Source organism: Phyllobates terribilis, unplaced genomic scaffold (genome assembly GCF_046119375.1).
Source record: "Phyllobates terribilis strain yellow unplaced genomic scaffold, ASM4611937v1 Scaffold_4__5_contigs__length_816908805, whole genome shotgun sequence".
Lineage (NCBI taxonomy): Eukaryota > Metazoa > Chordata > Amphibia > Anura > Dendrobatidae > Phyllobates > Phyllobates terribilis.
The window spans coordinates 167,057,184-167,129,272 of NW_027362764.1; the positions used below are offsets into that span (position 1 = coordinate 167,057,184).

The window sequence follows — 72,089 nt, forward strand, 5'->3', positions numbered from 1 at the left end:
CGTCCTGCCGTCTCTCCCCAGCATCCACCATCTACCCCTACACTGCCCTGGAGCTAGCTCTACCTGTGGAGAGCCACAACATCCCTGCTGCCGTAACACCAGCTCCAGAGGACTGTTCCGCAGCGTCGGCACCTTCCAGCCGCATTCCACAGGTGGCGTCACAAACTTTCCAAATCACCTATAAATATACCCCTTTTTACTGACCGCCCTGGGTCACGGACCGGGCCAGTCACCGTGATATTCCCCATAACCGGCATCCGTAAGAGGCCCGGCTGCCGAGTACCCCACGGCCCAGGGGGCATGTCAAAAGCTTCTCCTATACTTTGCAACGTTAAACACGGACAGCACATGGATAACACACAGATGACACACTGATGACACACAGATGACACACTGATGACACACAGATGACACACTGATGACACACTGATGGAAAACACTGATGACACACAGATGACACACTGATGGAAAATACTGATGACAACGGTACGGGTTTTTATGTATGTATTTTATACAGACGTGTGAAAGAGGCCTAATGGAGTAAGACGTATCACAGGATGCAAAACCTGACAACTCTAGATCAGTAGGGGTGCAACCGCTGGCACCATATCTGACTGCCAGAACAGGGGAATTCTGTCCCCCTTTTGAATGACGTAGCAGTGTGGTGCTGCTCTGATACTCAATTCATTCTCTGCGGGATTTCCAGAGATTAAGTGCTGAAACTCAGCTATCTCTAGCAGTTCCATAGAGAATGAGACAGAAGTCCTCTGTCCAGATTGTCAGTGGGGGGTTTCAGCCGTTGGACCCTCACGGATTTAAAAATGATCACCTATTCACAGGACTTCTTTTTAAAGGGTATCTGTCAGCACAAAATGACTGTTCAAACCACGCAAAGGCACTCAGTGCACCTTCAGGTACACTTTCTGACCTTCATCAATCGCCACTCCCTTTTCCTTGATTTACAGCTCTGGTTTTATATGAACCAGAGGAGGGTGGAGATAGTTGGAAAACAAGTGGGTGGGAAGATGCACTGAAATGTTTGGTCACACCAAGGGTGCACCTAGCGCCTTTGATTGGGTTGAACAGTCATTTTGTGCTGACAGATTCTTCTTAAAGAGGACCTTTTAGCATGGTCAACTGGTCACATTATATGATAATTACTACAGAACTGAATACATTTAGATTTTACTTTTAAATTTCTTATCTCCATTGTGGAGATAATAGCTGGTAAAGTTTAGAATCAAATTTTTGCTAAAACTAAGAGGGCATTAGCAGAGACTCATCTCTGGCGATATGTACTTTTTCCACTGCATGACTTTGAGCAACCATAAGCAGGAGGCTCTCTGCAGGGGAAAAAAGAACATGGCCAGAGAGAAGGTCGGACTTTCTATGTGTGCAGACTGATGTGTCTAAACCGGTCACACAGATCTTACTGCCAGATATTTCTGTGCAGAGGTAGTATAGCAGAGCTGGGTGTCATTGCAAACACTTTTTGGTGTTCTTCTCTTATAATGCTCTACTCTAACTCCATACTAACTGCCATGAAAATAAGAGCTTCAAGAGATATTTGTAATGGCACACAGCTCTCCTCTACTCTTAGAAAAAATTGGAATATAAACTTTCCAAGATAATGCCTCCCAAACAGACATGTGAATTAAGAAAACTTTATTCAGCTTTGCAGCCACTATTCCACTATGTGGACAGGTAAACATACTAAAACTGGTTAAGGTCCTCTTTAAAGGGAATCTCAGTAAGATCAACCCCAAAAAACGCATATATTGGAATGCAGGTGTTAGATTTATATTTCAATCGAGAATTTTATATCTTCGATCTGTTGTTGCATTCCCAAGTAATTAAAGCTTTGATTTATATGCAAATTACAAGTTGTGTTCTGGGCATGACAGAGCACTTCTCAATTCTCTGCCTCCAGAGGTTATTTCCCCACCTAGCAACAGTCTCTTCAGCTTGATTGAGAGTGCACTGTCTGTTTGACATCATTAGGGACTAGGCAAGGGAGATAGAAAGTGATTGACCAGTCAAGCTAAAGAGACTTGTGATAGGTAGGGAAACAAGCTCTGGAGGCAGAGAATCGGGAAGTGCTCTGTCATGCCCAGAACACAACTTCTAATTTGCATATAAATCAAAACTTTAATCTCTTGGGAATGCAGCAACAGATAGAAGATATAAAGGGCTCAATTTAAAAGTCTATCACCTGCATTCTAATATATGCGGTTTGTGGGGTTGATCTTACTGACAGATTCCCTGTCAATAAAATCAACTTGTCAACTTGATCCCTGTTATTAAGATCCCCAGTGATAGGCGGGGAAACAACCTCCTGAGACAGAAGCTTGAGCTCAGGAAGTACTCTGTCACATCTAAAGCATGCAACTCTTCATTTGCATATGAATTAAATCACTAATTCCTCGGGAATGGAGCAACAGATAGAAGATATAAAGGTGTTGATGGATTTAGAATTTTATAGTCCTGAATGCCCATATATGCGGTTTGTGGTATTGATCTTACTGACAGATTCCCTACTTCTTGCTGGAATATCCATTTAAGCAAACATAGCTACTGAATTTCAGTAGAAAATGAAGCAGCAGGAAATTTGATGCCCTCATGGTTGTCAGCCATTATAAAAAATGTTTAGATAAAAATACAGGATACGTAATAAGTGCTTCTTTTTTAATGTGTACTATGCTTTAATGATCACAGGCTATTACATTACAGGAGAGGAGGAACGTGCCACTGTATCTAACTGTACTATAACTGTATTTTATGGAAAGCACACTCAGTATTGTGTCAGATATTAAAGGCATAGCAGAATCACAGTTAAAGTGCTTGTTCCACATGCCCTAATAAAATACCCTACTATCCAGTATGAGGAGATTCTGCAAAGAGAGGATTTGATGTGACTATTTCCTGGATTACATAGTCGTCCGTTCATTTGGATGTGAGCCAGGTAATACTACACGGAAACGTGAAGCTTCCTGAAAGTTCTAAGGTCAGGTTTAAGGAGTGATTTAACCATGAACAAAGTTTTTTATTCGGTCTTTTAAACATATGGCAGCAGATGCGTTATGTTCTACAACTGTGTTACAAGACAAGGATGTCTCATCAATAATACTTCTTTCATAAATAATAAAACATACATTAGTTGTATAGAGTTTAGGTATCAAAGACTCTTAGGCTGTGTGCCCACGTAGCGTTTTTCAAGCGTATATGCTGCGGAATTTCCGCAGCGTAAACGCTTGAAAAACGCATGTAGATCCGCACCCCATGGTCCCCAATGGCATTCCGCAATGTCAATGCCCATGCTGCGGATTTTTCCGCAGCGTATATGCTGCAGTCAAAAATCCGCAGCATGTTCATTAATTTTGCGGAAGCGCTGCGGAATCAATGTGCGGATGGTACCCAAGTCTGGAGGAGAGGAGACTCTCATCCAGACCTGGGTACCAAAGAACCTGTAAGAATAAAATAAAGTTTATACTTATCTTCTGATGTTTTCCCTCCGTCGCGCTGTTGTCTGAAGGACCTGCCACGTCATTGAGTCATGTGACCCACCACATGACTCAATGACGTCACCGCAGGTCCTGCACACAACAGCGTGAGCCGCTCAAGCCTCCGGACGGGGCAGAGAATGCATCAGAAGGTGAGTATAAAGTTTATTTTTTTATTTTTTACCATTCTGAACAAGTTGTCAAGCACTTTTCCAAGTGATGCTTGGAGAAGTGCTTGATAACCCGCATGCGGAAATGCATGCAAAGACGCCTCACAAACGCTTCTACCTGGCGGGAAAACCGCATGTAATATCCGCATGCGATTTTCCCGCCAGGGAGAAGCGTAAAAAATATGCTTCAGGTCCGCAACGTGGGCACATAGCCTTAGTCCTGCTCTTCAGTGCTTGTCTAGACAACCCTCTTTTTTATTTTTACAATTTGGTAATCAGACAGGACTCAAAAATAAATTAGGGAATCCAAGAAAAAGGAAAGCAATCCTCTGCCAGCAACCTGGGAACAGGAAAAGCATGCTCTGTCCCTCTCTCTAGAAAAGTGTCCATAAACTTATCCTGACTCCGACCACTGTGTGTCTTCTGCTGCTGAAATTATTTTTGTAACTATTTTTAGGGATTCTTGGATGAATCAGATTAAGGGTATGTGCACACGATGCAGAAATGAAGCAGAAAATTTCTGCATCATTTCTGCATCTCCCTGGCAGAAAAAACGCATGCAGATTGTGCATGCGTTTTTCCTGCAGAATACATGCGGATCCACATGCAGATTCACATGCGTTTCCGCATGCAGATTGACAAGCGCTTTCCAGGCGATGTTAGCATCACCTGGAAAGTGCTTGATAACTAGGTCACACTATATAAATCCATGCAAACAGCATGGATTTATACAGTGTGAACCGAGAGCGTGTATATACTTACCTCCGATGGCCCGCGCTGTCCTGCTCAATCTGTTCTCCCGGCTGCCGGCAACTTTGAATTGAAAGACCTGCCGACGTCAGCGTCACGTGACCCGTCACATGACTCTGACGTCACCGCAGGTCCTACAACTCACTGCAAAGTGCCGGGAACCAAGCGGGAGCGCTGTGCGGGCCGACAGAAGGTAAGAATACATTTATTTTTTATTTTATTCTTCTTTTTACAGCTTTTTTAATGGTACCTGGGTGTGGATGAGACTCTCCTCTCCTCCACACCCGGGTACCATCCGCACATTAGAACGCACCAATTACGCAAGTACAGATGCTGTCTTGCGGAATTGGCGCGTTCTAATGCAAGTCAATGGCGGCGAAATCGCCGCGTTTCCGCAAAATTAATTGACATGCTGCGGATTTTTGACCGCAGCGTTAACGCTGCGGAAAAATCCGCATCATGGGCACAGCACATGCGGATTTCCATTGGGGAACATTGCTTCCCTTCTACCATGCGTTTTTCATGCGTTTCCGCGGCGTTTACGCAACTGCAAAAACGCCGCGGAAACGCATGAAATACGCATCGTGTGAACACAGCCTTAAAGATAAATAAATAAAAATAACAGATTATCATATTCTTATATTTTTACGTGTGAAACTTTCTTTAGAGAATGTTAAAACATGAAAGTAATCTAACTACATGTGCATAGCTCCCAACAGTCCCGGTTTCCGTAGGACTGTCCCGCTTTCAGGGCTCAGTCCTGCGTCCCGTCACGGCTCAGCTATTCTCCCGGCTGTGGAGGGTGGTGGGGCGGGTTGCGGCGGCGGAGCAGCGGGCACAGGCAGTAGCCGGCTGCTTCAGCTGTGGCGCCCCTGAGGGTTCAGTCGCCACAGGAGTACTGCACCTCAGATAGAGGTGTGGTATCTCCTCTTCCAGGTAAGGATGGAGCATCACTCAGGACCCCACTTCACACTCAACACTACACCACTCCTGTCCTGCAGGGGGTCTAAATGCACCAGGGTGCTGCCCCGTCCCGGGATAGAGAAGATGGGGGGATCCAAAGATAGGGGGAACCAAGTAGTGGGTGAGGGTGGAGGAAACACTTACAGGAAGCACTTATAGAATGATATATAATATGCGGCCATCTTTAGTTCAAGGTCTTTTGATTGTGGTCTTCTGTCAGGGTCCAGCAAGAGTCTGTAGCTGGCTGAAGATTCACGGTCCTCGTTCTCTGGCCTTGAGACGAGGAGCGGGACAGAGTTAACAAGTGTCTCTGCCCGGTCAGGGTCCTGTTCTAAGAAGGCCTTGGAGGGGAGCAGAGGATCCCAGGGGGATACGGACGGAGCGGAGTCGCCACCTGTATTCTTCACTCTGGCCTAGCCAGAGGGATTCCTGCTGCAAAAGGGGTAACCGGCCCCCGATATCTGACTTTGTCACTTCAAGTCTCAGTCAGAAAAGCCCGGAGGCTTAGTGGATCCCAGGGGGATACGGACAGAGCGGAGTTGCCACCTGTATCTCTCAACCTGCGTTTACCCAGTGGGACCCGGACTTACACCATGTTCATACCACGCACCGTCAGGTGAAGATTCAGTGGGAGAACTTACTAAGGAGAGGAACACACCAGCGGGGTCTTGACAGGTGCTCCTGATCTACCTGGGAAGTGCCAAACCCCCTTCCTGGTGGCCGTAGTACGCCGTGTGTAGCAGAGAGGAGCTTTGCGGCTGAAAGTGCATCTAAAATGAGTAAAGACCCGGATGACTTCATTCACCGCTTCCGCTTGTTTATTCCTGTGCGGCACTGCACCCACCATTCCTCCGCACAGTTCATCAATCACTGCCCTGAGGCCTACTCCGCCTGTGGGGAGTAGTACCAACCAAGCTGCCAGAACATCAGCCTCAGAGGACTGTCGCAGCGCTGGTGGCCTTCACCAGAAACCACAGGTGGCGTAGTCGAACAATTAACCACTCATCCAAAAAGCCCATTCTTTTTTGTGTGACAGCCCTGGGCACGGAACCGGTCACGGCCACGACGACATCCCACACCACCGCCATACATTGACCCGGCTCCGAGTAACCCCACCACTCAGGGAGGGCGAGTCACATCTACCACGTGTGCCTGTTGCTAAATGGAATTAATATTCACTCCTCTCCACGCCCATGGGAGTGGAGAGGAGTGAATATTCATTCTCCTTAATAGTGCACACTGTCAGTCGCAGCCACCGGCTTCCTGCTGCGGCTCCGCGATCCTGTGTGCCTCGCTATTAGAGAGAATGAATATTCACTCTTCTCCACTCCCATGGGTGTGGAGAAGAGTGAATATTCATTCTCTTTAGTAGCAGGCACAGAGGATAGCGGAGCAGCAGCAGGAGATGCGGCTGTGCTGACAGTGCGTGCTATTAAGGAGATTGACTATTCACTTCTCTCCACGTCCATAGTCCCGGCGTGGAGAGGAGTTAATATCCCCGCAGCTCATCTCAGCATCTGAGGGCACATGGCAGTAACGTCATGCGCTGCTCAGATGCTGAGATCAGCTACTGACAGGCAAGATGCAACGCTGGAGCAGATCGGTGGAAGGAAGGTGAGTAGAAGTGTTTATTTTTTTCATGTGTGCAGTGATGGGGGCCATGCATACCAGGATTGGGTCTGAGGGGCCGTGCATACCAGGATTGGGTCTGACGGGTCATACATACCAGGATTGGGTCTGAGGGGGCCATGCATACCAGTTTTTGGTCTGAGGGGGCCATGCATGCCAGGACTGGGTCTGAGGAGGCCATGCATGCCAGGATTGTGTCTGAGGGGGTCATGCATGCCAGGATTGAGTGTGAGGGGGCCATACATGCCAGGATTGGGTCTGAGGGGGCCATGCATGCCAGGATTGGGGATGAGGGGCCATGCATGCCAGGATTGGGGATGAAGGGGCCATGCATACCAGGAATGGGGATGAGGGGGCCATGCATGGCAGGAATGGGGATGAGGGGGCCATGCATGCCAGGAATGGGGATGAAAGGGTCTTGCATGCCAGGAATGGGGATGAGAGGGCCATGCATGCCAGGATTGGGTCTGAGGGGACCATACATGCCAGGAATGGGGATGATGGGTGCCATGCATGCCAGGAATAGGGATGAGTGGACCATGCATGCCAGGAATGGGGATGAGGGCCATCTGCTGAATGCCAGGAATGGGCATGAGGGCCGTCCACTGAATGCCCCTCATTACCAGAGTCCCTCTGACAACTCCTGCCGGGGTGAAAGAAATGGTAAATGGGCGTGGATTGGGGTGTGGCCAGGGACATTGTCAAACTTTGCTACGCGCGCTGCATGATCTGTCCCTCTTTCTCTTCTTCAAAAGTTGGGAGGTATGTGACGCGCCCCCTGGGCCTGTGCTGTGCAGGGGATACCCGGAGCCGGGCCTTCTGTAAGATGCTGGGGGTTGTAGTCTCCGTGGTGCTGACCCGGTCCGTGCCCAGGGTGGTCAAACCAGTGGCAGTCTATTGGTGTTATAATAAGTGTCCGACTACGCCACCTGTGGATTGCGGTCAGTGGGGACCGCCGCTGCGCTGCAGACCGCTGAGGCTGATGTTGTATGCGCAGCCAAGTATGGGATAACTCCCCACGGGAGAAGTATTGCCTCAGGGCAGCTAATGTGGAGGATGGGAGTAATGGTGTGAGCGTCCCAGTACTAATGGTGCTGGTGCGGCGATGAAACACAGAGACGTGTGGTTGCAGTTTCCAATGCTTTACTCACAGTTCTTTACTGGTCCTAGTCACCTCGGTACCGGCGGTGACTGCCCAAGCCGTGCTGCGTCCACCAGGCAAGGGGCTCGACCAACTCCCAGGCAATTCCAGAGCGTGGCACAGGACTACCTTCCTTTCCTTTCTCTGGCCGTCCCCACCAGTGACCCACCTTTGTCCAGCTTCCTCGGGCCTTCTCTGGGCACGCTGATCTCTGCGTCCCTGACCCTATATGGTATGCCTTCCTGGTGCATGTAGTGAGGGGTCGCACCAAGATGTGGTAACAACCTCCGGTCTTTGGCTGAGGAATCTGTTGCCTCCACCAATTTGGGTTCCGGTACCCTGTTCTGCCAACCCTTCACCCTGTATCTCCTGGGCATATGGGGTTCCTTCTGCCTTCGTGTCTCTGGGCCTTTCTCTGTGTTCCTTGCTTCCTTTCTCCTCTGTTCCAGTTCCTTTCTTACTTTCCTTTCCGTTCCTTCTCCTCTCTCTTTCTGCTGTTTCTGGCCTCATTCCAGGCCTGCCTCTGGAGCTGGGCCCAGACTGAGCCACAGCTCCCTGTCAGCCCTCTCTGGCTGAGCTCCTCTCCTCTTCTCCTCCTCTCTGAACTGAACACTGACCTAAGATGGTGCCCACCTTATACACCTCCTTCTAACACCTGAGCCCAGGTGACTAGCAACCAATGGGCTCCTATCTATGCCCAGAGACCCACCCCTATCTGCTCCTACACCACTGGGTTTTCCTCCCCCTCCCCACTCCATCCAGGAACAGATGCTGTCGTGCCTGCACTTCTGTCTAGTGGGAGCACCGTTGAGCTGTCCCTCGGAAATGGGGTGTGTGTGGTGCATGCAGCTTACTGAGCCCTAGTCCACACTCCATCCTTACCCGGGAGTGGAATATCACACCTCTGGCAGAGGTGCAATACCCCTGTAGCGGCCGAGCCCTCAGGGTGCTACATATGCATGTGAGCTTTGTAAATCACTGAATGCACTGATACTGATTTGACTGTTTCTGACAATAATAGGATAATTGGGAATGAGCATTCCAAGGTTAACCTGTCTACACAGGCTGTTAAATGGAGTATATCAGGAGGTTATTGCTATTAAATCTGAGAGAAGAATGATGTAGAGACAGAAACCCTGATTCCAGTGATGTGTCACTTACTGGGCTGCTTGTTGTAGTTTAAAAAAAACCCATTGTTTTATGTGCAGGAGATTATCACTAGAGGACTAATTGTCTCATGTCATGCACTCCTCCTGCTCTGTATAACTCCTCACCCACCAATGAATAGCAACTTTCAGCCAATGTGCAGATTACATAGAAAGCTGCCAATCAGTGGTGTGGGCGGGGTTATACAGAGCTCAGCATTTAGAGAACAGCTAGATCTGTAGCAGTGAAAACAATAATTAAATAAAAACTGCAGCAAGCCGCCCAGTAAGAGATACATCACTGGAATCAGGGTCTCTGCCCCTATATCATGCTGCTCTCAGATTACATAGAAAAACCTGGTGACAGATTCCTTTCAAACAACTGCCAACTTAAAGTCAGCATGCATGTGTTGAATTAGAGGTGATTTAATGACCGCGATCAGGTAGTGTAAATAGGCCCTAAGACTGGAGATAACCTGGCATCATTTAACAGCATGCTCGAAATTGCTAAAAAAGGTAAATGCAGCGCACTCCCAGCTGCACACGCTTCATGAGTATATTAAGAGTCCTTTTACACATAAAGACAAACTTGTAGAAGTAGTTGCAGATTGACCATATAGTGAATTGCTAACATACAAAAGTCAGGTTTTTATTTGTACCCATAATCTCATGTTTTTCTATAAATTCAATTGTCTTTTAGATTATTTATCTTACTGCAATAAAAACATTAATAAAATGTGTATTTTTGTATTGCTGTTTTTGTTTAATTTATTATCTAGATAACTGTGAGGGCTTGATTTTTGAGGAGGTTATTCTTGGAAAGGTGCTAAATGCTCGATAGTTGCTGAGGCATCTAAAGAGTTAACTGGCCAGGATCATAGTTCTCATTGATCCTGGACTTTCAGGCTATGTTCACACATTGTGTTTTTGCTGCTTTTTTTTCCTGCTGCTCTCTTGGCAGTAAAGAAGCTCCTTACAAATAGCAGGTTTTGCTGAGTTTTTGCTGCTTATTTGTTGCGTTTTTTTGCTGCGTTTTTGTCAGGGTACATTTGTGTCTTGTACTTGCTGATAAAGTTTAGTGCATAAAAAAACCATGATTCAACTTCCTCAGGTTTTAGCGCCAAATACCCAGCAAAACCTGATACCTGCGTTTTCTGCTGCATTTTTGCTGCGTTTTTGCACTCACCCATTGCTTTCTAAGCGTGAAGAAACGCTGCAAAAATGCTGAAAGAAGTGACATGCTGCAGTATGCAAAAACTCAGCAGTTTTAAAAATCAGTCATGGAAAAAAAATAATGTGTGTGCATGAGATTTTCTGAAATCTCATAGATTTTGCTGGTACTGTAAAATGCAGCTTAAAATTTGCATAAAAAAACGCAGTAAAAACGCAATGTGTGAACATTGCCTCAAAAAGGATCTGAACTGTATTTCTTAGCTGGCATCCAGTACTGATGGCGATGGTGGCACGGTGTCATGGTTCATGTGATTTAACGGCTTAATGACTGTCATATTTTATTATGGCATAGAATGGAAAGGAGTTAAAGAGGACCAGTTATCTCTCCTTACATGTCTGATACAGTAAATACTTGAGTTCTTCATAAAATAACAATTCTGGATCATCTTCTATTCCTTTTTGGAAACACATAGGTATTACCATTTTAGTTATCAAAGTCACCAGTCCCTATACACTCCTACACAGTCCAATCTCCATAGTCTTGCTGCATACTGACAATTTTAGTTGATTTCATGTGAATACAGTCATCTGCTTACTTGGGATTACACCTATTTAATAATGTAATTAACATTTTTCATTGAGGAAAGTAGAGGAATGAGCTGTGTTTTTTGGTTTCCTAGTCTTTAACACCTGTTGGAAGAAAGATATAATGTAGACGTTACTTGCTGTGTATATACTCAAGAGTTTTATGACAGATTTCATTTCATTTTATTGCTGATAAAACAACTGCAGTATAATATTTTTTTTGCTGACAGTTTTCCTCTTCTTGGTGTTTAAAACACAATAAAAAAGTTAACCAGTAATAACAATGGTCACCTTAAGCTGAATTTTAAGGGAATTTCCATCACTGAAACTTCTGACAAGTTGATCGGTCCTCTGAAATCCAAAAATGAATGAATACTTGACAGGTAAGTTTCTGTAAGTGCTATAAACATCAATAGAGAAATGTCCATTTTTTAACCATATCACCTTACATAGAAAGACATTCTAATATATGTGACTCTTACCACATGTCTGGTTAAAATATTAAAGAGTTATCCAGTTCTTTAAAATTGATTGATCACTAGGGTAGGTAAAAAAAGTTCAAAAAGGGTTGTAGAAAATTAAACAGTTTAAAAAATGTAAAACAAAAAGGTCCTTTTCCATACCTTTTTCTTTTATTTTAGAAACTTAAAGATTAAAAAAGCATGCATTATTATAGTGTGTTGAGCCATCCATAACAGCCCGTATGATAACATGAACACATAATAATTCAGGTGCTTCACAAGAATTAATGAAATGTGGAAGGAAAAAATTAACATTTACCGTAACTTTTTTTCACAAAAATTTTACTTTAACCCCAACTTTTTTATTTTCACAAGGGTAACAAGAGAAAATGGACCCCAAATTCTTGTGCAAATTTTCCTGAGTACACCGATACCCCATATGTGGGTAACAACTACTTTTGAGGCACAGTACAAAGCTCAGAAGGGAAGAAGTGTCATATTGGAGTTCAGATGTTGCTGGACTGGTTTTAGGGTGCCATGTCACAATTGCAGAGCCCCTGAGGTGCCAGATCAGCCGAATCCCCCATAAGTGACTCCATTTTACATACTACACCTCTCAATGAATTCATCTAGGTTGACACCACGGTTGTGTCACAGAATTTTATACCATTGATCAGTGAAGAAAAAGTGATTACATTTTACCACAAAAATTTTGTTTTTGCCCCTGATTTTACATTTTCACACAGCAAAATGGGTAAAAATGGCACCAAAATTTGTCACACAATTTCTACTGAACGTGGAAATACTCCATATGTGGCAGTACGGTCCTGCTTAGCCATACGGCTAGACTCGGAAAGGACGGAGCGCTATTTGCCTCCTGGAGCGCAGATTTTCCTAGAATAGTATGCGGACTCCATATACAGAGCCCCTAAATGCTAGAAGAACAGAATCCCCCCTCAAGTAACCCCGTTTTGGAAATTATATCCTGCTAAACATGTGGATGCTAAATGTGGTTTAGGCACACTGTGGAGCTCAGAAGGGAGGGGGGCATTTGAATTTGGGTGCGCAGAATTCACTGTATTTCTTTTGGGGGTGAGGAGCCATATTGCTTTTCCAGAGCCTTTGTACTACCAGTAACATGGAAGCCCCCTATATTTCCATTTACAGATGACAAACCTGAGTGAGATTTACATGGAAACCCCTTTGTGAGCGTTCAGCACAGAGCACAGGATAAATGTGAGCCGAGCCTTACTGCCATCTTTGGGAGGCAGAATGAACAAATCAGCAGCAGGTGAAGAATTTGTTTTATTTATTTTTTACGCTTTTTCTCGTGCGGTATAAGTGATTAGACAACGTTATCCTTCGGGTCAGTGCAATTATAGCGATACCAGATTTATATAGTTTTTTATGCTTGACTGCTGTTTTGTAGCTTTTACACAATAAAAACTATTTTATAGAAAAAATAATTATTTTTGCATCGCTTTATTCTGAGATCTATAACTTTTTAATTTTTCTGCTAATGGAGCTGTATGGTGGCTTGTTTTTTGCGGGACAATATTGTGTTTTCAGCTATACCATTTTTATTTACATTAATCTTTTTGATCATGTTTTATTCCAATTTTTTTCTAGCGGTCTGATGAAAAAGCATAGTCTGCCACATTTTTTTTTACGGTGTTCAGTGAAGGGGTTAACTATTGTGACACTTTTACAGATCGGGTCCTTCTGGATGTGGCGATACCAAATATGTGTACTTTTATTTGTTTATCTTTATTTTTTTTACATAAAAATGTATATTTATTAGTTTAATTTTTTTTTAATTATTATATTGCAATATATTTTTAAATATCTTTTCAATATATTTTTTGTACTTTTTATTTTTTACTTAGTCCCTCAATGGGACTTTCACTATTTTCACTTTTTTTTAGTTTGATTACAGGTATAATGCATTGCAATGCTTTGAGCATGATCTAAGAAGCTTTTTGTAGCTTGGTGGCCACAGGTTACCATGGCAACGATTGGGGCCCCACGATGACGGGAGAGTGACATGCCTGGCATGCCAATGTAAGGAGGCTTATAAGCCATGCAATGCTCCTCTGGGAAATTAAATATGAGAAGTGCCTCTTCAGAGAGGAAGAGGTCTTAAACTCTAGTGTCCCCTACTGGAAGTAGCAATCCTAAAAGTCAATACCGACCCTTTATGGACCCTTGCCCATGACTTAGGATAAAAGCCAAACCAGAATCTCAGTTTGCAGACACGGTTTTTGGGGTGTTATCCATCATTAGTGCAAAGCATGAGATCTGATTTGATGGTATGAGAGGCCTCTGACTAGGATCTAAGGGGCAACGCTTCTCCCTGTGGAGAGTGACATGCCTTGCATGCCAGTTTTAACCCCTTTACAGCCTGTGACGTATTAGTACGCACAGGCTGTAATCCCCCTGTTCAGTGAGGGCTCCGGCGGTGAGCCCGCACTGAACCGAGCATATGTCAGCTGATTATTACAGCTGACATGTGCCCGCAACAGCCGCGGGTGGAATCGCGATCCACCCGCGGCTGTTAACATGTTAAATGCCGCTGTCAATCTCCGACAGCGGCATTTAACGCGCCTTTCTGGGAAGCGCATCCTAAGCCCCGCCCATCGGCGACCCCCGTCACGTGATCGCGGGTCACCGATGGGCGGGCATGACAACCCAGGGTCTGCAGCAGACGCCTGCAGTTGTCATGAACTGGTCGCTATGAGCGCCACCTAGTGGTCGGCGCTCATAGCACAGGACCATTTCTGCTGCATACAGGGGATCTGCTGATCCCCTGTATGTAGCAGACACGATCGGACAGTTGCTGCTTCTAGTCTCCTATGGAGACTATGGAAGCATGCAAAAAGTGAAAAAAAAAAAGTTTTTAAAAATATTAAAAAAAAAAATATATATAAAAGTTTAAATCACCCCGCTTTCGCCCCATTCAAAATAAAATAATAAAAAAAAAACCCTACATACACATATTTGGTATCGCCACGTTCAAAATCGCCCGATCTATCAATATAAAAAAAAGAATTAATCCGATCGGTAAACGGCGTAACGAGAAAAAAATCTAAACGCCAGAATTATGTTTTTTGGTCGCCGCAAAATCGCAATAAAATGCAATAACGGGCGATCAAAAAATCAGATCTACCCCAAAATGTTATCAATAAAAATGTCAGCCCGGCACGCAAAAAATAAACCCTCACCCAGCCCTAGATCCCGAAAAATGGAGACGCTACGGGTCTCGGAAAATGGCGCTATTTTTTTTTTTTAACAAATTTTGGAATTTTTTTTCACCACTTAAATAAAAAAGAACCTATACATGTTTGGTATCTACGAACTCGTAATGACCTGGAGAATAAGAATGGCAGGTCAGTTTTAGCATTCAGTGAACGTGGTAAAAAAAACAACAACTGTGGTATTGCACTTTTTTTGCAATTTCACCGCACTTGGAATTTTTTCCCGTTTTCTCGTACATGATATGGTAAAACTAGTAATGGCATTGAAAAGTACAATTCATCCCACAAAAAATAAGCCCTCACATGGCCATATTGACCAAAAAATAAAAACGCTATGGCTCTGGTAACAAGGGGAGCAAAAAACGAAAAAGCAAAAACGACAAAACCCAAGGTTGCGAAAGGGTTTTAAAGGGTCGATATTAAGAAATATCTGTATTGCAAAATTTTGCATTAAAAATACGAGCCCTTTGTTGACGATGTAAAAAGAAAATTAAAAAAGGTAAAGAAAATCACTGCGTTGTTAACTACTGAACTACTTAAGGGATTAAAATAGGTGAAACTGATGCCACAGACCACTATTTACTGTATATATAAATAAGTCCTCAATGATAAAGAAAAATGACCATGATCAATAAAACTGATGATTGATGCAAATTAATGCAGATAAATTAGCATAAAAATTAATGAGATCCACCAACTATTTCATCAAGGTCAACACATACTGAAAAATATGTAGCATAGCACACTTACTCATTAGCAAAGACATTTTACAGCTTCCAACCCGCTGGCACTGTTCAACAGATAAGCACATTACTATTCTTAACATAAGCAGACTTGAAGGACATACAGAGGTCTAAACACTGGCCTGTCTGACCAAAGCACCTTCTCATTGTGCCATTCATCTATATGGCTGTTCCTGTTTCCAGCTTCTCCATGATTCAGACAGTAAAATTACCACTATTGTTAGAAGCTTCTAAAAACCAGCACAACAAAAAACAAGTTGCTCTAAAGAATTTCCCCTTCCAAACTGTTTCCTGTCAGTCTAGTTTACTGGAGAATCATCCAAGCCCCCCATACTACATTCCCATACGCCGTGCACGCCATGTAGCTGTTTTGTTTTAGACATTTGGTGTTATCTGTATTATTCAAACCATTAGACAACCAACATTTTTTAAAAATTAAGATTTCCAACTTTACTAAATTTTATTTTATTTTTATATCTTTTGTTACATTTTTATATACATTTTGTAAATGTAAATGGAACCTATCACCTGAGTCATACCCAAACTGCGAGCAGCATGAATCATAACTTGGCTGTAAGATTTCAGATAGATACAGTTGAAACCAGAAGTTTACATACACTATATAAAAAGACTCATATCCATGTTTTTCTCAATATCTGACATGAAATCAGAATAAACCTTTCCGGTTTTAGGTCAATTAGGATTACCATCGTTTTTAATATTTGCCAAGTGCCAGAATAATGAGAGAGAGAGAGAATGTTTTAAGGTATTTTTATTACTTACTGCAAAGTCAAAAGTTTACATACACTAAGATTACTATGCCTTAAACAATTCTGGACTGCCCATATGATGATGCCATGTGTTTGGAAGCGTCTGATAGTTTTTTTTTCTTCTGGTGTTTCATATAATATAAACTTTAAAGATCCTCACACTACTCCAGTTGAGTTCCAGATCTCTCCCTCATGTGTACATAGGGAGAGACCTGTCAATCACCTAGAGCAGTATAAGGAGGAGCCAAGTGGGGGCGGTGCTGGACTAGTATGGTCTCCAGCTGAATCATTAAAGCTTATCTTCTCTGAAACGCCAGAGCATTTCAGGGAATAATATATTTAGCGACAATTAAGCAGCCAGGGTCTGATTCACGCTGCCTACAGCTTGAGCAGCATGAATCAGGAGACTGGTTTATTTTAAAGGGTTATTTTTAAAAATAATAAGTTATACCTTATCGGTAGAGTGGGGGATATCTTGCTTATGACTGGGGCCCAACTGTTGGAAAAAAGCCAACTACAACTCTTCGTTATGTCCAGCATTCTTGGAGACAATAAGTGGAGCATAGGTTGACCAGGCATAATTCTATTCCATTCAGGAAGAGGCTGTGCAGAGCCCATTATTGTGGGTTCAGAGCCCCGTTCTCAGGATTGCCATCCTTACCCAGAGCCATCGGCAAGTTATCTCTTATCCTATGGATAGATGTTAATATGCTGTTTTGGAATAACCCTTTAAAAGGATCCTATCAACTGATTCAAGCTTCCCGAACCATGAGCAGCCAGTAATGTTTTACGCTAAAACGCTGCAGTTTTCAGAAAAAAACATACTGGGAAAATCCATGCTGGGACTGTCGTAACTGACTAATTCGAGGCTGGTAACAGGCTGGCATCACCCACTCCCCAATCCCTTTGACTGACAGGTCTGTATGTAAACACATAGGAAGTGATCTGTCAGTCAATTGGGGCAGGGAGGGAAGAAGGCGGCCGGGAACCTCATCAGACACAGCTTTTCAAGTAGGTTTTTCTGAAATGCTGCAATCACGCAGTGTCTGATTCGTGGTAATTGTGGTTCGGCCTGCATGATTCTGTTCACAGGTTCCTTTTCATAAATAAAACAACCATCTGTTTCAGTGTTTTTTCAGTTTTATGGCAATTTTAAATTACAAACTATTCTGGCCAGAGTTAAAAAAAAAAAGGATTTAATCTCATTTGCCAACCAGAAGTACATTTGAGAGATCAGTATCTGTCCTGTAATTTTTTTGAATGTCGCACTGAAAAGTGGTATTATATAAAGATTCTTCTATCCAATGCACTAGAAACTCGCATAAAAAACCTCATGTGTACAGATGTCTGCAATATCCTTTGGAAAACATTCCATATTACGAGAAATATAGGTTTCTTTCGTTTTGTGTAGTGATTGCTATACACTCTGCTCATTTCCTGTTCCATTTTACCTGAATGGTTCAGGGTTGGTCAACTAAGTTATGGAAAATATGACACCTTTATAGCTGAATGATTCTCCTGAATAGACTTTATGGCTTCAATAAACTTAACAAACTTGTAAATGGTCCCAGAAGTGTTTCTGCATTTCCTTTCTCTCCGGTCACTTGTACTGCCCTCATGTGATGACCTGTGTTTTAAAATGAAGCAACTTCTGCAGCTTTGCACGAATATTCTAGACTTATACCAGTAAAACTGGTGGTGGGCCTTTACATCTATATTACACTCCTGACAGTGAGTGATCTGTCACTGTGTATAGTTAAAAAAGCTGGGTTCTTTGGGCTAAATATCTGAGGCAATACATTGAAATGTTTGGGCTTCCTGCGTACTCTGCAATGCAGCATGAAGTTAAGAAAGCTTTTGGCCATCCCAAGTCATTCATAAGAGCAGAATTACAGAGTTTATATTAATTAAAGGAAGTGGCGGTGACGTAATCGCTGGTATTTAAAGCAAAGCTAGGCAATTCTGGATTTTCCAAGATCCTAATCATCTCTGCTATTATATCTGAAAAGAAAACCCTGTTCCATTTGAGACATAAAACCAACAGATTGGTTGCAGTAGACACATGTGGTTTTCATGTTAGACCCTGGGTTTTCTTCGTTATGGAGAAATCTAATAACTGGCAATTTTGTCTTGGCACTTGGAGGCTGTGAGCTTGATTTGTTTAGTGCTATAGAGACAGTCATAGAATATAGACCCCCAGACTAATCTTAGCTATATGTGACGCGCCCCCTGGGCCGTGGGGTACTCGGTAGCCGGGCCGGTCGATGCTGGGGGATGTCACGGTGGCAGTGACCCGGTTCGTGACCCAGGGCAGTCAATTAAAGGGGATAAGTAAAAGGGGAATAACGTTTTTAGAGGTAATGTTCGTGACGCCACCTGTGGTATGCGGCTATATGGGGCCGCCGCTGCGGTGCAGATCCACTGGAGCTGGTGGTGACGCAGCAGAGTTGGTTCAGCTCTCCACAGGCAGAGCTTAGCCCCAGGGCAGGATATAGTGATGCTATGAGGTAGATGTTGCTAGTCCTGTGTAGTGCAGGGCTGGTGATGGCGCAGCAATAGGGTTGAGCGAGTATGTTCTGTCCGAGTATGCTCCGGCCGAGCTCCGAGTATTTAGCTGCTCGGTGATATGGTTGAATCGCTCCCGTGTGCATGATTTGCAACTGTATGACAGCTTTATTACATGTGAAGAATGTGTAAGAAATAGACATTCCTCACATGTAATAAAACTGTCAAACAGTTGCAAATCATGCACACGGGAGCGATTCAACCATATCACGGAGCAGCTATAAATACTCGGAGCTGGGCCCGAGCATACTTGGCGAAAGGGTTAATAGAACATACTTGCTCAACACTATGCAGCAATAATTCTAGGACACAGTGGGGTGCAGTCTTCAAGGTTTTACTCACAGTTATCACGCTGCTCCAGGTTACAACTGCCAGATTATAACCACCCACGTCGTCCTGCGTTCACCAAGAAAGGGGTTCAGCAGCTCTCAAGAATTTCAGGAGTACTTAAACGGGACCCCTTTCTATGTTCCTTTCTCAGTCGTTGTCCTGCGCTGGCTCTCTCCCTCCTGCCCTGTGCCTCACAATCAGTGTCCCAAGTCGGTAGCCTCGGATCTTGTCTGGCGACGTGCAGTCCCCTGGACCCTAAGCGGCCATCTTTTCGGCAATGTAATTGTGGTAGTGGGCAGCTGCACCTTGCAAGTACAGTAGCCTCCAGTTATCTAGCTGAGCCTGATTATTCTCCACTAGTTTAGGGGCCGGTCCCCTCTGCGGCCTGATCTCTCCACGTCCATGTGACGCGCCCCCTGGGCCGTGGGAGTACTCGGCAGCCAGGCCTCTGCGTATGCCGGTGGGGGATATCATGGTGGCTGGCCCGGTCCGTGACCCAGGGCGGTCAGTAAAAAGGGGAATTTATAGGGGATTTGGAAAGTTCGTGACGCCACCTGTGGAATGCGGCAAAAGGGGTGCCGCCGCTGCGGAGCAGTCCTCTGGAGCGAGTGTTACGGCAGCAGGGATGGTGTGGTTCTCCACAGGTAGAGCTAGCTCCAGGGCAGCGTGGGGTGTTATTGAGGATGCTGGGGAGAGACAGCAGGACGGTCCCAGAGGAAAGACGGACACTCACATGGGGGTAAGCTTCAGTACCTTTACTGGTGATGGTGCAGGCACGGTCCAGGGTACTCCGGGCGAAGGGTGCACTTTTGGACTCTCCCCAGTGAGCGGGTATAGGGCCTCCTGATCCGTGGCTTTTCTCGTTAAGCTTCTGGCCTGCCTGGAACTAGGCCTAGCTTGGTTACTGTCTCTCTCTCCCTTGCGCATGCTGACCTGGTGGTAGGGCCTTCTCTTTGGAGATCACTCTCCCTGGACGCTGGGGCCTCTGTGACTCCTAGCCCTGGTACTGTAGTCAGCATTTGGCAAACCTGGGACCTGTAGTCCTCCAGGGGTTCCGGTAGTCCCTACTGGGTGTAAAGAGTCCCTGTAGGCGCGGACCCGGTGTCCAGTATATATCTCGGGGTGAGCCTGGTATGCTCCTCTGCCCCCTTGCTACTTCTTCCTTCTCCTCTCGCCTTCGGCCCACTCAAGGCCCTCACTAGGCTTCACCTCATGCTGTAGGCCTTGGCTCGCCTAAGCACAGCAGCCAGCGTGCTGCCTCTTCACTGGTCTAAGTGCAAGCAAACTCTCTCTCTGACTGAGAGACTGACTACTAAACTAAAACTGAGCTGCCTGGCTCCACCCTCCCTATATATATCCCTAACGGGCTCCCTCTGCTGGTCTGAGGTGGTAGGGTGGAGGTGTGTGAATGTGTGAGGGCCTCTTGTGGAGAAGTCCATCCATGCACCCTTCTGGGTTCTGTGGCACCAGTGCGTAGCAGGGCGCCACATTCCCCCCTAGTAAAACTCAGTACTCCTGGACTGAAGAATTTTTCTCAAAACAGGTTAAACAATAACATTTCTTCCCTTTATGGGAGGCACTTTTCTTGAACGTTACAGGTAACATTATAACACAATAAATATATATAAAACAATTTCAGAGTTTTTCAAGTAAATGGTGTCCATCTCACCGGTGAAAGAACATGAGGAACATGAGGGACCCGCCTGAAAACCCTCAAAGTAGGCCCTGGGCGTGGCTACAGGGCATAGGTGATCCAGGTGCTGGACCACGACTTCTGCCACGCCAAACGGGTTTTTGTTCCGTGGTCACTTAAAGGGCACTCCAGGGAGTGCAGCTGTGTACATGACAGTTTTTGGGCTGCTCACAGTCCTCAGCCACCGACTCCTTTATATATATATACCCTTACGGGTAACTAAATGCAATGAGAAGTGTCCATGTCACATAAATTGTCCATTAGCAAGGCAAAATAAATCAATAAATAAATACATGAAATTATTACAAGAACATACCCCACGGGGTAACTATTTATACTGTCAGTGTTTCTCTATTTACTCCCTATATCTGACAGGGGTCTGGCCTTTTGTGCTATGCGATGACCTACGTAGTACTGGGATGCGTGTAGTGTGGATGCTTGCGCTATTTTCCGCTCTATCAGCTCTATGTGTTGGTGGACTGCAAAACTGCCTTAACCTCTCTATGGGACTGGCAAGTACACTGGTTACTGGGCCTACTGGCTCTGCTTCTACCCGTGATCCTTCTTCCGGGGATTCTTCCTGAGCAGGCTCTTCTGGGGCACTTACAGGTCTTACTTGCAGTGGAGAGTCTTCTGGCTGTTGGTAGAAGTGTATCACAGGTATTATTACCGCTCCATCCAGTTTAGGCTAATCTGCCGGGAAATCTCCTAAGACAGTATGGAGTACTTCTTCTTTAGGCTCCTCCGGTACGGTGAGAGGCACTTCCTCCTGGGGCTTCAAGCTTGTGGCTTCTTCTCTTTCGTTTCAACACAACTTCTCCAGGTGTCAAGGGTTCGGCTGGTGCACTCTTGTTGTACTGTGCTTCCTGCTTATCTCTCACCCTATTTAGACTGTCTTCGACACAGGCCTGTACTCTCTTGTACTGCTCCTGTCGAGTCGTATCCCAGTCTTCAGTGGACATATCTGCTTCTGGCTCTACCACTCCAAGCTCCAGGTCCATGGGCAACTTTCCGGGTCTTGCTCTCATCAGGTACGCTGGAGTACAATTGGTGGAACTCACAGGTATGTGATTGTACAGATCTACCAGGTCAGGTAGTTTGTCTGGCCACTGGTTTCTTTCTTCTAGAGGTAAGGTTTTCAACAGGTCGATGACTATGTTATTCATCTTTTCACATAACCCATTGGTTTGGGGGTGGTACGGTGTAGTCCGGATCTTCTTACACCCGTACAGATGGCAAAACTCTTTGAACAGCTCGGGTTCAAAGGCAGGGCCTTGATCCATCAGCACCTTATCCGGGTATCCATGGGGCCTGCAGAAGTATGCTTGAAATGTCTTTGCTGCAGTTTCTGCCGTCAGATCATTGACGGGGGCTACCACCAGGAACCGGGTGTTGTGATCCACCATGGTCAGGGCATTCGAGTAGCCTGACCTGCTGGGTGACAGCTTTACGTGATCCAGAGCGACGATCTCCAGGATCTGGGTTGTTTTGATGGACTGCAGGCGTGCCTTCTGACTGCTGTAGTCTTTTCTTTTGAGGCTACAGGGTCCACAATCCAGGCATCACCTCTCTATGGAGCTCCGCATTGCAACCCAATAAAACTGATTCTTCAGGAGGGTTTCGAGCATCTTCCAGCCAAAGTGCCCTGCTTGATCGTGGTAGGCCTCCAACACCATCTGGATGTCTGTCCTGGGCACTACGATCTGCCATACCATCTCATGGGTCCTAGGGTTGACATACCTCCGGCACAGCTTCTCTCTATAGATGAACAGCCGGCTTCTCTCATTCCACAGTTGCTTGGCTTGTGGAGGAGCGTCCTTCTCCAGGGAAGAACCTTCGTGGGTTATCAGTTCTTTGATACGGCTGACAACCGGGTCGCTGTCCTGGGTCTCCTTCCAACTGTGATGAGGTAAAGGGTTTAGTGTCTTACCACGATATCTCCTGGAGGTGCGCTGCTCGTGGACCATCCCATTTCTGTGGAAGGCAGGTAGCTCATCTCCTCCAGGTCATCCACTTCTTCTTCAGTGTCCGACTGGTGAGGCATTCTGGATAGGGCATCGGCGTTGGCGTTCTTGTGGCCTGCCCGGTACTTGATGGTGAACTGATAGTTTGACAGTCGGGCCATCCAGCGCTGTTCCATGGCTCCCAACTTGGCTGTCTCTACATGTGTCAAGGGGTTGTTGTCAGTGTAAGCTGTGAACTTACTGGAGGCCAAGTAGTGCTTGAATCATTCAGTGATGGCCCAGACCAAGGCCAGGAACTCCAACTTGAAGGAGCTATAGTTTTCCGGATTCCTCTCGGTCGGACGAAGCTTCCTGCTAGCATAGGCAATCACCTTCTCCTTGCCATACTGCTTCTGACTCAACACAGCTCCTAGTCCCTCATTGCTGGCATCAGTCCACAGCAGGAAAGGTTGGCTGTTGTCAGGGTAGGCCAGGATTTCTTCGCCGATCAGGATCTCTTTCATCACTGCAAAGGACTCAGCCTGCTCTTTACCCCACTGGAAGGTTTTTTTTTGCCTCTATTGGACTGTCCTGCCAGGAGATCTTGCAAAGGTGCTGCCTTCTTGGTGTAGTCCCTTACAAATCTCCGGTAATACCCGACCAGTCCCAGGAACTAACGTACCTCCTTGAAATTCTTCGGTTCCGGCCATTTCTGGATGGCAGTGACCTTCTCCGGGTCTGGTGCTACTCCTTCTGGACTGACGATGTGCCCCAGGTACTGAACCTTCTGTTTGAGCAGGTGGCACTTGGAAGGCTTCAATTTCATCCCATACCGGGACAACGACTCAAATACCTCCGCCAGGTGCTTCAAATGGTCCTCATACGTCTTGGAGTACACTATCAAGTCATCCAGGTATAGCAGCACGGTCTCGAAGTTACGGTGTCCCAAACAGCACTCCATCAATCTCTGGAACGTTCCAGGGGCGTTGCAGAGTCCGAACGGCATACTGTTGAACTCGCAGAGTCCCATCGGGATAGTGAAGGCCGTCTTCTCCCGCTGTTCCTCAGCAACTGCTACTTGCCAGTACCCACTAGTGAGGTCAAGGGTAGAGAAGTAATTTGCAGACTTTAGTGCAGCCAGGGATTCCTCTATACGGGGCAAAGGGTATGCATCTTTATAAGTTATGCGATTAATCTGTCTGTAATCTACACACATCCTCATGCTTCCATCCATTTTCCTGACTAGGACCAGGGGAGCTGCCCAGGGGCTACAGCTATCTCTTATTACCCCTGTCTTCATGTCATGCAACAGTTCCTTCGCTTTCTGGTAGTGTGCTGGTGGTATGGGCCTGTAACGTTCTTTGATGGGTGGATGGTCACCTGTGGGTATATGGTGTTGTACCCCTTTAATCCTCCCGAAATCAAGTGGGTGTTTGCTGAATACTCCCTCGTATTCCTGAACCACCCTGTCTACACCCTGTTTCTGATGGACAGGAGTGGCGTCAGTCCCAACATGGAGCTGTTGACACCGATCCCCCACCTGGGTTTCCGAGTCATTATCCTCCACTCTGTCTGGTGAGGTTAAGGACTCTACTGTGTGGATAGCGTTGTTATTTACAGTGTACAATCTGGCAACAGTGGCATATCGTGGTAATTTGACTTCATCCTCTCCATAGTTTAGGAGGCGTACGGGCATCCTCCCATTGCGTACATCCACTACCCCAGTTAAGAGTGTAGGTCTATGTTCCGAGCTAAGGGGCTTTACTACCGCCTGGGAGCTCTGTCCTCTGAGACCTATTGCTGCTCTACACCAAATCAGCATTTTACTCATCGGGGGAATCACAATGGGTATCGCGTCTGTCACCCGTACATTACCAATTTCACCACCTGTTAGCTTTACCTGTTGCTGGTACATAAGGGCTCGTATCTCTTTCTGGAGCACCCTCCTCTGCCCTGGTTTGGCAGTGTCGGCCATCTGTTGGAGCAAGAACAACACTTCTCCCAAACAGTTACCAACAATATTTGTGCCAAGTACCATATACAAGTCTGTATCACCAGGATTAGTCTCTACTACAATTAGTCCCTGGTCCTTCAGTTCCACTCTTCCCACCTTTACTGCCATATCCTTAACCCCGACTAGGTTAAGGGGAAGGCCATTGGAGGCATACACGGAAAGGTTTGGATCTGGCGGGTGAAGTTCGTCTATGGACCAGAACCTTTTGTATTGCAGAGGACATCAGGCATGATGGTTACCTGAGATCCAGTGTCCAGCAGGGCAGGTGTCGCGATGTCGTCCAGCACAATGGACAGGAAAGGTCTTCCTCCCACGAACCGGTGGTACCAGTTTGATGGGCCTGGTTGGTCTACCCCTGGGTGTCGGCCCTCGGCCCCAGAGTTTTCTCGTTTAAAGGACAGGTCCGGGCAGCGTGGCCCGCCTTGTGGCAATGGTAGCAGACGAGTTCCTTTGGAGGGCGGCGTTGGTCGCTGGTCCTCCCACGGGGTGGCGTTGCTCTCCTTCTTCTCCTCATCCAGGGGACATCCTCCGGGCTGTCGGCTAGCAGGATCCTTCCTTCTGTCTCGGGCTCCATCCGTAGCTGCAGGGCGCTCATGACAGTGGTTAGAGTTTTGCTTAACTGACGCACTTCAGAGCGCAGGCTGTCCAGCTCACTAGGGGGCGCTGCTTGCACCTTGGCTTCAGCGGTCAACAAGGGAACGGTGGACGCTGCGGGCACTGGGGTGGCCCCTCCCTGGCAACCTTGGATAGGAGTATCTGTTGTTTCCAGGGGCTGCAGCCCCTTTATAGCCATGTCCATAAGTGTCTCAAAGGTGGCATCTGGATGATCTAAGGACCACCAACGCACAGTCCTACTTTCCTCCTGGGATTTCAATCCCCGAATAAATTGTTCCTTCAACATTTTATTTTCGTCATTTATGCTGGTTGGACCAACCTGTTTCAGGGCTCGTAGGGCCCCCTGCAAGCGCCAGGCATAGTCCCGAACATTGTCCTCTGGTTTCTGAGAGCAATTGTAGAACCTCATCCGGAGGTCTGTCTCAGTGCGATTCTCAAAAACAGTTTGCAGCTTTTTAAATATTGCTGATACTGACTCTTGGTCTGCGGCTGACTATGTTTCAACTTCCCGCTCTGCAGCACCAGTCAATTGTCCAAGTACAACAGCGGCTCTATGTTTGCCCGTCATCGAGTACATGTCCAGCACACCCCATATTCTCCTTTTAAATCCGGACAGCGTATCTGGTCTGCCGCTGTACTGGGGGAGCCACTTCGCTCCAGGGATGTACGGTAGGGCCATGGGTATGACAGGGATTACAGGCCCTGCTGGTGGAGCGGCTGCTTCAGCCTGCTCAGCACCAAGCGCAAGTGGAACATCGGGGCCATTAACCGGTACTCCGGCGTTCTGCTGGGCTTCGGACATCGTTGCACCCCCCTAGTGAACCGTGGCCTACCTTCTTTACCGCTTTCGGGTAGGCCGCAGCTCCGCAGGAGACGGTCTTCTTCCAGGACCTTGCGTCGCTCACGCCTGACGTCAGAGCACTCACTGGACTCCTTCCAGGACCTGACGCTTCCTGCTTCGACGTCGAGGCGTGGGGCGTGTCCTGGGCTTCGCGCGATTTAGCAGTTACGCCTCTCAGGTTCCCATGGTTACGCCCTTCTTCTTCTCGCGCTGCAGCGCGATAATGGCGGCGATCTTCACCGCAGTTTAACACACAGTTCAGTTCAATAAAGGCGCACAGTACCCGGTGGCAACGGGCACGAAATCCTGTTCGTGACGCCAAGACATGATGCGCCCCCTGGGCCGTGGGAGTACTCGGCAGCCGGGCCTCTGGGTATGCCGGTGGGGGATATCACAGTGGCTGGCCCGGTCCGTGACCCAGGGCGGTCAGTAAAATGGGGAATTTATAGGGGATTTGGAAAGTTCGTGACGCCACCTGAGGAATGCGGCAAAAGGGGTGCCGCCGCTGCGGAGCAGTCCTCTGGAGCGGGTGTTACGGCAGCAGGGATGGTGTGGCTCTCCACAGGTAGAGCTAGCTCCAGGGCAGCGTGGGGTGTTATGGAGAATGCTGGGGAGAGACGGCAGGGCGGTCCTGGAGGAAAGACGGACACTCACACGGGGGTAAGCTTCAGTACCTTTACTGGTGATGGTGCAGGCACGGTCCAGGGTACTCCAGGCAAAGGGTGCACTTTTGGACTCTCCCCAGTGAGCGGGTATAGGACTTCCTGACCCGTGGCTTTTCTAGTTAAGCTTCTGGCCTGCCTGGAACTAGGCCTAGCTTGGTTACTGTCTCTCTCTCCCTTGCGCCTGCTGACCTGGTGGTAGGGCCTTCTCTTTGGAGATCATTCTCCCTGGATGCTGGGGCCTCTGTGACTCCTAGCCCTGGTGCTGTAGTCAGCGTTTGGCAAACCTGGGACCTGTAGTCCTCCAGGGGTTCCGGTAGTCCCTACTGGGTGTAAAGAGTCCCTGTAGGCATGGACCCGGTGTATATATCTCGGGGTGAGCCTGGTATGCTCCTCTGCCCCCTTGCTACTTCTTCCTTCTCCTCTCGCCATTGGCCCACTCAAGGCCCTCACTAGGCTTCACCTCGTGCTGTAGGCCTTGGCTCGCCTAAGCACAGCAGCCAGCGTGCTGCCTCTTCACTGGTCTAAGTGCAAGCACACACTCTCTCTGACTGAGAGACTGACTGCTAAACTAAAACTGAGCTGCCTGGCTCCACCCTCCCTATATATATCCCTAACGGGCTCCCTCTGCTGGTCTGAGGTGGTAGGGTGGAGGTGTGTGAATGTGTGAGGGCCTCTTGTGGAGAAGTCCATCCATGCACCCTTCTGGGTTCTGTGGCACCAGTGCGTAGCAGGGCGCCACACATGTAGATTGGGGCGCACGGGTTGCATCCGCACTCGCCGTGCCCCTGGGATCCCCTCTGTCTCTGGAGCCTTCCCTCTGCTCCCGTCCTTTTCTCTCAGTCTTTCCTCCTGGGCCTCTCAGACTAGGCCCTTTTCCTCTGCTCTCCTGAGCGGAGCTCCTTCTGAGCTCCCACTCCCAACTGTCTGACTGAACTCTCTCCACAGACTGATCTGCTTCTAGATGGTTCCCTTCTTTCTTATACTCCTACTGAAGGCGCTCCCCTGATCTACTTCCTCCACCCACACCCACTACATGGTGCCCCCCCTTCCAACCAGGGACAGGGCTCAGCATTGTACGCTTGCATCTTGCCCCGCCTGCTGGTCTGGAATGGTGTAGTGTTGGATGCAGGTGGGTGGGTCCCGGGTAGTACCCCATCCTTACCTGAGAGTGGGGTACCACACCTCTGGGTGAGATGCAGTACCTCTGTGGTGACTCAACCTGCAGGGGCGCCACATACCCCCCTGGTAAAACACAGCACGTTCGCTGGCTGGAACAGAGTAAAATAAATGTTAAGACATACAATTTTTTTTAGAATGCATTCACTTAGAAGAACAATATATAATCTTTTTCTTCCCTTTATCGGAGGCACATTTTCTTAAACGTTACAGGTTTCTATCAGCATAAATAAAACTTTATAAAACCACTTTTAATAACATTCTTCTTCATACTCATAAAACATTTTTCCATATAAAACACAATTTTAGCAAACTACAGTGAGATCTGTAATCGGGTGTCCATCTCAATGGTGAAGGTGCAATTTGAGGGACCCGTCCGAAAACCCTCAACGTAGGCCCTGGGCTTGGCTGCAGGGCGTAGCTGATCCATTCGTTGGACCACGTCTTCGGCCACGCCAAACGGGTTTTTGTTCGGTGGTCATGATAAAACCAACAAGAAGCACTTTAAGAAGTGCAAACTATTTATAATGGAAAGTTTTTGGGTAGATCACCGTCCTCAACCACAATGTCCTTTTTATCTTAACCGGGTAACTATATAAAATTTTTCTTTAAATGTTTTCACACAGGACTTACGCTAATACTCTTTCTGGGTAACTATTTACACACACTTATAACTTTTTTTCTTTAAACTGAACAGTTCAACTGTGGTGCTCCCTCCGGGGAAGCACCGGTCCACCATAGGCTGGCCCAGCCGGGTCATCAGCCTCGGATGGCAGAGGCATGTCCTCCTCCTCCTCCACCACCCTGCGAACATGGAGGGCATACCCTCCGTGCTCTCCCTTATGCCAGGTGTAAGTAACCCTGTCACCAGGGTATAAGTCCCGGTCCGGGTTTCCCTGCTGGAGATGGGACTCCACGTCGAGCCGGTTTACGAAGAAGTCCTTTGCCAACTGTGGCTCCCTAATGAAGCCCCATCCAGTTTCCAGGTCAAATTTTACTACAGTCCCCTCAGCGCGTGGACTGGGTGTGGCAGATTTGGTCTTGTGGGCCCGGGTCTTCTCCTGCATGTTGCTGGCTTCCATCCTCTACCACCTCTCCTGTCGCTCCTTACGCTCCACTGCCAGTTTCCGGAGATCCCGCTCACAATACTCCTCCCTTTTGAGGGCCTCAGCTTGGGTCTCCCACGGGAACCCCATGAGATCACCCTCCGGGTTATCTCACCGGTACTCCTCCCCTTCTCTTGTACAGGTGACCGGGGCCGCAGCCGTGGGTTGTAGAGGGGCTCCCTGCTGATCCTCATATTTCGCTGACCAGTCCCATTGGGGCTCCCGTACACTCATTCGGGTGTGGGGGCAGGGGGTTCCTGTAGGGGGCCCAGGAGCAGGCTGGCATTGCAGGCGCCCAGGGCAGGGGGTTCCTGTAAGGGGCCCAGGAGCAGGTCAGCGCTGCAGGCGCCCGGGGCATGGGTTTCCAGTAAGGGGTCGAGGAGCAGGTCAGCACTACAGCGCTCGGGGCAGGGGTGTCGTCGTTACCTGCTCCTGCGGCCGCTCCAGCACTGCTTGTCGCCCCCAGGTCCAGGAGAGGCTCCGCCGGGGCTGGGATGCTTTCGATGGAGCGCAGCAGGGACTGCTGCCGGATCATCAGCTTCTCAAGCAGCTCATCCTTCCAGATTGCAACGGCAGCCTGCTGGGCCTCCTCCATCCGCCGGCCCAGCTCCTGTACCTCGGCGCGGAGGAAGCCAGTATCCTCCAGGGACAGCTTGGTGAGGACTCCCTCCAGGTTGAGAGATGATGCGGTAGGCTGCAGGCCACGGGCCGGAGTCTGATCCGTGTCTCCTTCCATCGTGCCTGCCGGGTGCGGTCTGTCTGCCTTGCTGGTGGCCCCACCCTGTCTGTTAGGTTTTTCTTCTCCTCTCCCCTTTCTGGGGCAGTTCCATGGCAGCTTGCTGTCGGCCAGACCTGGGGGCGGTTTCCCCAGACTGATCGACAAGTCTAGGTATATGGCCACAGGTGCATGGGGCGGGCTCCGCTTTCCGTCATTCTGGAACACGGCTAACGATGGGAGGTTTCTTGTCGTCCTTGATCACGCACATAATGGCGCCCATTCTTCAGTATCAAAGCACAGTCCATAGGCGCACTGGACCGGTGATAACGGGTCGGTTCATCCTGTTCGTGATGCCAAGTATGATGTGGAGGGGCGCCACATATGCCTACAAAAATGTTTATTTCTTTATCTTTAAGGGAACTGGATAGACCTTTCACAAAGATTTTACATGTTGAATTGGACACGCTATGTAAGGCCGATTTCACACGTCCGTATATTTCCGGTACCGGAAAAAACGGTACTGGAAATATTTGTGTCCCATGTCCCCATGTGTGTCACACGTGTGGCAACTGTTCCCAAGTGCCGGGTGCTGAACACTGCCCTCATCATGGATCCTGCCGGCGCTGCGATCAGCACTAGCAGGGACAATGATGAAGGTAGTAGTCTTCTCCCGCAGTGTCCCTGTGTAAAAATAAGATTAAAATAAAAAAATCCATATACTCACCTGTCCTAAGTGTCCCCCGCTGTAATCCTCTGTCCACTGACGCCAGGGAGAATGACACGCTCCAGCGAGAGGCTCCAGAGCTGCGCGCAGTGAGTGACAGGACACCGCTCCTGAGATCAGCTCCAGGGCCCTCTCCCTGGAGCGGCTCATTCTCCCTGGCATCAGCGATCAGAGGATTACAGCGGGGGACACTTAGGTGAGTATAAGGATTTTTTATTTTATTCTTATTTGTACAGGTGGACACTGCGGGAGCAGACTACTACTACCCTCATCATTGTCCCTGCTGGTGCTGATCGTAGTGCCAGCAAGGAACCATGATGAGGGCAGTGTTCAGCACCCAGCGCTTGGGAACAGCCCTACCTGTACACTGATTCTCAGGCACCGGTACGTGTCACATTGATGACACACTGATGTCATCTGTGTGTGTTCAGCATGAATCCAAAGGCGGTGAAGGTAGAGATATATGTCCGCGCCGCTGAAAAATCTTCAAATTAGGAACATATAATAAAATCCTTGTTTATTGGTAAATGCCTACGCGTTTCTGGGTGTTCCACACCCCTTCATCAGGGCACCAACAGATATATCTGTTGGTGCCCTGATGAAGGGGTGTGGAACACCCAGAAACGCGTAGGCATTTACCAATAAACAAGGATTTTATTATATGTTCCTAATTTGAGGATTTTTCAGCGGCGCGGACGTATATCTCTATCTTCACCGCCTTTGGATTTATTCTGGTCCTGTGGGACACCTATTGGAGATCCGCTGCAGCTGCCTTTTATATGTTATGGTAGTTGTGTCCTCACACAACCTAACCAGGTGAGAACCACCTTTTTACTATTATTCCCTATGTCTACAGGTGTAACCCTATTGGGCTTTGCGCTCTCTCTCTCTTTGTGTTCAGCATGAGACACTTTTGCGGACCGTGCAAAAAAACTGACATGTCAGCGTGTGGAGCACATGGACACATTGTCCGTAGAAACACACTGACATGTGCACAGACCCATAGATTTGAATGGGTCTCCGTGTGTCAGTGTCTCCAGTACGTGTGGAAACTGTCACCACACGTACTGGAAACACGGACATGTGAAAGAGCCCTAACAGTGGCTGCAGGGTGGAAAAAAAATGTTTTTGTTTGTTTTTAATTCCGCCTCTCTGTTACGGAGATATTAGCAATCCAAGTTTTGGCACCTAATGGGTTAACTTTAGTTAAGTGCAAGTGGGAGTTTTCACTGGGGTATGTGCACTTCTTCTCCTTATCTGATAACACGCACTAGGACATAACAAAAGTTAACTTATGTGCCAAATACTGTGATTGCTAATATCTCTGCAACGGAGAGGCGAAATTTAAAAATGTAAAATAAAATTTTATTCCACTTTGCAGCCACTTTTACATTGTGTGTCCAGCTCAATATGAAAAAATTGGTGAAAGATTATGTGGTAAAGAAGATGCTTTAGGACATACATGTCAAACTCTGGCCCGTGGGCCAAATCTGGCCCTCAGGGTAGTTTTATTTGGCCCCTATGTGGGGCCATTATTCTGTATGGAGGACTATGTGGGGACAATTATTCTGCATGCAGGACTATGTGGGGCCATTATTCTGTATGGAGGACTATGTGGGGCCATTATACTGTATGGAGGACTATGCGGGGCCATTATACTGTATGGAGCACTATGTGGGGTCATTATACTGTATGGAGGACTATGTGGAGCCATTATTCTGTATGGAGGACTATGTGGGGACAATTATTCTGTATGCAGGACTATGTGGGGCCATTATTCTGTATGGAGGACTATGTGGGGCCATTATTCTGTATGGAGGACTATGTGGGGCCATTATTCTGTATGGAGGACTATGTGGGGCCATTATTCTGTATGGAGGACTATGTGGGGCCTATTATTCTGTATGGAGGACTATGTAGGGCCTATTATTCTGTATGGAGGACTATGTGAGGCCCATTATTCTGCATGGATGACTATGTGGGGCCCATTATTCTGTATGGAGCACTATGTGGGGTCATTATTCTGTATGAAGGACTATGTGGGGCCCATTAATCTGTATAAAGGGTTTTGTGGGGCCCATTATACTGTATGGAGGACTATGTGGGGCCCATTATTCTGTATGAAGGACTATGTGGGGCCCATTATACTGTATACTGGTTGGCCAGTGACTTTGTCCAAGTTTTTCATTTTGGCCCACTGTGTGTTTGAGTTTGACATCCCTGCTTTAGGAGAAGGCCTAACATAGTAGAAACACCAATGCCTAGGGATACTCATGAACAACAAAAGGTCATTTTAACTGGGTAGAGTCTTGACATTGACATTAACACTTTCTATTCCCAGACCTGTAAACTCATACACCAGTATGTCTTGCTTTTGGGGAAGAGTCAGAAGGCCGTATAATTTGGACAAGGATCGCAATGCAATGCTTGGACTGGCCGGCAGCTCTCCTGAACCAAGCATGTAAGCTGCACAGAAATACAAGCTGTCATGCTCGGGTCGGTCTGAGCATTGAGTTTCTATCCCCTCTGGGTTATACAGTTGTCTGACTCCTCCCTTAGGTTGATTGCTTAAGGTATGTTCTCATTCAGTGTTGTTAAAGTGTTTTGGGTATTTTTGCAGTGTTTTTTGTACATGTTTAATAAAGTTATTTTTATTCACCAAATATGCAGCAAAACCTGTTAGCTGAGTTTCTTGCAGCATTTTTGCACTTTCTCATTGTTTTCTATGAGTGAAAAAATGCTGCAAAAACGCAGAAAGAATTGACAGGCTACAGATTTCAAATTCAATTTCAAGTTCTAAGATTCAGTCAGAAAAAAAAATCAAGCGTCTGCATGAGATTTCTGAAAGCACATTCTTAGCTGATTAAAAAAAACAGTTAAAAGAAAACTCAAAAAAACACTGTATGTGAACATAACCTTAAAAACGCTACAAAAATGCAGTAAAAATGCCGGGCTTTCGAGTAACATTTATTCAAGGCATTAAAGTAAATCTGTCACCAGGTTTTTGATAAGTAATCTGAGAACAGCATAATATAGGGGCAGGTACTCTTATTCCAGTCATGTATCACTTACTGGGCTGCTTAGTGTAGTTTTCATGAAATCAGTGGTTTATCAGCAGGAGATTATCACTAGAGGACTAGTAATCCTGCTGCCAGGTAGTCCAGCCCTGTCCCCACTACTGATTGGCAGCTTTCCGCCTATGCACAGTGTACGCAGTAAGCTGCCAATCAGTGGTGTGGGCGGGGTTATACAGAGCTCAGCATTCAGAGAACTGATAGATCTGCAGCAGATAAAAAGTTTTTAATCAAAACTTCAGTAAAGTAAGGGACACATCTCTAGAATCAGGGTATCTGCACCTACATTATGCTGCTCTCAGATGGGGGAAATTGGATGGCACTCCAAGGGTAGGATCACATGACAGTATAAAAAATTGTTCAGAGTTGCATTCAGAAAAGTGAGACAATTTTTTCCTCGCTCGTCATCCGTGTGCTGTCCATATGCAATATGTTGTCTTAATCTTTTACAGGACCATTTACAGTTTCCTATGTCACAGAATTGCAATGTATCCGTAAAAATCAGATGCTACAGTGTAGCATCCGATTTTTTTTCTCCCACCCATAGACTTGAGTGGGTGAGTCTCATCTAATTTCCAGAGGAAAATCATACATGCTGCCATTTATTGCAAACACATATTTGGTCAGAGGAAAAAATTGTCCATCCGCACTGTCCCATTGAATAACATTGGACCGAGTGCAATTAGTTTTTTAACTGATTGCACTTGGACCAAAAATACGGTTGTCTGCATGAGGCCTAATGAAAATCACGAATAAAACCATTTCTCTAATTTCAATTAAACTGACGTCTGAATGAGGCCTTACCTTTCATTGGCAGGTAATGGGAACGATATTCTCCATTGCTAAACCTTTCAGGACACTGCAACTGCACACAGATGGTACAGAATCTCCTTTTCTATGCAGAGTGGATAGACAGTTGTGAAGCTTCACCGCATTACATGGAGCACAGCCAATATAAACTGTGCATTATACTCCCATGAGCCAAATACAATATATTCCTCATAGAAAACAGCCGGGCTTCACCGCTGCAGGAAAATTCTACCTGAACCACAAGCATGACGTCAGTACGGAGGGTCCACATCAGCAAAGTTGCAGCTCAGAGCTGGTAGTAACAAGTAACTATGTAAACTATGTAACTATGTAACTATGTAAGGCTGAGTGCCCACGTAGCGTTTTTCAAGCGTTTATGCTGCGGAATTTCCGCAGCATAAACGCTTGTGAAACGCTAGGTAATCCGCACCCCATGGTCCCCAAGGGGATTCCGCATGTTCTATGCACATGCTGCGGATTTTTCCGCAGCGTTTATGCTGCGTACAAAAATCCGCAGCATGTCATTTAATTTTGCGGAAGCGCAGCAGAACTCCCGCCATTGACTTGCATTGAAACGCATAGAAACCGCGACTGTACATTTTTACAAGCGGCTTCTATGCGTCTCTATGTGCGGATGGTACCCAGTTCTGGAGGAGAGAAGACTCTCATCCAGACCTGGGTACCATTGTACCTGTGAAAAAAAGTATAAAATAACAAATAAAGTTTATATTCACCTGTCCAACGGCTTCTCTCTGAATGCCGGCATCGCTTGAGGACCTGCGGTGACGTCACAGTCATGTGACCGCAGGACCTTCACAGCTCTGTCTCGCGATATGCCGGCAGCCGGAACCAGACAGGAACGAGCGCTGCAGCCACGCCGGGGCCTCGGGGGTGAGTATAGCTTTATTTGTTTTCATTTTTACGGTTCACACTGTATAAATCCATGCCGTTTGCATGGATTTATACAGTGTGACCTAGTTGTCAAGCACTTTCCAAGTGATGCTATCGCCTGGAAAGCGCTTGTCAATCTGCATGCGGAAACGCATGTGAATCCGCATGTGGATCCGCATGTATTCTGCAGGAAAAACGCATGCACAATCTGTATGCGTTTTTTTCTGCCAGGGAGATGCAGAAATGCTGCAGAATTTTTCTGCTTCATTTCTGCATCGTGGGCACATAGCCTAACTATGTAACTTGTAATAAGAAATATATATTTTTTATACGAAAAGAATTTAAACAAGTGCCAATATTTTAGAGTTGTGTTTTTAATTAAACAGTTACAATATTGGTATATAGTGCGCTAGATAAAATCCATTCTGTGTTTTAGTGATTTTGGATCATGTTAGCACAGTGAAAGCTTGCATGTCGATGGTATTCACCTTTATATCCAAGCATTTGGTAATAATTGTATATATTAAATAAGGCTTCCTCGTTGTGAAGTGCATATAATTTGTTGATTAGCACTTAAAACCTTTTTCTGGGGGGTTGGCTATAATGCAAAACAGCAACAATTCTGCCATTGTATTTTAAATTGGTTTCCCGCTAGTTTACCATGTATAGTTATTTATCAGATCACTCTGTATGAATGCCTCAATTCCAAATAAGTATAGTGTTTTGGTTATTTTTTTTTTACATTTAATTATGTTGGCGCATTCCAAGAGACATCAAAATAGCCACATGTAGGCTTAATTTATGTGTGAAAGGCTAGGGCCACATAACAGTATATTTTCTCATCTGAAAGAATCGGGCCGATTATGCTAATCACACTCTGATCAGGGTGCGATCATAGTGTGATCTGATTTTAATGGATGAGGAGAAGATGGGGAAAAAAATTTCATCATCGTCTCCATTCTGTCAGTCCGTGGAAATCAGACTGCACTCAGATGTCATCCAAGTGCAGTCTGATATTTTCCATTTACTTGCATGGCTGAGTGCGATGTGATAATCAAATCCAAATTAGGCATGCTGAGACTTCTTTCCTCGGACAGACTGTCCGAGGAAAACATGTTCACGGCCCCATAGAATAACATTGGTCCAAGTGGAAGCCAATGTTTTGTCTGATCACACTCAGACTGGAAATACGGTCATGTGCACGAGCCCAAAGGCTGTGCTTTTTATTAGTACCATTTAAAATAAATAAATGTAAGATGAAGAAGAAAAACTGACAATTTTTTTTAATATCGTATCTATGTCATGCTGTATAAATAAAATGTAAATTTTATTCTACAGGTCTGCACGATTTCGGTGATACTACGTATTTAGTTTTATGGTAAACTATTTAAAAAAAAAATAATAATGGAAAAATGCTTAAAAAAGCATTTATTTACTTTTCTTAAGCTTAATTGTATTGTTTTATCTTTTAGTCACACGGAACTTGAAGCAACAGTTTCTTGATTGCTTTTATGGTGCTTTATAATATATAGCATTCACATTATTACCTCTACCATGCACTAATAAGCAGATGCTTATGGCCGGTCTGGGGCAGGGTGTAGTTGGCTGACAGACACCTTTAATGCTGCAATAAATCAACTAGACCGCATCCAAAATCAGGTGAAAAAATCCCCAAAACTTCTTTATTCTGCCATAGATGCAATGTTTCGACCTGCCATAGGTCTTCAAGCATTGAATTTTTGGGATTTTTTTCACCTGATTTTGGACGCTGTCTATTTGATTTATTGATGTATTTTACCAAGTGGACTCCTTGGGACTTCTCTGACGGGGCGTCTACACTTGGGCTTAGGTGTCCATATTGGAGTACTGCGAGCAATGTTCTATTTATAATGCTTCTGTTATCAGTGACCATGGCATCTAAGACATTAATTGACCGGATTCAGAGGTTACCCAATCCCTGCCATAGCAGCAGGGGTCTGGCAAGTCAATGACCACCAGGCTCCCTCTGCTGCTTGCACAGCATGAAGGGAGCAAGCTCTAATCTGGGCAAAGGTCACTGTGAAGGTAGATGGAGCGAGTGAGATGTTGGATCCTGTGTTATTTGGTGCATTTAGAGCTGTTAACTTTTATTGTAATTGACGCACCCAGGGGATGGGGAGGACTCGGTACCCGGGCCTTTGCCTGGTTTGGGGGTGTCGCAGTGGTCGGCTCCCGGGCCGTACCCTGGGGTCACTCTTGAAAAAGGGGATTGGAACTTGGATAGAAATAAAAATAAAGTAAATAGTTTGTGACGCCACCTGTGGTACCTGGTAAGGATTACCAGCGCTGCTGCAGACCTCTGGGGGGTGATGGGATGGCAGTTGGTATGTTTCTGCTCCCCACAAGTGGAGCGGGCCCCCGGGGCAGTGTGGAGTTTGATGGTGGGTGGTGATGCTGGGGCTTGTAGTGCAGGAGGGATGGCGCAGCAGGAGTAACTGACAGAGACAGGGGATTCACTTCAATACTTTTACTGGTGCGGATGTCAGGTATGGTCCAGAGTACTCAGTAGGATGGGCGCACTTCAGGACTTCTCCCCAGTGAGCGGGTATAAGGCCTCCTGGTCCGTGTCTGCCTCTCTGTATGCTCCTGGCCAGCCTGCAACTGGGCCTAGTTTATGTGTCGTGCTGTTCCTTCATCTGTCGCTTGGTAATAGGACCTTCTGCTGGCAACCACTATCCCGGGTAACGCTGGGGCCTTCGTGGTTCCTGATCCTGTTAAGGGTTTAGCTTCAGGTCGGCCAGGGACTTGTAGTCCTCCTGGTATGCCGGTGATCCCTACTGGGTATAAAGGACCCTGTAGGCGCGGACCCGTGTCCGGTTTGTATATTCGGGGTGAGCCTATGATGCTCCTCTGCCCCCTCGACTCCTCTCTCCTCTCCTCCTCGCCGTCGGCCACACTCGGGGCCCTTAGAACACAGCAGCAGACGTGCTGCGTCTTCACTGCTCTCAGCATCAGCACACTCTCAGACTCTCTGACTTTGACTGACTCTCAACTGAACTGCCTAGCTCCACAATCCATATATATATTAAACATTATTAGAGGATGGGAGACATCATTACAGTATGGGAGACATTATTACAGAATGAGGGACATTATTACAGGACGGGAGACATTATTACAGAATGGGGGACATTATTACAGGACGGGAGACATTATTACAGAATGGGGGACATTATTACAGGACGGGAGACATTATTACAGAATGGGGGACATTATTACAGAATGGGGGGCATTATTACAGGACGGGAGACATTATTGCAGAATGGGGGACATTATTACAGAATGGGGGGCATTATTACAGGATGGGAGACATTATTACAGAATGGGGGACATTATTACAGGACGGGAGACATTATTACAGAATGGGGGACATTATTACAGAATGGGGAACATTATTACAGGACGGGAGACATTATTACAGAATGGGGAACATTATTACAGAATGAGGGACATTATTGCAGGACGGGAGACATCATTACAGTACAGGAGACATTATTACAGAATGGGGGATATTATTACAGAATGGGGGGCATTATTACAGGACGTGAGACATTATTACAGAATGGGGGACATTATTACAGAATGGGGGACATTATTACAGGACGGGAGACATCATTACAGCACAGGACACATTATTACAGAATGGGGGACATTATTACAGGACGGGAGACATTATTACAGAATGGGGGACATTATTACAGGACGGGAGACATTATTACAGAATGGGGGACATTATTACAGGACGGGAGACATTATTACAGAATGGGGGACATTATTACAGGACGGGAGACATTATTACAGAATGGGGGACATTATTACAGAATGGGGGACGTTATTACAGGACGGGAGACATCATTACAGGACGGGAGACATTATTATAGAATGGGGGACATTATTACAGAATGGGGGCATTATTACAGGACGGGAGACATTATTACAGAATGGGGGACATTATTACCGAATGGGGGACATTATTACAGGACGGGGGACATTATTACAGGACGGGAGACATTATTACAGAATGGGGGACATTATTACAGGACGAGAAACATTATTAGAGGATGGGAGAAATCATCACAGTATGGGAGACATTATTAGAGGATGGGGGAAAATATTATAGGACGAGGAACATTACTAGAGGATGGGGGCCAGGATAGGGGACATTATTATTAAATGGGGGACATTATTGCAGCACAGGAGACATTATTACAGGATAGGGAACATTATTACACGACGGGGAATATTAATAGAGGATGGGGGCTAGGATGGGGGACATTATTACAAGATGGGAGACATTATTACAAGATGGGAGACATTATTACAGGAGACAGGAGACATTACTAGAGGATGGGGGACGTTATCAAAGGATGGGGAACATTGCTACAAGATGGAGGACATTATTACAGGATAGTGGTTAAGATGGGTGACATTATTACAGGACAGGAGACATTATTACAGGACGGAGAGACATTTTTACAGGACAGGGAACATTATTACAGGACTGGGAACATTATTAGAGGATGGGGGACATTATTACAGTATGGGTGACATTAATACAGGACATGAGACATTATTACAGGATGGGGATATTATTAGAGGATGGGGAACATTACAATAAGATGGAGGACATTATTACAGTATAGTGGTTAAGATGGGTGACATTATTACAGGATGGGGGACATTATTACATGTTAGGGACCAGGGCAGTGGACATTATTACAGGTGTACATACACCTGACCACCATGCTGGTGAAGGCCCAAGTCCAAATTTTACACTAGGGTCCATAGGACTCTAGTTACCTCACTGTCTGTGATGTTAATGAGACTGTGGAAAAATATAATAATATACAGATTGATATGAAAAATTCAAACGATTATCAAAATTAAAATAATACATTTAATATAAACCCCTGATTTAAACAATAGGCCATTTTTTATTACATTCCCTTTAAGAGCAGTAAACAAATAGTCTGTCATCTTTTGCAATGAGTTGAGGTTTACATGCAGCTGAGGTCACGTCTCAAATGTTGTAAGAAACACTATTGTAATAAGTAAATATGTCATAAAATTTTGCAGTTTGAGTTTTATTTTTATTACATTTCATTCAGGTTTCTTACCTGATGAGCTACAGTCCCCAGTCGCACAGGAGCATGGCTCTGCAGTCACTGTATAGATCGTCCTCCAAGCAAAACTGATACACATGTTATGCCCAGTGCCTGAGGGGGAGGTACATGCCACAGAGATGATCTCTATAGTGTTCTTGGAAATTGCCACTGTTCTGGGAATAGAGTATGTCAATTATTTTGCTACTGTTGATGTCATATTGTAGCCAGTGCATATGGGAATAACAGGGCTCCTATAATGAGCCACACCACTGTGGATCGTCAACCACAAATGGCTCCTGAGCCACAGGTTTGGGGCCACTGCTATACACCATATAGACATATAAGGCATCTTTCCCTTTTAACCAACAAGTCTCTCCATAACCTTCTGGGAGACTAAACTATGCTTGGCATTACTCTGTTAATTGACTTGCATTCATTTTAGTTACCATAAGGCTACGTTCCCACGTTCAGTATTTGGTGAGTTTTTGATGTTGCAGATTTTCTGTACCATTTCTACACCTATTATGTAAATTAGCTTGTGTTTTTTCCATTGTCTTTTTTACATGCGTTATTATCACATTTTTGACGATGTGTTTTTTTTCTTCTTTTTTTGATATGTCATGTTTTAAACAAAGCTGCTTTGTTTTTGATACTTTCTTGTATTTGGCTTTGACAAAATTTTATTGATACAGTCATGTGCGTATTACATGCGTTTTTGTTGCGTTTCTGCCACAGAAAACGCACTAAAAATGCATGTGCGTTTTTTATTTGTGCATTTTCCTCATCTAATGCAAGTCTATGGGAAAAATCTGAACATAAAACTCAGCGTACACACAAGAGAAAATGTCATGTTGCAGATTTGAAACTTACACCGCATGTCAGTTTATGCTGCATTAAAAAGAAGCACAATGGGCTGGAGATTTCTATAAATCCCATCCACTTTGCTAGAACTGTAAGACGCTGTTTTTTTTAATGCAGCAAAAATACATAGTGTCAAAAACTCACCAAAAGCTCATTGTGGCGAATCAAACCTGTCATATTGTGTATGCAGACAATAAATGGGATAGCTGCCTTCAGGGAAGTGAATATTTTCATAACTACATTGTAATTTTTGGACTACTGGTAAATAAACAAATGAGATCTACAAATAACACTAATGATACTCTTTTGGTGCTTTATAGTTTTTTTTTAGAGGAACATCCAAAATACATGGGGAGACATATTGTGTTATGAAATATGAGCAGTCCTCTCTATTAATAGTAATGTGCCTCATAACTAATCTTTAACAATGAGAACAGAACACTGATGTTTTATTTGCTGGTATTAATATAAAATGTGCTAAAGTAAAATGTGCTTTATTTTTTAAGATTTATTAAACTGTGAGCTGGAAAGGCAAATCTGCACTAGCTTTGGGCTGGGTAGATTTGCACTATAATTTGCGCCAATTTATGACAATAGCACATTTGTCGCATTGTGGGAGGTACAGTCCTTTCTGGTAAAATATACCACTATTCATACAATTTGAGAGAGCAATGGAAGATTGAAACAAATCACAAATTTTTGTGCAACTAAAGTATAGGTCATAATTCAAGATGTGTTTTCAGCCTCAATTCTGACACATGGCCCTCAACCATTAATAAACTCCCTCCATTGTTTACAGGACTTCTATTATAGGGAGCAAGTAAACTATTCTTTGCTTTCTCCTATCTTGACCAAGAAGCATTAGGCTACGTTCCCAAAATGAGTTTTTGATGTTGCAGATTTTACTGTAACTATTAAGTAAATTAGGTCACTTGTGTTTTTTCATTGCATTTTTTTCATTTTTTACGTGCATTTGTATTGATCTTTTTGCTATGTCATGTTTTAAACAAATCTACTTTATTGTTGAAGATTACAAGTATTTGGCTTGGACAAAAATTTATTGATAGAGTTATGTGCGAATTACATGCATTTCGACAGCAGTAACACACTAAAGACGCATGTGCCTTTTTACCTGCAGATTTTCAACATCTAAGCCAAGTCTATGGGAAAAATCAGCATATTAAACTCAAAGCACCAGCTAGAGAAATTGACATGTTGCAGATTTGAAATACGCACCGCAGGTCAGTTTACGCTGGTAAAAAAGAAGCACAATGGGCATGAGATTTCTGTAAATCCCATCCACTTTGCTGGAACTGTAAGATGCTGCGGTTTTGATGCAGCAAAAAATTTTGATGCAGTGTCAAAATCTCACCAAAAACTCATTGTGGGCACACAGCCTTAGGCCTTCACAATCTCTTTGTACATGTGTTGTGACAAGAGCGTATAGAGTTCTTCCTCTGTTCTAACATTTCCTCCATTATTAATTTTATTATTCACATTACTGAGCAGTGTATTTTAGCCCGCTAATACATATGAAATGTATTAAGAATAATATACATGAGATAAAAAAAAGATACAAAATACACTAAAATGAGCTTAGTCATAGATTGGAATAGAAGGAGAGAGGACCCTGCCTGCAAGTGATTACTATGTATAGGGGAAGACAATGCACATTCAGGAAAGGAAATAGTCCTACCTGGTTAAGCTGCTTTTGCTGGGTAGAGGGTACAATGTTACTATGTACTTTGAGGTATGAATCCTCCTATTTTTGTAAAATAAGCTATAATACCACTTGTCCCCCTGCTGGCAGGTCTCTCCAGCAAGGAGAAAATCACAGTGTCACAAGCACAAGGACTCAACAACATGTATTTAGCCAAGAAAAGAGATGGAGCCTTTTCTTCCATCATACACAATAAACTGGGCTATAAACTTAGATAGGACCTGAAAACGAATTGTATAAAAAGAAATAAAAGTGCATTCTGCCCTATAATCAGCTTTCACAGCCTGATGATGGATGTCATGATGATTTCTGGAATTGTCTAATCTGTACATTGACAAATGGAGTATTGGCAAGATGAAAAAATATATATTTCTGTATTTTCATTAAAGAAAATTGTTACTTCCAAGCACCAAAAAGGTAAGAAATAAAAATAAGGTGGAAATAAGCAAAAAAAAAGTTAATAGCAATAACTATATTTATCTAATTTTCTTCTCATTAGAACGTTCTTTATATCTGTATAGTATTATGTTTCATCATTCATTCCTATTGTTTTCTTATTTCCTAATTTTTGTTCATTTTAGTTTTTCAATATTTTTTCTCATGTTTTCCTTTTTAAACTTGATGTTCTAAATCCAAGGTACCTCCACATACATCGTCCACTGAGAAGTGACCGATCGTAGCAGTCAGCACTGCATGAATGAACGGTAAATGGATGGAATTCAGCATTGATCTATAGCATTCTCTGATCGCCATGATAATTCATAAGAATTATTGTGCAAGGTCTATTAATACTTGTAGTAATGCTAATTAGTTTCGTGTTACATGATCCCCAGTAATCCGCAAATACAGATAATTATTAGTAGATTCCGCGGAAAAGCTCATTATTTAATAATATATAGATAATGTTCTATACATCCTGTCTTAGGTAGGAGCAATAAGCTGGACCATGCGTGGTATATCCTGGCATTAATAGGGCTGGCATTCATTCTGGGCATATGTACCATGTAACACACAGATTCCTGCCGGTAGTAAGGGTCAGCTCTGCAGCACTGTACACATAGTGCGTCCTCTCAACATTCAGTCCATGTGCAGCCCTTTGATGTCTGTGATCCCAGTACACAGAGCACGATGCAGCTTGATTGGGAAACAAAGAATTTCTTGTAACACACGAGAGTCTTCAGTGAACGACTTCTGTAACCTCTATAAATGAGAGGTTTATTCAACTTTCCATTTGGAAATGATTTCAGAGCAAATATTAATCCAGCCAACACCAAATAGCTTAGCTCAAACCGAGTCCAGAAGCAGGAAAACAGGTAGGAATTATACTGTCATCCATCCAGAGAAGCCATGGGCTGCGGAGCAGAGACCCCAGGTCTGCTCATCACCGGCGGATGGGGGCGCAAGAAGACAGCACAACTCTCATCACATGGGGGAGACACTGATAAGAGAGCAGAATACATGCAGCAGCTGCGGCAGAGCCCTGCATGGGGAAAGGGCAAGGTCTATGCACCCATGCGGCAGACGTGAGTGCAAGCCCATACAGCGCTACTAACTATGTCAGCGCTACCGACTACATGTATACGCTCCTTTTACATATATATATGTATATATATATCCTATATTTATCTATACACATATATAACACATATATGTGCATATTGACATACATTAAAACATATATGCGTGCGGATCTCTTACATCTTTATTTAAAGTGATAGCATGTATATATACACAAATAGTATATATAGTATACATATATACATATACACATACATGTATGCGTGCGATCCCTGATATGTTTCATGCTTGTGTTTCTGCATATAAGTAATAGATGTTGATATACATATATTTTGTATATATATATATATATATATATATATATATATATATATATATACATGTATGTAATATATTTATATCTATAAATATTTATATGTATAGATATACATATATTGCATAAATACATGACATATACACATTTCTATATCTAAATATATGTATGTATATATGATGTATACATATAGATATAAATATATTGCACATATACATAATATATATAGATATATAAATATATTACATATATGTATAGACATATATTGCATATATACATGTTATGATGTATATACATATATACACACATATATGTGAATATATATATATATACACATACAAACATATATACTATACATGTACTATATATATACGCTTATATACTATATATATGTGTATATATATATACACACACACATATATACTGCACATTGTATATGCACGCATATGGATTGATAGATATAGTATTTTTCTATCTATCTATCTATCTATCTATCTATCTATCTATCTATCTATCTATCTATCTATCTATCTATCTATCTAACACTCACACGCACATGTTATGTTCACTGTAGTTATGGGATGTAATGAAATGCTTTTATTTGCACACAAGAGTTTATGAAAAGATACAGACAGCTAGTATCCTTAGTGAATTCTACACCATTACTTTCTTTCACACTGTACTTCAGAATGTGTAAAAACGAGTGGAATTATACCTCTTTGTCTCTGTTCCTGTAATCTATTAACAGGAGAGTCAATATGTATTATCGTGCAACACAGGAAAATTGGAGAGTATAAATCCCAACCAGTACTGCAGTATACTGGGTTATTAGGATCAAGTATCATATAACATAAGAAAAGAAAAGGAAATAGTTATTATTAGTAGTTATTAGTAATAATAAAAAGAATCAAATATGTAATCGAACGTGTGGATTAAGCAATGACATAAATGATACTATGTATGCGCACATACTTTGGCTGCAGCCTGTACCTTCGCTGCCCCTGCCCTGGGCGAACTCTCTGATTATGATTTAATAGTGCAGCAATGGTTAATGTGCTCCTTTTTGCAGTCAGCAACTTTCCCTGCTCTTTGTAATATATTATAAATCCGAGTTATTGAACCTAATATAATCACTTCTAGGACTATTGGCTCACATGAGTTTAACACAATGGCGTGTATTAGTAAAACAGGTTTTAATGCAATTATTCTGGGAAATCCACTCCACACAAGATTGTTATGCCAAGGAGTTGCATGTCTTCCACTATAGAGGGCAGCAGAAATGTGCACATTCATTGCCATCACCTAGAATCCTCAGCTGTACAAGAATCTACACGAAAACAGCTAGTGAAATATGGTCTAATACAAGCACATAACTCCCAGATGTCCAATGATTGTTGTACAATAAGATATGGGAGCTGTATCAGCCGATAAATATTGTCATATAATATATAGCATGTAATATATGATTTATAGTATACAGAAGCGCTGACATTATGTATATCAGTGTTCTGCTATCCAAGGACTGGTGCATGGAGGTGCAGAGCAACGAAACATTATTAATACATGTCAACTATATCTAGATTTCAAGATAGTTAGAATTAAAATGTACCTTTGCAGATTTGTGTTTCCCGCGATAATTACTCCTTATAAAAAATTAAGTTTAATGCGTATAAGTATTTAATACTTTCAGGTCTTTTAAATTAACAATTTAAAACTCATAAAGAGTAGCTGGAATCATATGTGATATAGATTTTCTTTTTTTGCAGTAATATCTTTAAACAGCTATGATTTCCAGTCTCATGGTTTGTCATATTTTATTTGGCAATAACAATATAGCAAAATGTCTCTTTTTCTCATATATATATACATATGTATATATATCTGAATATATATATATATATATATATATAAATATACATAAATATATATGTATATACATATATATAGATCTATATGTATATAGTGAATATATATTAGTTTGCGATTATATATTAAAAAGTACTTGTATATGGAATATGATAAAATTATTATCAATTGCAAAATACATTAACATGATAATATATGGTCAGTTTATTAAGCCAGAAAATACTGACATCAATGTTAGTGGAATGATTTGCGCGGGACAAATAAATAGCAACAACATCTTATAACTATATCGTATGAACACATTATGTAGTCATTTATACAGACACATATATAAATATATATACACATGCATATATATATATATATATATATATATATGTGTGTGTGTGTATGTATAGATTACCATATCATGTGTTCATAAGATATAGCTATAAGATGTTGTTACTATTTATTTGTTCTACGCAAATCATTCCACTAACATCGACGTTATATATATATCTATTTATATATATATATATATATATATATATATATATAGTATACACATATACTATATATATGTGTGTATATATATATTATACATATATTGTACATATGTGTGCGTATATATATATATATATATATATATATATATATATATATATATATGTTTGTATATTATGTTCGTCCTCCCCTGAGTGACACAGAAACGGCGGAAGGTAAGTGATGCCAGGACTTAAGCTTCCAGATTTCTTTGGGATCCTTTCCAGTCATGCAGTGATTTTTGATCAGGCTATGGGCGTCGGATCAGTGTACAAAGTGCAGAACTAGTCATTTTATTTGTCTCTTAAGCATAAAAAAAAGTTTGTTGAAAAGTTGCCAGAGCTGCCAATTATGTCAATTAGATTTGAATAATTTTACATTGAGGTAAATACATAAAAATGAGAATGACTGGAAATGGCTCATAGCAATATACAGTCACTAACATTTGAGGTCAAAATAGCAAATAAAGTAATATATTTCCTGGATATTCTCATTAAGTATGTGCCAATAAATGATTAGTTTAACTAATATATCTAAGGAGAAATATGTTCATTTGGGAGCCGACATCAGTGAATGCAATTCTACAGAAATATGGAATTTTATTTGTAACTAATATTGGACTAATAAACGAAAGAATTCTTCTGGAACTGTATGAATGCACACATAAAGGTCAGCTCTAGTCAGCGGAAACAGGAATCAATCAGCAGATAATATGGTGATCGGTGTAACACACACGTACAGATAATACTGTAATGACATGTACTTCTGCACGCCATGTGCTGGAGACTATTATAAGCTTCCAACAACATTGTTATGATTTTTTATTGATGGAGCACGAATAAAATAATAATAAAATGTGACAGTTTTGAAATGTGTCTTACCAAATACACGACCACACTGTCACAAATACATTTCCACATCTAGTAAAGAACAATATGTCACAGTTACAAAAGACATCTGATAAATCTTCCATGTAAATCATGTTCACTTAATCTGATATATTTCCAATTACAGACAGTCCTATCACTAAGGTTCGTGTAGTATAAATGCCCATGCATGGAAGATTTTTTATAGTATTCCATATACGTGAAGAGATTTTCTCTCATCTGTGCCCTGCCATAATAACACTTGTGAAATTGTTAGAATGATTTGCTATCAGAAAAATGCAGTTTTATTTGAGATGTATTTATAGTGTTGTAGGACACTAAAGTTCATGAAAATATAGGACGATACGTCAAATTAATAAAAATAGCACACATGCCAGGAATATTTTGAGCAATGCGTTAGGTATGTGACACTTTTCTCCGGTGTATACCATCCTTTATTGTACGTAGGACCAACATTTTGCATGTCTTTCTTACATTTTTACACTTTATGACTTCTCTTGTTGAAGATACTTTTGTGTGTAAAAAGTCACTAAACCACTTAATAGATTTGAAGCACAAGGTGACCTCATCCTTTTTGGGAAATATGTCAGAATCGCAGTAATTTTTTGTAATTCTTAGTAAATCTTCCCTCTCCCTTGTTTCTTGTTTGTTGATACTAAACTAGTTTCTTGACCAATGGGAGCTAGAAGCTGCTCTCATAAATGCCTGATTATATCAAAATAAAGTAATTTTAATGGTATTTTTTGTTGCATTTTTCAAGGCAAGATTTAAATAAGTCATCCTTCAGGCACACTTTTTGTGCTTTTTTGGGGAGGCATTTTTTGGCTTTTTTGTCATCATAATTTAACTTTTTTAAAGAAGCCTGTATTTTATGCAATTTTGTGATTACACTCTGGAAATGTATATTTTTTTATTCATCATGGCAGCTACATTTTAAACAAGGCAAATAATCCTTAAAAAGTCACAAAAATTGCTGCTTTTCCTAAATCTGTTATGTATGAAGGGGCTCTTACACTGCAATGTAATTGACTTTTCAAGTTACTTACATTTTAGATTCGGTCTCACACTGCAGATCCTGCTGCCTTTTTGTGTGTCTCTAATTATGGCTGTGGAGTCAGATACCTGCAGTCAGAGCTAGTTTTAGTTGTCAGGATTATCCAAGTTTAAATAAAAAAATCGTATCTGTTATTAATATTGTAGAATTAATTCATTAGCTTTTATATTAATTTATCATATTGTGTATGTGTTAGAATATTGGGACGTCATACAGTGTTGGAAGTTGTGGGGGCTATCATATTTTGTGGGGGTACTATGATGGCATTTTATTGTGTGGAGGGCTCTCAAGCCATTATACTGCTGATGAATTGTGGGGGCATCATAATATCTGTGTATGTGCGTGTGTGTGTGGGGGCTATGGGGCATTATATTGTGAGAGGTATATGGAGGCATCATACTGTGTCAGGGATCATACTGTGCGGGGGATGTAGGGCCATAATACTGTATATGGGGCTGTGTGTATATGTATTTTATTTTTTAATATATATTCTGGTGCACTATTACTTTTTGTTTGGTAACTCAGGTGATATTATTATATGAGGAGGGACTAAGTAAGGAGATGTTATTACTGTATGTGGGAGGTACACGGGATATTATAACTGTATCTAGGAGATTTAGAGGCATTATTACTGTCTGTTGGGGTGACTAAGTGGACGTTAATACTGTACTGTGGGTGGGTGGGGGATCGGGGGACATTATTACTGTATTTGTATGCATTAAGGACATTATTACTATATGTGGGGTCAACTCTGAGGCATTATTATTGTATGTGGGGGACTCAGGCACCATTATTACTGTATGTGGGGGACTTAGGGGACATAATAACTATATATATAGGAGCTCAATACATTATTACTGTATGTGGTGAGTCAGGGGGTATTTTTAGTTAGTTAGATCATTAAGTTAAACTATTCTCTAAAGTTATTTATTGCTAGATTACTTTTAACCCACAATGCCATTTGTAGGGAGAAAAGCATCCAGCCCTTTTTAAATGTTGTTATAGTATTTATTTTACTCCCTTATATAGCGCCATTCATTCCACAGCGCTTTACAGACATTATCGGCACTGTTCCCATCGGGGCTCACAATTTAGATTCGTATCTGCCATTATAGTATATGCCATTACTACCTGTTGTGGTAGGACATTTCGCAATCGGACTGCTCTAACTGTAAAGAATCCTTTCCTATTTAGCTGGAGGAATAAGTCATGTGCCAGTCCTTTATATTGACCACACATGTATTCACACATATTACTTTTGTTGAAGCACTCAGGGCATTATTAATTGATAAGGGAACAATCAGGAGACAATATTAAATGTTAAAGGGAATCTGTCAACAGGTTTTTGCTATATAATCTGACAGTGCAGCATGATACAGTGCAAAGATCCTAATTCCAGCAATTTGTCACTTATTTGGCTATGTGTTGTTGTTTCAATAAAATCTGTGTTTTATCACCCGGAGATTATCACTATAGGACTATTTGTGTCGTACCATGTAGTCCTCCTGCTCTGTGTAACACTGCCCTATCGTGGATTAGCAATTTTCTGCCAATGCACAGTACAAACAGAAATCTGCCAATAAATTGTGTGGGCGGGGTAATTCAGGGCTCAGCGTTTAGAGCTCAGCATAGATCTGCAGCAGAGAAAACAGTGATTTTCTCACAACTACTGCACCTAGTGAACTAAGTGATACATCGCTGGAATCGGGTTCTCTGTCTCTATATCATGCTATTCTCAGATGTGGTAGATAAAACCTGATGACAGATTCTTTTTAAGTGGGCAGTTAAAATGCATTATTATATTATAGGGGCATACTCAGGATAATATAACCATCAAAAGGGCATTATTTCTTTATAAGGGGCAAAATGTGAGCACTATTACTTTCTAGATCACTCCCAGAGGGCATTACTATTTTCTAGAGGATAATTTTGCTATCTAGAAGGCACAAAGGTGGGGGATTTTACTATGTAAGGGGCACGATGGTGGGAAATATTATGTGGGGTACTAAGAGGAGCCCTGTTACCCTGCCACACAGCAGATACAGTAATAAAGACAAATACAGCAGCAGCTTAGCATTCTGGTGTCAGCAGGATGGAGAGTTTGTGCAGGTTGGGAATAGATGAGGAAGATTTTTGTAATGTGGGAAGTCAAATGTGTTTATAGTAAACTCTGCAGATGAGTTGTGGCTGGAAGAATTCATCATGAGGGTCTCTGCCAGATGGAAAATACGGGAAAAGTGAACGACACCATCAGAAAGAACGTCATGTGTAAGTCACCATCTACAACTGTACTGTAGTCTCTTATATGTTTTGCACAACTGGTATCTACTATTACACGGTCAGTGATTCACAGTAATGTCAGTGTTGGTCTTTGAATAGTGATTTTATTTTTCAGTAACAGCACGGTCATCTGCTGAGGTTTCCCTTTACCCACTATGTTTGGGAAGTGTCATCGTAGTTGTAAACATGGTTACGTAGGTTGGGGGCTCACTCAGATGTGTTTCCTCCCTCTGCTGAACACCTATCTACACCTCTGCTTGTAGTGGTTGGTTATTTAGGACACAGGGAGGAGTAAAGGGCAGGCATTTTTGCATCAGTTGTGTTCTGGTTGGATCAGACTGAAAAAAACTGAGTCGGGAGCGGTGCTGGAACAGCCAGGGACGGTGCTGAGTTAAAGGGTGGGCTGCTCAACGCGCATTGCGGTTCATACCTTGCCGGGCAGGGACCTGCTACAGTGTGCCAGCATCAAATGGCACATCTGTCCCTGATATAGGGATTGATTGTGCTATAGAGATGTTGTACAACTAGTCCCATTTTTTAAAAGAGTGGCAGTAGCCCTGGACGTTGCAAAAATGGAATGGTGCTCCTTTCCTTCCGAGCCCTGCCTTGCCCCCAAACACTAGTTTTCCACCACATATAGGGTATCAGCGTATTCAGGAGAAATTGCTCAACAAATGGTATCATGCATTTTCTCTTTTTACTCTTCTGAAAATGCAAAATTTGGGAAGTTTTGTGGTAAAAATATGATTTTTTATTTTCTCGGCTCAACATCATAACCTTCTGTGAAGCAAGGTGCTCACCACATATCTAGATAAATTCCTTGAGGTGTATAGTTTCCAAAATGGGGTCATTTGTCTGGGGTTTCCACTGTTTAGGCACATCAAGGGCTCTTCAAACGCAACATGGCGTCTGCTACCTATTCCAGCCAATTATGCGTTGCAAAAGCCGAATGGTGCTTCTTTCCTTCCGAGCACTGCCGTGCCCCCAAACACTAGTTTTCTACCACATATGGGGTATCAGCATATTCAGGAGAAATTGCACAACAAATTGTATGGCCCATTTTCTCACGTTATCTTTGTGAAAATGCAAAATTTTGGGCTAAAGTAATATTTTTGTGGGAAAAAGTAAAATGTTAATTTTTTTAAATTCACATTCCATTAGTTCCTGTGAAGCACCTGAAGGGTTAATATACTTCTTGAATGTGGTTTTGAGCACCTTGAGGGGTGCAGTTTTTAGAATGGTGTCACTTTTGGGTATTTTCTGTCATACAGACCCCTCAAAGTCACTTCAAATGTGATGTGGTCCCCCAAAAAAATGGTTTTGCAAATTTTGTTGGAAAAATGAGAAATCGCTGGTCAACTTTTAACCTAACAAAAAAAAAAATTGGTTCCAAAATTGTGCTGATGTAAAGTAGACATGTAGGAAATGTTATTTATTAACTATTTTGTGTGACATAACTCTCTGATTTAAAGGCATAAGAATACAAAGTTTGAAAATTGTGAAATTTTCAAAATTATTGCCAAATTAAATTTTTTTTCACAAATAAACACAAGTCATGTCGAAGAAATGTTACCACTATCATGAAGTACAATATGTCACTAAAACTCTGAATTAGTGGGATCCGTTGAAGCGTTCCAGAGTTATTGCTTCATAAAGTGACACTGATCAGAATTGAAAAAAATTGGCCTGGTCATTAACCTACAAAGTGGCTCCATCCTTAAGGGGTTAAACAAGTGCGATCGACAATATTGAACCCGCTCGGCGCTTGTTTCCCGATCTCTTTATGCCGGCTGAGGAAGAATGATGACACAAAGCGATCAGTAGTAAATGAGTCTGTCCTCATACAGTATCATGTTATCAGCAGCACATCTGCAGTTTATATCGGGCGATGTGCTGCTGAGAACAATAATTTTTGTTCCGTCATAAACAATCCAATCAGGCAATGAATGAGCAGCATTTTACTCGTTCTTTGGGCAATTGCCCACATATTTACACCTATAAACTCTTGTCTGTACTTCCAAGATTTATACATGTGGATGCTACATACATACACCATATGTGTCATGCACACATCATGTTACAAACACATACGTATTACACATAGCACACACACAAAATAAAGTGCCCTATTTTTAATTACTTACGATCCAAAAATGTTTGGACAGTTAGCAACCCTGGCAGAACTTCATAATACACACCTCAGTTTCAGCAAAACCCAAAGGGGTATCTAGGTTTTCTGGCACTCAGGGCAAGAATTCAGTTTGCCACATCCTAAGCACATATGCGATTTGCACACTTAGTCACATGCCGATGAGCTGCTCTTCCTAATTCTCTCAATGTTCAGTGAAAAACTGAGAGAAGCAGAAAGAGAAGCTCGTAGTCAGGTGACCGTAAGTATGAAAATCGCATATGAGTGAAGTGGCCATGTGATGACTGCTGGAACCAGCAAGCAGAGCTCAATCCTGACAGTGAGGAAATTGCAGGCTGTTGGGATTGGCTGCTACAGGGCTTCATGTTATAATTAAAGGGCTCGTCCAGGTTTGAGATGAAAGTCTGCAGTTACTTTGCACACTTTTAGTATTTTCCATTGCCAGTGGCAAAAGTGGACCGTCATGTGAGCACAAGTATGTGATTTGTATACTTGTGGCCACATTCCGACTAGACTTGTCCGGCCTCGCTCAATTCAATTTCATTGAGTGATCCCACGCATGTCTAGTCGGCATGTGACGCATGTATGTAAATTGCCGTCACGAGAGAATCCTGACAGCTTGCAGTGCGCTCTGTGAGAATTCAGAAGTCTGCAGGCACATAGAATGACTGCAAACTCATCACAAACTTGGATAACCCCTTTAATGCTCCTAACATAAATAAAAATATGAGAATTAGTCAGTATCACAAAAAAAATTACATCCAGGTACCTGATAGAGAACGTTGTCTCTGATTGGAGTTGTTCTCTTTCTTTTCTTCTTCATCTTCATCCACTGAATAAATAATTGCCCCTCACTATATTCCTTGCACAAAATCTGATGCCACACACTGTCCCTCTTATGGTACATGTCTTCCACACTGCCCTCTCCTTTCCATACTGGGCCCCCTCTTCACAGTGTCCTCTCACACTGGGTTCCCCCTATAGGGCCCAGTCTCTATACTAACACATCAAGGTGCTAGCACCACTTTAAGGATGAAAAATTCTAAACAACATGTTACCCAAAGGGTAAAAGAACCCTATTTAAGGGAAATGCTAAAAAATAACTTTTAATAATTTTCCATTAAAAGTGGTCAAAATAATTTAAAACTACTATAGTGGACTTGTATTTCTCCGATGTATAGGGTAATCTCCTAGTGTTGGAGTCCCTCTTATATCAGCTATAAATCTTTGTACTTAATTATATATATTTTCATATCAAGACCGTGGCTGCAGTCCATAGACCCATGTAGCATACTCTTATATGATTTCTGCTTTATACATGTTTCACTAAAGAAGCTAAAACACACACATACAGCTCCCCTGACTAGTTTCACCTACACAGGCTTCCTCAGGAGACCAGAGCTATAATAGAGCTATAATAGCTCTGTCCCTCTGAGGAAACCTGTATAGTTGAAGCTCGGGGGAGCTATATGTGTGTGTTTTAGCTTCTTTAGTGGAACATGCATGAAGCAGAAATGATATAAGAGTGTGCTACATGGATCTATGGGCTGTAGTCATGATCTTGATGTGAATATGACATGCAGAAGTAGTGCTGTTGCTTCAAAAGCATCCAGCAACTATAAGAGTTAACACAGTCACAGGAGACAGGAAGTGTTGTGCTTCAGAAGCATCCAGCAACTAGAGGGGTTAACACAGTCACAAGAGACAGGGAGTGTTTTAGCAGAGCCCCAGGGCGATTGTGGGGAACTTGTTATTGTAGTCTGGCTGAAGCTGAAGAGAAAGGTGGTGTCTGGATCTGACAGAAGGCAACTGAACAGGATTTAGATCAGGAGAGAAACTAAACACATGACAGATAAACTCCTTGAACTAACAGAGCATAGTATTATCAGGCAGGAAGATAAGGACTGTAAGGAATTGTGTCACAGGGATCATTTCTCTCATCAAACCCTCCCCCCTCCATCTCCATGCAGGATAAAGAATGCTGTGTACTATTGTGTCCTTATGAAGGAAAAGCCTGTGGTTGTGTATGCATAGAAGTGTGCTGCTATGAGATCTAATCTATGCTGAATTATGCTACTGAAGAGACTGTAATACTGTGCCTTGTGAAGAAAGTATTGTATTGTTACTGGAGCCAGTTGCTCAAGAAACTCAGACTGTACTGTAATGAAGATTGTTTCTGTAATATCCCTGAATTGCACTGGCCGTGCTTCAGATTAAATTCCACTGTTAAACTGTTGAAAAAGACTCTTGTCAGATGTGTCTGGTCAGCAATTGAATCTATCGTGTGCCTGAGAGAAGCTGCAGCCTATGGTCACTCTGAGTAAGGGTTCCCCCAGGATTCCAAAGAATTCATGAAACCCGCCTCGCCCTATCTGAACCTAGCGGCGTGTGTGTAACATGAAATATGAAAATATATATAATTAAATACAAAGAGTTGTAGCTGATATTAGAAGGATTCCAACACTAGGAGATTACCCTATACATTGGAAATACAAATCCACTATAGTAGTTTTAAATTGTTTTCACCACTTTTAATGGAAAATTACTAAAAGTTATTTTTAGCATTTCCTTTAATTAGGGTCCTTTTACCCTTTGGGTTACATGTTCTTCAGTCTCTATACTGTGCACCCTCATCACACTCCCACTCCTTGGCTTACAGTCCCCTCCTGGCTGTGCCCTTACACTGTCCCCCATGCTATCCTCCCACACTACTCAGTCTCTATTCTGTGCTCACTCATGCTTTTCTCCCCCATACTGTCACGCAAGTTGTGGGAAAGACTTAGTGCAACACAAAGGGAAGAGGGAAAGGGAGCCCAGACACTAAGGAAAGGGGGAAGGGGAGACTTCCTAGACTAATCTAATATCACCCTGTCTCCACTAACGTCCCTTTATTGGTTCTTCACCAATCGCCGCATGCGAACCTTGCCCTGTCTTTCCCTGGCGTAAGGTCCTGGCTAGGGAAGGGAGGGGGATGAGCACTAGTCGATCCCCACTGACAACTAAAGACAACAAGGGGGAACAAACAAGGGAAGATAGCTTAGCTTTAGTCGACTTCAGAGAGATGAACACCCAGCTTTCCATATGTGTGATCTATCTTGCCATTCCTATCTGCACTAACCTGGTACGACACCCAGCTTTCCATATGTGTGATCTATCTTGCCATTCCTGTCTGCACTAACCTGATATGTTTGTAAGCTGACCACAGTACGACCCATGTTCAACTCTTTTCTTTATGGCCAGCCTGTTTTACTTTGCTTGTGTTTTATATCCTGCATCTGGCCCAATTTGCACTTATCTGATAAACATGGGTCAGAGGTTTCTCCCCTCTGCTTAACAGCTGAATGCATTTGCTAGCATATATATTGTGAAGTCTAAGTCTGGTGACGTAGTCTGGCCAGTGTGTATCACCAAGTGTGGATCATACTAGTGTGGCATTGAATTAATCCCGAATTGAACCTGAAGGGAACAGAAGGAAACAGGATACCCAGGCAAAGTAAACACTGTTTCTGTTAGTTTTCACTCTCTTCCCTATAGTCCTTCACTTTCTACTAAACCCCCTAATCCCTACACCTAGTAAGGAACTCTTCATCTCTCCCTCCATCCTCCCCTTTCATCTCACCTCCTCCTCAGAACTATTCCTCAATATTCATTCCTGTGCCTCCAAACACAGACAGTCACCTCATGCCCTCTCCTGCTCCCACCTACTAACACTTTCCCTGCTCCTTCTGACTGCCGGCGATATCTCTCCAAATCCTGGCCCTCCTCAGCACATCTCCAGCGTCACTTCCGCCTCCTATCCATGATCTGTCACAAACTCTCGCAACCTTTCTAACCTTATACCCATCCGCCCAGCCCCCACTTCCCCAGTCCCACTAACAAGAGCTCTATGGAACGCTCGCTCCGTCTGCAACAAACTTTCCTACATCCATGATCTTTTCATTACTAACAAACTCTCCTTCCTCGGCATCACCAAAACCTGGCTCACCCCCTCTGACACGGCCTCCCCAGCTGCACTTTTGTACAGTGGATTCCATCTTTCTCACACCCTCCGTTCCAATGGCAAGCATGGTGGAGGAGTAGGTTTTCTCCTGTCAGATAACTGCTTCTTCACCCATATCCCACTGCCACCCTCCATTACTCTCCCCTCTTTCGAGGTGCACTGAGTGCGCATCTACTCACCCTCCAACCTCCAACTGGCCGTAATTTACCGCCCCCCAGGACCAGCCAATACCTTCTTTGACCACTTCACCACCTGGCTGCTTCATTTCCTTTCTGCTGACATCCCCACTATCATCATGAGTGACTTCAACATCCACATTGACACTTCCCACTCATTGGTCTCCAAGCTTCTATCCCTCACTTCCTCCTTCAGCCTTGCTCAATGGTCTTCTGCCCCCACTCACAAAGATGGCCACACACTGGACCTCATCTTCACCCGCCTCTGTTCCCTATCTAACCTCTCTAGCTCACCTCTCCCTCTTTCTCACCACAACCTACTCACATTCTCGTCCTTCTCCTCTCCAGGTGCACAAACCCCACTCCACAAACTTGCACACCCTCGCAGAAATCTCAAACACCTTGACCTACACTCACTCTCTGTATCCCTTCTCCCTCTCACAGACATAAGTTCATTACACGATGCAGATGCTGCTGCCACTTTATATAACACCACAACAGCTGCAGCTCTCAATTCGGTCGCCCCCTCACACATACCACAGCTCGCCCACTCAATAGGCAACCCTGGCATACCAGCCTGACTAAAGAACTGTGAAGGGCCTCCAGGGTTGCTGAGCGGAAATGGAAAAGATCCCACTCCAACAAGCATTTCATCACATTCAAACAGTCCCTCACTACTTTCAAGTCCACACTTACTGCAGAAAAACAAACCTACTTCTCATCTCTCATATCCTCCCTGTCTCACAACCCTAAACAGCTATTCAACACTTTCAATTCTCTCCTCTGTCCCCCAATGCCTCCTCCCTCTCCTCTCATCTCAGCTGAAGACTTTGCCTCATTCTTCAAGCAGAAGATTGACACCATCAGACAAAGCTTTTGCTTAAAGTCCCCATAGCCCCTCCTCATATCTACTCAACCCTCCTCCATCCCTTGACCCATCCTCTGTCTAGCTATCGCCCTATATCACTTCTCCCTTGCGCCTGAAAACTACTGGAACAACACATCCATTCTGAACTGTCCTCCCACCTCTCCTCCTGCTCCCCCTTTGACCGCTTACAATCTGGCTTCCGACCGCACCACTCCACTGAAACTGCCCTGATTAAAGTCACCAACAACCTAATAACTGCCAAATCCAAGCGACACTACTCTGTCCTCCTCCTTCTGGACCTGTCATCTGCCTTTGACACAGTGGACCATTCCCTCTTACTACAGACTTTCTCATCTCTTGCCATCAAAGACTTGGCCCTATCTTGGAACTCATCATATTTAACAGACAAGACATTCAGTGTCTCCCACTCACACAACACCTCCTCATCTCGCCCCCTATCTGTCGGTGTCCCCCAAGGTTCAGTCCTAGGTCCCCTGCTCTTCTCCATCTACACCTTCGGCTTGGGACAGCTCATAGAGTACCACGGCTTTCAGTATCACCTCTATGCTGATGACACACAGATCTACATCTCTGGACCCGATATCTCCTCCCTACTAACCAGAATCCCACAATGTCTGTCTGCTATTTCATCCTTCTTCTCTGACAGATTTCTAAAACTTAACATGGTTAAAACTGAATTCATCATCTTTCCACCATCTCTCTCAACCCCCCCAACTAACCTATCCATCAAAGTCAATGGCTGTCCACTCTCCCCAGTCCCGCAAGCTTGCTGCCTCGGGGTAACTCTGGACTCTAATCCCCCCTTCAAACCACATATCCAAGCCCTTTCCACTTCCTGCTGACTCCAACTTAAAAATATCTCCCGGATCCGCCCATTCCTCAATCACGAATCTGCAGAAACACTAGTGCATGCCCTCATCATCTCCCGCCTCGACTACTGCAACCTCCTGCTCTGTGGCCTCCCTTCTAACCCTTTTGCACCCCTCCAATCAATCCTAAACTCTGCTGCCCGACGAATCCACCTGTCCCCCCGCTATTCCCCGGCCTCTCCTCACTGTCAATCCCTTCACTGACTCCCCATTTCTCAGAGACTCCAGTTCAAAACCCTAACCATGGCATACAAAGCCATCCACAAACTGTCTCCTCCATATATCTGTGATCTAGTCTCCCGATACTTACCTACACGCAACCTCCGATCCTCACAAGATCTCCTTCTCTACCCTCCTCTTATCTTCTTTTCCCACAATCATATACAAGATTTCTCCTGTTCATCCCCCCTACTCTGGAACTCTCTACCCCAACACATCAGACTCTCGCATACCATGAAAACCTTCAAAAGGAACCTGAAGACCCACCTGTTCCGACAGGCCTACAACCTGCAGTAACCCTTGCTCCACCATACCGCTCGCTGCATGACCAGCTCTACCCTTACCTACTGTATTGTCACCCATCCCCTGTAGGTTGTGAGCCCTCGCGGGCAGGGTCCTCGCTAGTGTTGAGCCACCCCCGTAGTGTTCGAGTTCGGTTCGGTTCGTCGAACACCCGTGTGTTCGCCGAACTGTTCGTCGAACTGTTCGTCGAACACCTTCGAACACCGTTAAAACCAATGGCAGGCAAACAAAAACACATAGAAACACATAGAAAACACCTTCAAAGGTGTCCAAAAGCTGACAAACTGCTCAGAAGACATAACTAACACATGGAAAAGTGACAAGTACATATAGTCATGCGAAAAGAGGTGGAGGAGTAAAAGGAGGGGGAGACACAGATATAGGCATGTCATGCCCTTCTAAAATCCAAAAAGTGAGAAGCCGACACGGCCAGTCCGCTCCTGCCCGTGCCACCTCCGTGTCGCCAGGTTTGTGCCAGAGCCGCGGTGAACCCTGACGGCCAGCCCCCCTCTCCCATTACTGGTGCCTGTCCGCTGGTGGGTCGAGCGAGCCCCCCTGTGGTGGAGGCAGCTCTAAGCTTTTTAATTTAAATTGTCTCTCTAATTTGAATGAATACACTTTAAATCCATTTACAAGGATCTATTGGAGGGCAAGTCTCATGCCAGCAGCCGCGTAATTCCAGCTCCAGTAGCGTCCACTAAAGCTGCTGCAGTTAAAAAGCTTTTATAAGGATCGAGCTCGGCTGTCCACCGCAAGGCATCCTACTGCCAGTCCCAGCCCCTATGCCTTGGGGTGCCTCCTGATGCTCTTCACTGAGTATCCCGTGGTCCCGAAGCATTTCCTTTGAAAAAATTAAGTGTCCAAACTACAGGTGGTGTAGCTTGCTTAACAGCCGGGATAATCCGCTGACTAGCAGACACTGCTACTAGGCACAAAGTATTTCCTGGGCTAGATGCAGTTAAAAATTTGTAATTAGATACTCTCATTGGATGCTGAGAAAGCATTCCATAGAGTCTCCTGGCACGCCATATATTATTCTCTTAAAAAGTTTGGGGTAGGGGTCTAGGGGACCCTTTTATAGCCAAAATCACGGCCCTGTATCGCAAAACGTCACCTAGGCTGAAGATACATGGAACTGTAGCACCCTGAGGGCTCGGTTGCTACAGAGGTATTGCACCTCACCCAGAGGTGTGATATCTCACTCTCAGGTAAGGATGGAGTGTGGATCAGGACCCGACACCTGCATGCATTACACCACATTGCCGTGGGGCAGGGCGACCAATATGCCCCTGAGATGGGCACGACAGTCCCTGTCCCTGGCTCGAGTGGGGGGAGGGAACACTGAGGAAGGGGAACCCTGTAGTGCAGGAGCAGGGAGGAAGCAGTTCCTGGGTGCATTGAGAAGGGAGTATAAAAGGTGGGCACCATCTTAGTTCAGTGCAGAGAAGTCTGAGCAGAAGTGACAGGGAGCAGGGGCTCTGCATGAGCTCTGCTCCGGAGGCGGGCCTAGTAACAGAGGCCCAGGCCTGAAAGAGGGAGAAGGAAGGAAGAGGAGCGGAGAAGGCTCCAGGAACGAGGAACGAAGAGATCCCAGGGGTGCGGACGGGCGAGTCGCCACCGCACGCCCGAATCCACCTGCGTGGAGGGGTCAGGCCAAAGGGGGAGACCGGTCCCCGAAATTAGTGGAGGCGGGAAACGACCCTCAGCTAGAAACCGGAGGCTGTGACATTTTATGTGGCGCAGCCCCTCGCTACACCCGCTAGGAAGGCACCACATAGGGTCAGGGAAACTGGCGCCAAGTTTACCAAGAGGAGGCCCGAGGCAGCCGGACAGAAAGGTTGGTAAGAAAGGCCAGACAAAGGACACACAAAGGGGGTCCTGTGAAGCGCTCCAAAGTTATCTGGGAGTTGTCTGAGCCCCTCACCTGGTGAGCACAGTACGACGTGGGCAGCCGTTACCTGCAGACGTGGTCTGGATAATAAGAACTGTGAGTAAAGGCCCTGGACTGCATCACTGACTCCGTGTCGTTACTGCTGCTGCCCTGCACCATCACCCCCATCCTCCGCATACACTGCCCTGAGGCTATACTCCTCCCGTGGGGAGTTATGCTACGCTCTGCTGCACCCACAACACCAGCCTCAGCGGTCTGCCCTGCAGCGGCGGTTCACTCTGACCGCAATCCACGGGTGGCGTAGTCGGACATTTAAACATCAAAACCACATAAATAGTTCCGCCACTGGTTTGACCGCCCTGAGCCACGGAACCGGGTCGCCGCCACGGAGACTACAACCACCAGCATCCACCAAAAAGGGTCCGGCTCCGGGTGTCCCAAGGCCCAGGGGGCGCGTCAGAACATTTTCATTACCTTTCATAATCACCAATGGGACAAGGCAGGGATGTCCTCTGTCCCCTCTCTTATACATCCTAGTGACGGAGCACCTGCTCTCATCAATTCGCCATAACCCCAATATTAGGTGGATTGAGGTGGGAGGCACCGAGTACAAGTGCTCTCTATTTGCTGATGATGTCCTAGTATATATCACTCAATCACATATATCCATCCCTGCTGTTATGGCTGAAATAGATCACTTTGTTACATGGTCAAATTTTAAAATCAATGCAGCAAAGTCTGAGGCCTTCGATGTCTCCCTCCCCAAATCCATATAGGATTCCATCCAGTCCAACTTTCCCTTTGCCTGGCCCTCACAGGGTATCAAATACTTAGGAATTCCTATTCATAGAGACCTCTCCCATCTATGTTATCTTAATTTTGGGCCCTTTATTGAACAACTCCATACAGACCACGGTTGGCAAGTTAGAACTGTAAGATTCACTACGTGAACCACTGGTGTTTTGTGGAAAAGCACATGTACACTGTGTTCCAAATTATTATGCAAAAAGTGTTTAGGAGTGATAAGGGAAGAATTTGTTTGTTTGTCAGTTAAACTCATTGATGGTGATGTGTGTCAGGGCTCTTTATATCACTGTAAGCAATTGCAAACACCTGTGCTAATTAGTTTGGCAGGTGTGTCCAATGAAAGGCAAGACTACTTAAGAAGGCTGTCCCACATTATTAAGCAGCCTACATTTTCTGCCAAAATGGGAAAGAAAAAGGATGTGTCGGCTGCTGAGAAGCAACAAATTGTGGAGTGTTTAGGTCAAGGCATGACTACAATCAACATTGTGCGATGATCAGGATGAAGTGTCTTGGCAATCAAGAAGCATGTAGCTGATTCACAGTACACACGTGTGCGTGCTGATAAGGGCAAATTGAGGACTCTTTCCTACAGGCAATTACGTCAGGTTAAAAGAGCAGCGCCAAAAAAGCCTTGTCATAGCAGCAGACAAGTTTTTGAAGCTGCTGGTGCCTCCAACGTCCCCCGAACAACAAGATGCAGGGTCCTTCAGAGGTTTGCAGCTGTGCATACGCCATCCTGTCGACCTCCTCTATCCACTTCACACAAGCAGAAACGGCTCCAGTGGGCCAAACATTACATGAAGACTGATTTCAAAACCGTTTTGTTCACGGATGAGTGCCGTGCAATGCTCGATGGTCCAGATGGATGGAGTGGAGGATGGCTGGTTGATGAACACCCCACGCAAACACGGCTACAGCGCCAACAAGGAGGAGGTGGAGTAATGTTTTGGGCTGGAATCATGGGGAGAGAGATTGTCGGCCCCTTTAGGATCCCTGAAGGGGTAAAGATGAACTCCATAATGTATGTGGAGTTTCTCAAACAGAACTTCCTGCCATGGTTCAAGAAGAAGAACCGTGTATTCCACAGCAAGATAATTTTTATGCATGATAATGCACCGTCTCATGCTGCACATAACACATCTGCATCTCTGGCTGATATGGGCATAAAAGGGGACAAACTTATGGTGTGACCCCCATGCTCCACTGACCTCTACCCCATTCAGAACCTCTGGAGCATCATCAAAAGGAGTGTCTATGATGGCGGGAGGCAGTTCACATCTAAGCAACAGCTCTGGGAGGGTATTCTGTCCTCATGCAAAACAATTGAAGCAGAAACCATCCAAAACCTGACAAATTCAATGGACGAGAGAGTTCAGAAGCTCCTTTCGAACAAGGGGTCCTATGTGCAAATGTAACATCACCTAGAATAAAGTTTTTAGTTGAAAACTGTTTGATTTCAGTTTCTAATAACCTGCTAATGCTTATAATTTCAAAAATGACCATTTTTTTGGTCTTTATTAAAATGAAAAGGTTGATCGAAGAGTGTGGGGGATCTAAGAGTGTGGCAACCCAGTAGTCAGGATTACTACGAATTCTGACAATATGAGGGTCATGTTGCAGGTAGTGCAGCAAGAAGGCACTTATGTGTCTTGCGCATCTCGGAGCCCCAAAATTATTTTCCGGGCTAGATGCAGCTAAAAATTGTTAATAATTTTAAATCTGGTGGAGCTTAGTATAGATGGCCTAATAGAATCAGTACTGCACACTGCTACAAAGCCCAAATTATTTTCCAGCCAAGATACAGATAAACATGATTAGTAATTTTAAATCTGGTGGAGCTTAGTATAGATGGCCTAATAGAATCAGTACTGCACACTGCTACAAAGCCCAAATAATTTTCCAGCCAAGATACAGATAAACATGATTAGTAATTTGAAAGCTTAAAATGGTTGGTGAGGTGATTTTAACCAATCATCAAGCTTTTACTCTCCCCGGGATGACACAGGGGTAGAAAAGTAGTTTCGGATCCATGATTTGTTCATCTTTATAAACGTGAGTCTGTCTACATTATCAGTGGAGAGCCGCGTGCGCTTATCTGTCAGCACACCACAAGCAGCGCTGAACACACGTTCAGACAGAACGCTGGCTGCGGGGCATGACAAGATCTCCAAGGCGTAAGTGGCTAGCTCCGGCCATTTATCCAGATTGGAAGCCCAAAAAGAGCAAGGGTCCAGTGACACAGTCATGGCTTCAATGTTTACTTGGAGATACTCCTGTACCATCGTCTCTAGGCGTTGACTATGTGTCAGACTTCTTGTCTCCTGTGGCCTTGCAAAGGATGGGCTAAAAAAGTGGTGAAATGATTCCACAAAATTGATGTTACCAGCAGATACCGTGTTTCTGTTACGGTTTGAGTGCTGAACACTCGACGGTCCCACGGTTGGCAAGTTGGAACTGTGAGATTCAGTACGTGCACCACTGGTGTTTTGTGGAAGAGCACATGTAAGATTCTGCAACAGTCTCTGCTGATACTCCTGCATGCGTGCATCCCTTTATATGGCAGGAATAATTTCTGCAAATTTACTTTTGTACCGGGGATCTAACAGTGTGGCAACCCAGTAGTCAGGATTATTTCTAATTCTCACAATTTGAGGGTCATGTTGCAGGTAGTGCAGCAAGAAGGCACTCATGTGTGTTGCGCATCCAGGAGCACCAAGTCCCTGTTGTGTTGGTGGCGAGGTAACAATCATGCTTCCTTCCTCTGTCCTCTCCCCCCAACCTCGCACAACAGAAATGTGATCAAGGTCTCCCTCATCTGATGAGTCTTCCATCAGTTCATCCTCCACTTCTTCCTGGGCTACTGCACCTTCCTCACTAGTTTGGCTGCTACCATGCGCCCTGGTAAAACCATCTCCCCCACCCTCACATGCCTGCCGCCTTGGTGCTGCCGACCGTCTGGACCTTGCAGATGTTAGCCCTTCCGCATACAACTCCTCCTCCTCTACTTCCTCCACCTCCTCTTGTGCCACCACCTGACTCCGAATTCTGTTTAACATGTGCTCCAGCATGTAAATCACCGGAATAGTCATGCTGATAATGGCATCGTCAGCACTAAACATCTTCGTCGCCATTTCAAAACTGTGCAGAAGGGTGCATAGGTCCCTGATCTGAGACCACTCCTCCAGCGTGATTTGCCCCACCTCTGGATCTCGTTGGCTCAGGCTATACGTCAGAACATATTGCACCAGGGCTTGTCGGTGCTGCCACAGTCGCTGCAACATGTGCAGAGTTGAATTCCACCGGGTAGGCACATCGCATTTTAGCCGGTGAAGTGGCAGGCCCAACGACTTCTGTAGAGATGTAAGTCGCTGAGTTGTGGGATGCGAACGGCGGAAGTGAGCACACAGCGACCGTGCCCTCTGCAGAAGGCCATCTAGTCCGGGATAGTGGGCTAAAAATTGCTGGACAACCAGGTTCAACACGTGAGCCATACAAGGCACGTGTGTGACATTGCCCCGGCGAAGGGCCGCACCCACATTTGCAGCATTGTCGCACACGGCCTTCCCTGGTTTCAGGTCCAGTGGAGACAACCATTCATGAAATTGGTTCTCCAGAGCTGACCACAACTCCTCAGCTGTGTGACTCACATTTCCCAGACATTTCAAAGTAAAAACCGCCTGATTACGTTGAGCCCTACTGCCAGCATAGTAAGGAGGTGTGCAGGATCCCTTCTGCGCAGTTAGAAAGCTTGTGGCATGACCAGACAGGCTTTGGGTGCAGGTGGAGGACCGAGAGGAGGTTGAGGAGGCAGAAGCAGTGGAGGAACTTTGAGATAAAGAGGATTGACGCACAACTCGTGGGGACGGCAAGACTTGGACAGCAGCCCCTTGTCTTGCTGTCACCATAGTTACCCAGTGCCCAGTCAGCGACATGTAACGCCCCTGTCCATGCCTACTCGTCCAAGTGTCTGTGGTGAAATGCACCCTGTCACACACAGAGTTTCTGAAAGAAGCGGTGATGTTGTGTGCGACATGCTGGTGGAGCGCAGGCACACCTTTCTTTGAGAAGTAGTGCCGACTGGGCATCTGGTACTGGGGCACTGCGACGGACATAAGGTCTCGAAAATCCTCTGTGTCCACCAGGCGGAAAGGCAGCATTTCTGTAGCCAAGAGCTTGCAGATGGTGAAATTCAACCTCTTAGCTTTCTCATGGCTAGGAGGAAATGGTCTTTTACTTGTCCACATCTGAGGGACCGAGGGCTGGCTATTGTGCTTAGACGGGGTTGATAAGGGTGTCCCCGGCAAACTGCCGGTCTGTGAGGAAGATGCAGGCGGACATGTTAGGTTGCCTTCATCCAAAGGTGGTGCTATCGATGTCGGACAGCGCTCAACACCAGCTGGTGTTACCACCTCCAAAGAAAATGATGACCTGCCAATCACGCTGGCTGTTGCGGGTAAAGAGGTGGCAGGTCTGCGCCCCAAAACAGGTGTGACTGCTGTCCCCCCAGTCACAGAGGATGAAGAGGCCGCGGATGTACAAGATATGGCAGACGGTGGTTGGCCCGGCCGGCTAGGCCGCATTGTAGCACAGTGAGCTTCCCACTGCAACTTATGCTTCATGTCCATGTGCCGGTTCATGCATGAAGTACTCAAACTATGCATTTTTTGGCCTCTACTTAGCTTTTGCTGACAAATGTTACAGATAACACGAGTTGGGTCATCTTTATCGATCTGAAAAAATGCCCAGGCTATGCAAGGCTTAGCACCCATGCGACCTGAAGAGCCACCACGACTTGTGGTGAGAGGCAGAGTTGTGTTTGAGGATGCAGTTGTTGACGTGCTTCCAGTACTACATCTCTGTCCAGGAAGGCGCAACCTGACCTCGTCGTCACTAGCATTCTCCTCCACCTCCTCTGCTGACCTCATCTCTTGGCTGACTGTGGGTTGACAGTAAGTGGGATCTCCAACCTCATCATCATCACCCTGTGCGTTATCACACCCGTCGTCCTCAGAGCCAACCTGTTCCTGCCCTGACAAAAAACTAAAGTTGTCGCTCCAATCAGGTATTTGAGTCTCATCATCGTCTTCCTCATTGTCTCCACCAACAGGAGTTACAGTTTGGGAATGATGGTCTACATTATGGTCAGAACCTTCAGCGTCTGGTCCTGGATCCGACTCATAAAGATTCTGGGCATCAGTGCAGATCATTTCCTCGTCTGGATTCACAGAAGCGCTGGAGCCGACCTCTGATTCCCAGGCTATAGTATGAGTAAACAGCTCTGCAGACTCAACCATCTGTTCTACCTCATACTCAGACGGGCAGCTGGAGATTTGGGAGCTGTGAGGAAGCAAGTGCGATTGGGGTGACACCTTTGAGGACTGGATTATTTGTGATGTTGAAGTTGATGTGGAGGAGAGCCCACTTAAAGGAACACTTGATATCCGTTGAAGCACCTGCTGTTTTTGTGCCTCATCTGGAATTTGTAGCGATTGGCGTGGCCGTAAGAAAGGGATCTTATCACATTGTCCGCTAAAAGAAGTAGACATTTTAGTTTGGCTGGAAGATGGTCTTTCTTCTGCAGATGTTACTGTTGCTTTAACACCTACCCCACGGACACAACCATTTTTCCCCTTCCCAACACACCTATTCCCCTTTCCACCAGCAGCAGGCCTTTTTCCACTCATTTTGGTGGTTAACTAATTCACAACTCTGGAGTTGTTTGCACAAAAAAACAATGGATGGGAACCGAGCAGAGCTGAGTGGCCAAACTGTGGTATTAGGCCAAAACTATTGGCTGGGTTAGATGCAGAAAAAAATTATATTCAATTTGCAACCTGATGGAGGTCAGTATAGATGGACTAATAGAACAAGTCCCACACACAGCTAGAAGCCCAAATATTTTTTCAGAGGTAGATGCAGAAAAAAATTATATTCAGTTTGCAACCTGATGGAGGTCAGTATAGATGGACTAATAGAACAAGTCCCACACACTGCTAGAAGGCCAAATATTTTTTCAGAGCTAGATGCAGAAAAATATTATATTCAATTTGCAACCTGATGGAGGTCAGTATAGATGGACTAATAGATCAAGTCCCACACACTGCTAGAAGCCCAAATATTTTTTCAGAGCTAGATGCAGAAAAAAATTATATTCAATTTGCAACCTGATGGAGGTCAGTATAGATGGACTAATAGAACAAGTCCCACATACAGCTAGAAGCCCAAATATTTTTTCAGAGGTAGATACAGAAAAAAATTATATTCAGTTTGCAACCTGATGGAGGTCAGTATAGATGGACTAATAGAACAAATCCCACACACTGCTAGAAGGCCAAATATTTTTTCAGAGCTAGATGCAGACAAAAAATAATTTTGAATTTGCAACCTGATGGAGGTCAGTATAGATGGACTAGTAGAACAAGTCCCACACACTGCTAGAAGGACAAATATTTTTTCAGAGCTAGATGCAGAAAAAAATTATATTCAATTTGCAACCTGATGGAGGTCAGTATAGATGGACTAATAGACCAAGTCCCACACACTGCTAGAAGGCCAAATATTTTTTCAGAGCTAGATGCAGACAAAAAAATATTTTTAATTTGCAACCTGATGGAGGTCAGTATAGATGGACTAATAGAACAAGTCCCACACACTGCTAGAAGCCCAAATATTTTTTCAGAGGTAGATGCAGAAAAAAATTATATTCAGTTTGCAACCTGATGGAGGTCAGTATAGATGGACTAATAGAACAAGTCCCACACACTGCTAGAAGGCCAAATATTTTTTCAGAGCTAGATGCAGATAAAAATTATTTTTAATTTGCAACCTGATGGAGGTCAGTATAGATGGACTAATAAAACAAGTCCCACACACTGCTAGAAGCCCAAATATTTTTTCAGAGGTAGATGCAGAAAAAAATTATATTCAGCTTGCAACCTGATGGAGGTCAGTATAGATGGACTAGTAGAACAAGTCCCACACACTGCTAGAAGGACAAATATTTTTTCAGAGCTAGATGCAGAAAAAAAATTATTTTGAATTTGCAACCTGATGGAGGTCAGTATAGATGGACTAGTAGAACATGTCCCACACACTGGTAGAAGGACAAATATTTTTTTCAGAGCTAGATGCAGAAAAAAATTATATTCAATTTGCAACCTGATGGAGGTCAGTATAGATGGACTAATAGAACAAGTCCCACACACTGCTAGAAGGCCAAATATTTTTTCAGAGCTAGATGCAGACAAAAAATTCTTTTTAATTTGCAACCTGATGGAGGTCAGTATAGATGGACTAATAGAACAAGTCCCACACACTGCTAGCAGGCCAAATATTTTTTCAGAGCTAGATGCAGATAAAAATTATTTTTAATTTGCAACCTGATGGAGGTCAGTATAGATGGACTAATAAAACAAGTCCCACACACTGCTAGGAGCCCAAATATTTTTTCAGAGGTAGATGCAGAAAAAAATTATATTCAGTTTGCAACCTGATGGAGGTCAGTATAGATGGACTAGTAGAACAAGTCCCACACACTGCTAGAAGGACAAATATTTTTTCAGAGCTGGATGCAGATAAAAATTATTTTTAATTTGCAACCTGATGGAGGTCAGTATAGATGGACTAATAGAACAAGTCCCACACACTGCTAGAAGCCCAAATATTTTTTCAGAGCTAGATGCAGATAAAAATTATTTTTCATTTGCAACCTGTTGGAGGTCAGTATAGATGGACTAATAGAACAAGTCCCACATACTGCTAGAAGGCCAAATATTTTTTCAGAGCTAGATGCAGACAAAAAAATATTTTTAATTTGCAGCCTGATGGAGGTCAGTATAGATGGACTAATAGACCAAGTCCCACACACTGCTAGAAGGCCAAATATTTTTTCAGAGCTAGATGCAGACAAAAAATATTTTTAATTTGCAACCTGATGGAGGTCAGTATAGATGGACTAATAGAACAAGTCCCACACACTGCTAGAAGCCCAAATATTTTTTCAGAGCTAGATGCAGACAAAAAATTATTTTGAATTTGCAACCTGATGGAGGTCAGTATAGATGGACTAGTAGAACAAGTCCTACACACTGCTAGAAGGACAAATATTTTTTCAGAGCTAGATGCAGAAAAAATTCTATTCAATTTGCAACCTTATGGAGGTCAGTATAGATGGACTAATAGAATGATGCTACGCCCAAAAGGTTTTACTTCACTAGGTGCAGTAAAAAAATTGGTATTCTATACACAGGTGGTGTATCTTGCAACACAGATAGGCTACCCCACTGACTAACACACTCTGCAATAGGCCAAAAAGGATTAGCTTTGCTAGATTCAGCCAAATGCTGTTAAAAAAACTTGCACAGCACTGGCACAGACCTGCCTGGCAAAAACTGATAGGAACTGATGTAACTTAGTACTGAAAAGGACTGCAATTACAATTAGTCTTTACTCCCACAACCTATCTATTTAAGAGCACAGACCAGCCTGATAAAAGTCGTAGGAAATGCTGTAACCTAGTCCTTAAAAGGACTGCAATCACAACTATTCCCTACTCCCAAGCTTTCTGTAGATTTGTGCGAAAATTGGCTTGAAATTAACAAGGTATAGCGCACACAGCAACAGCGGTGCCGTCTAACACGCAGCTGCAGCAGTGAGAAAATGGTGGCGACGGGGAAAATGGCTGGGTCTTATAGGGCAAGGACATGTGACATACACTGCCAATGACACATGCCCTTGCTTGTGTGAAAAAAAGCACTTCGCTCCTTGTGTGCGCTGCTGATAGGCTGACAGATTGCACCTCCCCACTGTAAATGCGGGAAAGAGAAAAAAAAATGGAGATCTTCATCATTCCTGCAGAGATCCATCCCCTGCCCCTCCCCCCGCCTCGCTGTACACTCAAACTGCTTATTAACATTAATTTTCATCATTACTGAGAAAAAATCCAGTTATGATTTTGGTGCACGAACAGTTATCGAACATAACCTCGAACAGCTGAATTTTTCTCAAATCGTTCGTGTTCGCCGAACGGCTCGAACACCGCCCAAAACAGCTCGAATTTGAGATTGGCGAACAGTTCGAGTCGAACAACGCTCATCTCTAGTCCTCGCTCTTCCTGTAACAGTCGCCGACTTGTATTGTTCAAAATTTTTTGTAATTCTTTGTGCTATGTATA

At 44.3% G+C, this 72,089-nt stretch overlaps 1 long non-coding RNA gene across 2 annotated transcripts; it reads right to left on the minus strand.

Moving 5' to 3' along the window:
• Nucleotides 1-10,722: 10,722 nt before the first annotated feature.
• Nucleotides 10,723-43,289, minus strand: LOC141264281 (uncharacterized). 2 transcript variants are annotated; one of them, XR_012319872.1, is made up of 4 exons: nt 43,151-43,289; nt 40,606-40,766; nt 11,348-11,407; nt 10,723-11,161 (listed from the first exon to the last, which is right to left on the minus strand). It is a non-coding gene; the product is annotated as an uncharacterized lncRNA (long non-coding RNA). The 2 variants fall into 2 exon arrangements; XR_012319873.1 differs by lacking the exon at nt 11,348-11,407.
• Nucleotides 43,290-72,089: the final 28,800 nt, after the last annotated feature.